Here is a 68,063-nt window from a genome sequence, read left to right as displayed (position 1 = left end):
AAAGAAATGATAGCATATTTTGTTCATTCGACCTCTCCCAAAGAAATGATAGCATATTTTGTTCATTCGACCTCTCCCAAAGAAATGATAGCATATTTGGTTCATTCGACCTCTCCCAAAGAAATGATAGCATATTTTGTTCATTCGACCTCTCCCAAAGAAATGATAGCATATTTTGTTCATTCGACCTCGCCCAAAGAAATTATAGCATATTTTGCTCGGATGTAGGTCCTCATGACTAGATTGTAATTTCAAAATATATTTGCACAAGAAAAAGAAAATTGTACCTCAGGTGGTGGAGTTATCACTGTTGGTGTTGGAGCTGGGGTACTTGTTGTTGGAACTGGGGTGGTTGTTATTGGAGCTGGGGTGGTTGGTAATAGAACTGGGGTGGTTGCTGTTGGAGCTGGGGTACTTGTTGTTGGAACTGGGGTGGTTGTTGTTGGAGCTGGGGTACTTGTTGTTGGAGCTGGGGTACTTGTTGTTGGAACTGGGGTGGTTGTTGTTGGAGCTGGGGTACTTGTTGTTGGAGCTGGGGTGGTTGTTGTTGGAGCTGGGGTACTTGTTGTTGGAACTGGGGTGGTTGTTGTTGGAGCTGGGGTGGTTGTTGTTGGAGCTGGGGTGGTTGTTGTTGGAGCTGGGGTAGTTGTTGTTGAAACTGGGGTGGTTGTTGTTGGAGCTGGGGTACTTGTTGTTGGAACTGGGGTGGTTGTTGTTGGAGCTGGGGTACTTGTTGGAGCTGGGGTACTTGTTGTTGGAACTGGGGTGGTTGTTGTTGGAGCTGGGGTACTTGTTGTTGGAACTGGGGTGGTTGGTATTGGAACTGGGGTGGTTGTTGTTGGAGCTGGGGTACTTGTTGTTGGAACTGGGGTGGTTGTTGTTGGAACTGGGGTCGTCGTTGAAGTTTGCGTTGTCGTCGCTGAAAAGAAAATGATTAAATATCATATTTTTTTCCTAATTATCATGTTCTTATACAATAGTTTCTTTTAATTGGGCAGTTTCAAAGGATTTAGAGAACAGGCCAGAATGTAGAAAACATTATGGATCCATAAGTATCATGATTGTACGACTGGGGTTGGGTCATACCCTCAAGTAAGTAATATTAAATAGTATGAACCTTTGGTAGACTAGATTTCTTGCTAAGACATCAGAAAGATACAGATTACGAGAATGGGCATTCTAACCACAGGCATTGTGTAGAGAGAGAGAGAGAGAGAGAGAGAGAGAGAGAGAGAGAGAGAGAGAGAGAGTGACCATGGGATAGTGGTAGGTTGATGCCTTGATTTTTCATATTTGTGGAATAGTAATACGTAACAACTGTATTGGAAAAAAAATAGATTGAATTATGAAACAACGCTTTTTTTCAGTAGGCATTGAAGCTATGGTTTTATTTATTTTATGTCTTCATTAATAGTACCGTTATCTATGTGGAATTAATCTCCTCCATTAGTACGACATTTCGTTATTAATAGTTTCAGCAAACTTCAATACTACAAAAAAAAAAAAAAAAAAAAAAAAAAAAAAATTCCTTACTTGTTGATGTCAAGTTCTCTCCAAATATGAGTACGAATAACCAGTCGGCAGCAGGTTCAAGGACATCCAATAGTGACGGAATTTGGCTAATGTCAATGTTGGCTGCCCCACGCTCTATCAACCCCACGAAGTCGGTGAGCAAGAAGGCCATACATTCGACCTCTCCGGGATCGCTGTTGTAATCCAGAGACATGGTGTAGTTCGCTAGGATATAGGCGAGGTTGATTGGAGTGTCTGTCAGGGAGTCGTTCACTCCGCAGTAAGGGGAGATGGTTATTGTTGCGTTGTTTTGTTCAGTTATGGTATACGTGGCTCGCCGTCTTCGACCAACTTCGCTATATCTCTGCCTCATAAGACTGATTAGTCTATTGAACGTTTCAAGCGCCTTCTTGAAAGCTAGAATGAGCCAGAGTCTCCCTGTGAAGGAGGCAAATAAACATCAAACATGAGAAACTGTGCAAAGCTAAAAAGAACGAAAATAGGTTAGAAATGAAAATATAAGAGAGATTACTCGAGTGCCATATGTGGGTGAGATCATGATGAGGGGTAGATGGCGATGGATTGGGCATGCTCTTCGCACTCCCCAAGAGAGATTGGTTCACCAGACGTTCTGCTGGGCTCCACTTTGCTGAGGTCCATGGAGCGCGAAGTACATGATGATGAATGGAGAAGTATTGAATTAAAATCTCAAGATGAGGACGACTGGTGAAATCTAGCCGAGTCCCTTTGCGTCAATAGTCGTAGGAGGAGATGAGGATTATTATTATTATTATTGTTATTATTGTTATTATTATTGTTGTTGTTGTTATTGTTATTGTTATTATTATTATTATTACTTGCTAAGATGCAACCTAGCTGGTAAAGAAGTAGGCTATAAGTCCTAGGATTCCAACAGGAAAAAATAGCCCAGTGATGAAAAGGGAACTAGGAAACAAATAATCTGCAAGAGAAGTAATGAACAATTAGAATAAGATCATTTAAAACAGCAACAGTATCAAATTCGATCTTTCGTACATAAACTATAAAACTTAAAAACAAAAGGAATCGAAACAATCTAGAACAGCATGCCCAAGTGTACCCTCAAGGAAGAGAATTCTACCCCAAGACAGTGGAAGACCATGCTACATAGGCTATGGCACTACCCAAGACTAGAGAACAATGGTTTGATTTTGGAGTGTCCTTCTCCTAGAAGAGCTGCTTACCATAGCAAAAGAGTCTCTTCTACCCTTACCAAGAGGAAAGTAACCACTGAACAATTACAGTGCAGTAGTTAACCCCTTGAGCTAAGAAGAATTATGTATTCTCAGTGTTATCAGGTGTATTAGGACAGAGAAGCGTAAAGAGTAGTCCAGGGTAATCGATGTATGTGTAGGCAAAGAAAACATGTGCCGTAACCAGAGAGATGGATCCAATGTAGTACTGTCTGACCAGTCAAAGGATGCAATAACGCTCTAGCGGTAGTATGTCAACGGGCGTTTGGACATTGGACAATAAGTTTTGGAAGACCAGGATGTGGTTTTCATTGCATCGGTTCAATTAAATATTTCGTCAAAATGGCTTTAATTTTCAACTAGTTTTAGTCTCCCTCGCATTTTAAATCACCAACGGTGATTGCTTTCTGACTAATAAAAGTTTTTATTGACATGACGAAAGTGTTTATTAGCAAAAATGTAAAACGAAAGATGACAGAAAGCTGGCTGAAATTCGTCGAAACCATTATAGGTAATAAGACTGTTCAAATTCAAGAATTGATAAACGAAAGATATTTGGATATACTAGCATTATCTGAAACATGGTTAAATAACTTGGACAAGGCAAAGATCACTGAAATGACGCCCCCCACACATGCCTTCTTTCACATACCGAGAGAAGGTAGGTCTGGTGGGGGTGTCGGACTCTTTATTCATAAAAGTTACTCAAATCTCAAAACGTTGAAAAGAATTAGTGTAACAAGCTTTGAATATATAGAAATAAAATTTACGGCCAAATAGAAAAACAGAAGAAGATCCTTTGTAAACAATACGTGATCTGAAACGATAAATACTCTGAAGGAACAAGGTAAAACGATAGCGGAGGTCCTGTAGAGAGTAGGGTTCTCCTGCTGTAGGAGACCGGAAAAGCAGCCATCAAAGTAAAAGTAAGTAAGTAAGGATTTTTTCTTTTCAAGTGTCCTTCCTCAGTTAAAGATCAAATTTCCTCCTTACAAAGAAAACTGGGATACCTAAAGTGGAGCATCAAAGCTATTCGAAATTATTAAGTTTTGATAAGGTTAGAAAAAAAGTCACTTAAACTCTTAGATGTACTAGTCTTACAAGAGGTAGATCAAAAGTTGAAAGAAAGAATCGAAATGGGGACGAGAAGCAATTTATATTGGGTCACTAACTGAACAATATGCTAAAGAAAAATCCCTTATATCAACCTCTTTATAAGTCACCTTAATTTATACTACTTCTATTTATACAAATGGTTTTTAACTGTATTTGTTGATTTTACAATTTTTTCCTCACATGGATCGAGTTGAAGTAAATCACATATATACGCCTCTTTGAGGCAATGGCTTTAATAATAGCTGATAATTTATATACTGCTTCTATTTACGTTAATTCTTTTGGTAATTCCACTTTTTGTCTCATATATGAAGAGTCCATTTGAAGCATACAGACGTTGGACTCTCTTAGATACAATGAGTTTTGTAATCGCCGACAAACAATGGGAAGATCATCCAGTTAGCAAATTTATTGAGATCATAAACAGTTCTTTCCCTACTCATACAGCGAATGGTCTGGCCTATTCTTTACGTATTCTCCTCTGTCCTCATACAACTGACAACACAGTGATTATCAAACAATTCTTCTTCACCCAAGGGGTTACTGCACTGTAATTGTTCAGTGGCTACTTTCCTCTTTTTAAGGATAGAAGAGACTCTTTAGCTATGGTAAACAGCTCATCTAGGAGAAGGCCACTCCAAAATCAAACCATTGTTCTCTAGTCTTGGGTAGTGTCATAGCCTCTTTACCATGGTCTTCCACTGTCTTGGGTTAGAGTTCTCTTGCTTGAGGGTACACTCGGGTACAGTATTCTATCTAATTTTCTTCCTCTTGTTTTGTTAAAGTATTTATAGTTTATTTAGGAAATATTTATTTTAATGTTGTTACTGCTTTTTAAATATTTTTTCCCTTGCTTCCTTTCCTCACTGGGCTATTTTCCCTGTTGGAGCCGCTGGGCTTATAGCATCCTGCTTTTCCAAGTAGGGCTGTGGCTTAGCAAGTAATAATAATAGCAATAACAAACAAAGAATGTGCTGAGCAGTTACTGTTTTAAAACACATTCTTCCTAATTGAGGTCGCCAGTGTAAAATATTTAAGAGATCTTTGGGTTTCATACTTAGTTTTAATCCACATGAATCAAATGTGGAACGTTATTGATATAACAGTTTTCATCAAAACAAAAATATATCAGGTTCAGGTTCTGGGGTGAGGCATAGCCTTTGCAACGGGGCCTCCAAAGTTCATCTTCTTATACTGTTTTGTTGTTTCCTCCACATCAGGTTTGATACTTTTTTTTTCTTTTCTTTTCTATATTTGTTTCACTAAATAGAAATAATCCTACTATTTTCTTTAGATCTTCCTCGTATGGTTGTTGTAGCTCAATTACTTCGTTCCTTTCTTATCTATATTCCTGGCAAAACAACAAATGTATCAAATCTTCCTCCTCATTTTCACAAAAATTACAGTATCATGAAGAATCCATAGAGGTATATAGTCAAACTTTAAAAAAAAAAAAAATCATTAGAATTATATCCTTGTCCTAATTCATGCATGTAGATGTCTTGTACATCAAGATAAATTAACTCTATATTGATGAGTATTCCACAAAAACCTATGTGTCTGCATGTTTTGCAATGGCTACATTTTGATAACGAAGGCAGTAGTTAATTGCCGGTGAGCACTCGAGTTGATAAGTCCCTCACCTGAGAGGGTAGTTGTGTATAGTGTACTTACGAACGAACCTTTTGTAATAAATGAAGAAAACCCATATGCCGACGTCTCATTATCCGTCTGCACGGGTCATCCTTATATAATGTTCTCATCCATATACAAAATCGATTATGTTCTAATTCAAGTTATTCTAAATAATTTCGTTAACATTAAAACACTTTCCCAAACGTGCCAGTGAATGTAGGGGAAATGGCGAATTAAAATTTAAAACAATATGCAGTACTATACCTGCATACGAATGTAATTGCACGAGTTTCTGAAATAATTAAGGGTCCTGTAAAAGAATATAGATGTTAAACAGATGAGTTATTTCGTAGGTTTTATAAATATTTAAAAAGTAACCAACGATACTTACTGTCTTGCTGCCACCCGAAGCGAGTACAGCGTAAGGTTCCGCTAGTTTGGCCATAAGAATAACATTGGTTATTTTCCTCGCATCCTTCAACTGGAAAAATCAACAGGAAAATTAAAAGTAATTCAAGGTCAGGGAAAATAAAGATGCATAAAATTTCATCCATAATGGATTTAATTTTACCTTCTGAGTCCTTAGTTGGCTCCTTGTGCAGAAAACTCCCAAAACAAGAGCTGCTGCTTATATCTTCACTGAAGGGTCCTTATAGCGAGTCAGCCTAACAACACAGAACGCACTATTCTTCTAATCTCACACGCACTACTGCATTTGCTGGATATTAAGGTTCGTCCTTTCCAGCACCTATTATTCATCTAGTGTTTTCCAGTGTTCCCCCTTCTGCCATCCTATCAAATTATATATTTTCCCCAATCTATCTTTTCAGTCTTTCTACATGACCAAACCGTCTGAGGATACACCAATTAATCCTTTCATTCATGCTAATCCTTTTGCCACTTCTTTTATGTATCTTTACATCTCTTACAGTCCTTTATGCAGATCTTCGTGGTCATTATGCTCCCATAGCACTTGGTATCATATATCAACTTTACCCATAAGCAAAGGAGCAGTTGTTTTCATCTTGCTAGTGGGTATATGCTGCCATTCTAGTTTATTTTAATGACAGTGTGGAAGGTATCTGAATTTTAAAAAGATTGTTTTCTCTTTACTTCTTTTTTTGAGTACTAACAAGGTTTTCATATAATTATTAGCCTGGCATAATTCATCAATCTTTTATGATAAGTTTTAGGCTTGTGTAGGCTAGACTTGTTTCCTTCTTTTGGTGTATGACGCCAGTGCATTTTTCCAATTTTTCATGTTTGATAAATGTTTAGTTTCAATATTTTATCACCTCTCCTCTTTTTACGAATTTTATCACACTTTCATATAGTTTGTTAGCCTCGTGTAAGCCTGGACCATCTTAATAAGTTTTTTGATTTAGTAACGTCATTAACTTGGTATATAACTCATTTACTGCTTATTCTCTCTTGACTACATGGGACTTTAGGTTAAAGTGTTTTAATACTGCTTTACCTTTTGTGTTTTATCACTTTCTACTGTGTTTCATATGACTTTTTAGGACAGCCTAAGTTGTAGACCCTTTTTTCGGTAAGCTTTAGGTTAGTGCAGTGTAGGCTAGTTTCAGAAGGCTCTGCCTATTTAATTATAGTATTTTGTTCATGTTTCAATCGAGTGCTTCCATCTATTTTGTTCACATATAAATTAGAATGGTAGTATAGCCCCTTGGGAATGGTGAAAAGTAGCCAAAATATACTGGAATTTTTGTTGAACAACATAAGTCTTGCTTGTGCTTCGCAGAAACTTTCATGAGTGGTGGAAGCATACCTTGACGCCATCAAGTGGGCGTGGCCTATTTCGCCTGGATAGATTACGGCAACTATAGTTCTTGTGGGAAATGGCAAGAATGGATTACTAATAATTGATAATTTCATTAATGAATTTTGTATTATAGATGAATGAAATTATAGTGAAGTGTAATCAAATCCTGCCGGTAGCCTTATCAATATATAATGGCATCATTCTGCTGAGAATTAAGATCGATTAGCAGTAGACTTGGGAAAGCAAGTTTTATTTGTCTTCTTTCTATGTGAGTGAAAGGTTTTGGTAAGGTCTCAGTTTTCTCCGAGTATTTGCTTACTAATCACATTCAAGGGATTTTTGAACAGTATTGGAAATTGTAAGAGGGGTATCATATGTTCCAAAGCCCATGCAAAAACCAAACTGCAGAGCATTTCCTTCAGCATACCTATTCAGAAGTATTGCCAGAAAACCTTCGAAAAGTTTGCATAGTATGGGATTTTTCGAAATTTGGCAATATTCGGCAGGGCTTGAGCTACCACAAACATGTTTAACTTTTGAAGGAATATTTTTTAATCTTCAAACCAGTGCAAAAAGAACCTCTTTTTGCTGACTTGTAAAAAGATAGCAGACAACTTATGAGCTAAGAAATAAGCAGTCCTTATAAAAATTGAAGGAAATATACAATTTAGGTCTTCACCTCTGTAAGCATCTATGTCTATCAGAAGAATTTTAATTTCTTGGGACTAAGAAGCTAACCTAGTAAGTTTAGCCTCTAGAAATCAGGAATGAGGAAGATCAAGTTCTCATTATTCTGTTTGCTGTCAAACGCAGCAGCTAAAATGGTTGCCTTTTCCTGTGGACAGTGAGTGACAGAACAATCTGGTTTAAGTAAAGGAGCAGATTTAATGGTAGCTAACCATTTATATTCCTGTGTTGTACCAGAAAGGATTTCTCTGATGGTGAAATTGTATTCCTATTCAGTGGAAGCGTAAACTTTCTGAGCAACAGCTTTTAACTCAGTTTATTATTTCAAGAGAAATCTAATAGTTTTTTTTTCCCAAAGACTATAACACCCCCCCCCCCTGTTTCTCCAAATAAGCATGCATATACAATCATTATTGATTCAGGGGTTGTCTTTCACTAGGCATTTTAACACGCGAGAAGGAATATACCTGGCAATCATGTTGATCAGATTCTCATACAAGGGAATAGCAGGCTCAACACTTTTATACAATCATGACCAGTTCATGAATAGGGGAGCCCGTGTGTAATAGGGCACACACGGAACCTCACTATTACTATACTCATTTTTTTTTAATGAGGCGCATTTGCACTGACTCGCAGCGGTTCTCTTTTAGCTCGGAAAAGTTTCCTGCTATCTGATTGGTTAGAATTATCTTGTCCAACCAATCAGTGATCAGGAAACTTTTCTGAGCTAAAAGGGCACCCCTGCGAGTCGGTGCAAATCTGCCTCACTAAAAAGAATTGACTATAGTAAGGTCATCAACTCTTGTCTTCTGAACTATCGACAACTCAATCAGGGAATGATATATTTGTCTATTACAAGATTATTTTTTCTTTTTTTTATGAAGCGTTACCATGTCCGGTGAACGTTCTATTAAATTGTCTTGTTTAAATTGAATTTCCATTTAAATTTCGTCGATAGCGAAACTTAAGGGAGTTAAGTTTTTCATCATTAGTGCTATCAAATGTATCTGAACTGTTTAACTGACAGAAATTTCCGTCTACGACTCAACTGAAATTAAAGGCAACCTAAGTAGAATTTAAAACAAATCCATTAATGTAGTTTTTACTGTAACTTATATATCATTCCTTTATCTTATTTTAGTATATTGGAATCAGTGAAGGGCACTCTAAAACTTATATTCTATGTTCAGGGTCTTGTGTTCCTTATTTTGAGATTATAAAATCATCGAATTTACTCAACATCAGATACTGTAGATTAATAGGAAGTATTTTTTTTTTATGTAAATTTTGTCAACATAACAAAGTAATACTTGATTTAGAAGGAATTAGATTGAATTGCGGATAACTCACCAGAATTCCAGCTGCCTTCAGTACACACCAAACAGAAACCTTCCATGCCTGAAGAAATTACAGTTCCTTCTGGATTCTCATTTGGATTTGGAGGACAACCTGAAAGAAATAGTAGTGTTTATGATGAAGGTGTTTCTCAGTTGCATTTGTCTGATTTAACTTCCACTCCATTGGTTTACCTAATATTATTGTCATATCTAAGAATATTTTATCTTATGTCATCAATGGAGAATAGCTCCTTTTATTAATCACTTTCATGAATAGCGATGAACCTCCTGATGTACATAGCATTAAGGAACTGAGACGTGAATAGAATCCTTTGAAATTAAAGGGGCACTTTAATATCTAATGACTAAAATGCAGGAGATTCTTTATCTACAGAGGTAATAATAAGAAATAGATAATTCGATACCAAAATCCCAATAAAATCTGTTTATTTGATTTTTATGACATCATGAAAAAGGGATAGTTATTTCAACACCCCCAAAGTTGATGTTATAGAGATATGATATAGACCAGGAATAGTCATTTGAAGACAACAAACATTATATATACGGCATGGGGTCCCTATTTAGATATTAATTGCAAGAATTAAGCGTTGTTAGCTGAAGGAAGAGACATAGTCTTATGCAGGATTGATAGTGGATGATGATTTGGATATGGTAAGAAATTTGGAACATTTTGATTTTTAGGAATGGGGTTAGTAAAGAGATGATTCATTCAAAGGTTTACTAGAAAGCTTAGGTGAAACAAAGCAGACACCGGGAATTACCAATTACTAATTGTCATTCACAGTTAGTAGACATTCCTAAGGAAGAAGCGAAGACCTCATCAAGTTCAACACCAAACATCCAGTAATAAAACTAAATTTGTCACAAATTATTCTGCTGTTACATATAGTGATATATACTCTATTTCAGAACAAATAGTGATAGATACTCTATTTCAGTAAGGGAAGCATAATTGAAAGAGGGGAATGTTGAGTCTCCTACGTCATCCTAGAGAATGTAGTGTAATCACACTGAATATCTAGAAGCAAGAATACTGAGAGAAGTAAAGCAAGAAGCAGAAAATTTGGAAAAGAGAAACTTGTGATAAACTTGAAAATATCTAATTGAATATCAGTAGCAATTTTAAAGTTAACCTAAAACCCAAGGGGAAGATAACATGATAAGGATTCTACTTAGTATAGTAATGGCTAGTGTCATTCATTATATTCTCCCCCAAAAAGCAAACATATCTGAAAACTTTTATAGACTTATTGATTTAAGAAGCTTCTGCAATTCTCATTAATGGAAGGTAGAGAGAGTGAAGAAAAAAAATGGAGAAATCTTTACAAATTACGCCCATCCACTCAGAAGACAATATGAAAGATATATTTTCTGGAGTGGAAAGAACATTTTTGGTCAAGAACAGTTCGTGATTTTTTAAACAGAGCTGAGAATATTGGAAATATGGGTAAAGAATGGTGAGATTGGCTGACATACACTAAAACATTCAAAAAGAATTACCTTGTACGGCGGTGGTAGTTGTGGTAGTTGGAGCTAAAGTTGTATTGGAGGAGACTGAAGTTGTGGTGATGGAGTCTGAAGCTGTAGTTGTTGTGGTTGAAGCTGGAGTTGTTGTGGTTGAAGCTGGAGTTGTAGTATTTTCAGCTGGAGTTGTAGTGGTTAGATCTGGAGTTGTAGTATTTTGAGCTGGAGTTGTAGTATTTTGAGCTGGAGTTGTAGTGGTTAGATCTGGAGTTGTAGTATTTTCAGCTGGAGTTGTAGTTGTCAGATTTGTAGTTGTAGTATTTTCAGCTGGAGTTGTAGTTGTCAGATCTGTAGTTGTAGTATTTTCAGCTGGAGTTGTAGTTGTCAGATCTGGAGTTGTAGTATTTTCAGCTGGAGTTGTAGTTGTCAGATCTGTAGTTGTAGTATTTTCAGCTGGAGTTGTAGTGGTTAGATCTGTAGTTGTAGTATTTTCAGCTGGAGTTATCGTTGTCAGATCTGTAGTTGTAGTATTTTGAGCTGGAGTTGTAGTGGTTAGATCTGGAGTTGTAGTATTTTGAGCTGGAGTTGTAGTGGTTAGATCTGGAGTTGTAGTATTTTGAGCTGGAGTTGTAGTGGTTAGATCTGTAGTTGTAGTATTTTCAGCTGGAGTTGTAGTTGTCAGAATTGTAGTTGTAGTATTTTCAGCTGGAGTTGTAGTTGTCAGATCTGTAGTTGTAGTATTTTCAGCTGGAGTTGTAGTGGTTAGATCTGTAGTTGTAGTATTTTCAGCTGGAGTTGTAGTTGTCAGATCTGGAGTTGTAGTATTTTCAGCTGGAGTTGTAGTTGTCAGATCTGTAGTTGTAGTATTTTCAGCTGGAGTTGTAGTTGTCAGATCTGTAGTTGTAGTATTTTCAGCTGGAGTTGTAGTGGTTAGATCTGTAGTTGTAGTATTTTCAGCTGGAGTTGTAGTTGTCAGATCTGTAGTTGTAGTATTTTCAGCTGGAGTTGTAGTTGTCAGATCTGTAGTTGTAGTATTTTCAGCTGGAGTTGTAGTTGTCAGAATTGTAGTTGTAGTATTTTCAGCTGGAGTTGTAGTTGTCAGATCTGTAGTTGTAGTATTTTCAGCTGGAGTTGTAGTTGTCAGATTTGTAGTTGTAGTATTTTCAGCTGGAGTTGTAGTGGTTAGATCTGTAGTTGTAGTATTTTCAGCTGGAGTTGTAGTTGTCAGATCTGTAGTTGTAGTATTTTCAGCTGGAGTTGTAGTTGTCAGATTTGTAGTTGTAGTATTTTCAGCTGGAGTTGTTGTGGTTAGATCTGTAGTTGTAGTATTTTCAGCTGGAGTTGTAGTAGTCAGATCTGTAGTTGTAGTATTTTCAGCTGGAGTTGTAGTGGTTAGATCTGTAGTTGTAGTATTTTCAGCTGGAGTTGTAGTGGTTAGATCTGTAGTTGTAGTATTTTCAGCTGGAGTTGTAGTGGTTAGATCTGTAGTTGTAGTATTTTCAGCTGGAGTTGTAGTTGTCAGATCTGTAGTTGTAGTATTTTCAGCTGGAGTTGTAGTGGTTAGATCTGTAGTTGTAGTATTTTCAGCTGGAGTTGTAGTTGTCAGAATTGTAGTTGTAGTATTTTCAGCTGGAGTTGTAGTTGTCAGATCTGTAGTTGTAGTATTTTCAGCTGGAGTTGTAGTGGTTAGATCTGTAGTTGTAGTATTTTCAGCTGGAGTTGTAGTTGTCAGATCTGGAGTTGTAGTATTTTCAGCTGGAGTTGTAGTTGTCAGATCTGTAGTTGTAGTATTTTCAGCTGGAGTTGTAGTGGTTAGATCTGTAGTTGTAGTATTTTCAGCTGGAGTTGTAGTTGTCAGATCTGTAGTTGTAGTATTTTCAGCTGGAGTTGTAGTGGTCAGATCTGTAGTTGTAGTATTTTCAGCTGGAGTTGTAGTTGTCAGATCTGTAGTTGTAGTATTTTCAGCTGGAGTTGTAGTTGTCAGATCTGTAGTTGTAGTATTTTCAGCTGGAGTTGTAGTTGTCAGAATTGTAGTTGTAGTATTTTCAGCTGGAGTTGTAGTTGTCAGATCTGTAGTTGTAGTATTTTCAGCTGGAGTTGTAGTTGTCAGATTTGTAGTTGTAGTATTTTCAGCTGGAGTTGTAGTGGTTAGATCTGTAGTTGTAGTATTTTCAACTGGAGTTGTAGTTGTCAGATCTGTAGTTGTAGTATTTTCAGCTGGAGTTGTAGTGGTTAGATCTGTAGTTGTAGTATTTTCAACTGGAGTTGTAGTGGTTAGATCTGTAGTTGTAGTATTTTCAGCTGGAGTTGTAGTTGTCAGATCTGTAGTTGTAGTATTTTCAGCTGGAGTTGTAGTGGTTAGATCTGTAGTTGTAGTATTTTCAGCTGGAGTTGTAGTGGTTAGATCTGTAGTTGTAGTATTTTCAGCTGGAGTTGTAGTTGTCAGATCTGTAGTTGTAGTATTTTCAGCTGGAGTTGTAGTGGTTAGATCTGTAGTTGTAGTATTTTCAGCTGGAGTTGTAGTGGTTAGATCTGTAGTTGTAGTATTTTCAGCTGGAGTTGTAGTTGTCAGATCTGTAGTTGTAGTATTTTCAGCTGGAGTTGTAGTTGTCAGATCTGTAGTTGTAGTATTTTCAGCTGGAGTTGTAGTGGTTAGATCTGTAGTTGTAGTATTTTCAGCTGGAGTTGTAGTGGTCAGATCTGTAGTTGTAGTATTTTCAGCTGGAGTTGTAGTTGTCAGATCTGTAGTTGTAGTATTTTCAGCTGGAGTTGTAGTTGTCAGATCTGTAGTTGTAGTATTTTCAGCTGGAGTTGTAGTGGTTAGATCTGTAGTTGTAGTATTTTCAGCTGGAGTTGTAGTGGTTAGATCTGTAGTTGTAGTATTTTCAGCTGGAGTTGTAGTGGTTAGATCTGTAGTTGTAGTATTTTCAGCTGGAGTTGTAGTTGTCAGATCTGTAGTTGTAGTATTTTCAGCTGGAGTTGTAGTTGTCAGATCTGTAGTTGTAGTATTTTCAGCTGGAGTTGTAGTGGTTAGATCTGTAGTTGTAGTATTTTCAGCTGGAGTTGTAGTTGTCAGATCTGTAGTTGTAGTATTTTCAGCTGGAGTTGTAGTGGTTAGATCTGTAGTTGTAGTATTTTCAGCTGGAGTTGTAGTGGTTAGATCTGTAGTTGTAGTATTTTCAGCTGGAGTTGTAGTGGTTAGATCTGTAGTTGTAGTATTTTCAGCTGGAGTTGTAGTTGTCAGATCTGTAGTTGTAGTATTTTCAGCTGGAGTTGTAGTTGTCAGATCTGTAGTTGTAGTATTTTCAGCTGGAGTTGTAGTAGTTAGATCTGTAGTTGTAGTATTTTCAGCTGGAGTTGTAGTGGTTAGATCTGTAGTTGTAGTATTTTCAGCTGGAGTTGTAGTGGTTAGATCTGTAGTTGTAGTATTTTCAGCTGGAGTTGTAGTTGTCAGATCTGTAGTTGTAGTATTTTCAGCTGGAGTTGTAGTTGTCAGATCTGTAGTTGTAGTATTTTCAGCTGGAGTTGTAGTGGTTAGATCTGTAGTTGTAGTATTTTCAGCTGGAGTTGTAGTTGTCAGATCTGTAGTTGTAGTATTTTCAGCTGGAGTTGTAGTGGTTAGATCTGTAGTTGTAGTATTTTCAGCTGGAGTTGTAGTGGTTAAAACTGGAGTTGTAGTATTTTCAGCTGGAGTTGTAGTGGTTAAAACTGGTGTTGTTGTAGTTGTAGCTTGATTTGTGGTTGAAGCTGGAGGTGAGAAGAATTTACAAAATTTACAATAAGAATGTATAAATTATTATGGATTAATAAGCATGACAATTATGAAGAATGCAGAACTGGGGTTAGTTGATTATTCATACCATCAAATGTGCAAAATTAGATAACATTAATATTTAAGGTGTACTAAATTTTTAGCTAAGAAAAAATTATATATGTTATGAGACTGGGAAAGTGAAGGTGGATGTCTGAGCATTACAACTTTGCACACTTTCACCTTATTTGGTGGTTATTTGAAAAACTAGACATCCGAAAGACTGAAGGCTTTTTTGTTCACTAGGTGCTTCGATATTGTGGATTTGACAATAAATGAGTAATATTCGGTGTGAAATACTGAATGCCTTGGAATGCACATAAAAAATGACTGAGAGAATGTCCTGTAAAGAGTAGGGTTCCTCCGTTGTACACGACCGAAAAAAGCAGCCCTTAAAGTAAAGCGAAGTAAAGTAGGAATTCTCTTTTTTATTATTACTATTAATATTAATATCTTGAATAAACGTGTACTACGTATTTCCCCAAACATATTGCATTTTGAAGTGTTTTCTTTTCCAGGTTAGATTCTCCCCAATTACATTTTTATTGTTCTCTTTAAGGTAATGAAAAGAGTTACTCTTTATTCCGTGTGAAAATATCAAAACTGTAGTCACTGAACTCCCTGACAGATATGTATGTGATGAATATTCTACAAATTTATGTTTATTGTCTTCAATCCAATCTGCAAAAATATCAATGAAATGAAGAAGGACATTCAAAAGGCGATAATTCTATTAATAATACTCCCTAAATTTTAATGATTTTAACAGAACTTGTTAAGTAGGAGATAAACTTTTTTCATCTTAAATAATCGAAGTTACGAAGTTTATAAACCTCCATTTGAATAAGGGACTGAATATATGAAATCCTTTTTTTAGTATCAAGTGATTGAAAGAATTAGATTAGGATAATTTTGGGTAGGATTACGTTTTTCACTGATGAATGAGAGAAGTCGAAGTCTCTCATGATACAAATAAAGAGAAGTTTTAGTTTGATTAAAATAAATAAATATTTTAAAGGAATGATTAATCTTTATAAAATACTTTATTGATAGATCAGATCAGCAGAGATGGTAAGGAATCACATGGCTTTAAAAAGGTGATTTATCTATTTATCTACCTCCTGTAAGTTAAGTGTTTGATGCCTTATATAAGTTAGGGGATACTGTTTATATTTTCAGTTAATTTTTTGAAGTGGTGGAACAGTATTCTGATTCTTAGAACGTTTGCTAACATTAATTATGAGGAAAATATCTGATATTAAAGATGATATCATATTAGACAATCTTGCAATCTAACAAGGAAATATTCTAAGTTATTAGGCAATCCAGCAAAATCTTGCAATTTAACAAGAAAATATTCTAAGTTATTAGGCAATCCAGCAAAATCTTGCAATTTAACAAGAAAATATTCTAAGTTATTAGGCAATCCAGCAAAATCTTGCAATTTAACAAGAAAATATTCTAAGTTATTAGGCAATCCAGCAAAATCTTGCAATCTAACAAGGAAATATTCTAAGTTATTAGGCTATCAAGCAACATTTATGTTATGGGAACTTACAAAAGCCTATACTATTTGATTTTAGGAAAACTACCAGTATTTTAGACAAGTTAGAATTATATTATATTGATACACAAAGTATGAAGCCAAATTAGTTGTCAGGATAATTATTGACATTCTGTATAAGTAAGGAGATCCTATCTCAATAATTAGTGTGTCCTAAAATTCAACGTAAGGAAACTCAAGAGTATTTTTTCCATCTTATGAAGGATAGTCATGGAAATTTATTTCATTAACAAAACAGAGATTTTAAAGATTTTAGAGAATTTAGATGAGTTACATACTACTAATTTGATGCTTAGATCGTCCAACAAAAATCATAATCAATACTATGGTGGATATAATAGATAAATTTGATTGTGCTAATATGACTCTTCCTAATTCTGCTATTTTGATTAAATGTGAGGTAAAAGATGGACATCTTAGATGATTTTAAGGTACTAATTTCATTCTTTGCACTCCCCAAGAGAGATTAGTTCACCAAACGTTCAGCTGGGTTCCACAAGGCACTAGAAGAGTTGGAAGACCTAGACCTACATGGCTGAGGACTATGAAGCGCGAAGTAGGAGATGATAATGATCATCATCATAAATTTCGCTCTTAGATGAATAGACTAAATTATTTTTTATTTAAATGAATTGATCTTATACTTTGGTTACAATGTATTATTTTCTTATTTGATAGGTCTCAGAAATTCATTTTAATAAATTTCTGTTATTTCGTTTGACTAGAAGTTATTGTAATAATTTTTTGAAGATGCCATTATTTTCAAGTAATTTTACAAATATAAATGAATGAAATTTATTTCTGCGCAGCAATTCATTATCATTAAAAAGACTGATATTTTAGATGAGTTAAGAGGGAGTATTTCAATTTCTAGGTAGATCTCAGAAGTCTTTTATCATGAAGAGAGTCGGCGTCAATGACATTAGATTTCAGGATGTCTGAAAACTTTAAATCAATCAATCAATCATGAAGAGGGCTTTTACATTTAGGATAAAAGAGTTAAGGTAGTTTAAAATGGTTTGAGTCTGATATTTTAGGCGAATTTGATGTACCAGAGAGAGAGAGAGAGAGAGAGAGAGAGAGAGAGAGAGAGAGAGAGAGAGAGGGGGGGGGGGTTGGAGACTTGCATCTTCATACTTGTAGGTTACTAATATGTGTATACATACGTGGATTATAATTGCTAGTACAATTATCTTCATTATATTTTATGTCAAGAAACAGGTACACTAAAAAAATGTCCTTACTTGTTGATGACGAGTTCAGTCCATTTATGAGTTCGTATATATTATTTGCAGCCATTTCAGCGAGATTCGCTAGTCTCTCTAGTTGGCTAGCTTCAAGGATGGCACTCCCGTTTAATACGAGATCCGTGAATTGCAAGAGCAAGAAGGTCATACACTCAACCTCACTGGGATCACTGTCTGCAGTCAGAGACGAGAAGTAGTTCGCCAGGGTATCAACGAGGTTGGTTGGAGTGTCTGTCAGGGAGCTGTTCACTCCGCAGTAAGGGGAGATGGATATTGTTTCGTTGTTGAGCAAATCTATGTTATACGAGGCACGCCGTCTTCGACCGCCTTGGCTATTCTGCCTCATGAGAGCGATTAGTCTATTTAACGAATCAAGCGCCTTCAGGAGAGATGAAATGAGCCAGGATCGCCCTGCAATAGAGGAGAGTAAGCAATTGGATATGGAAACAAACATTAGAATCATAAGAAAGAGAAAAAGAGCAAACCAAAATCAATAGTTAGTAATAGAATGAATAATGAGTTTTGGAAGGCTCGAAAATTTCTTTTATTTCATTGGTTAATCAAAACCTTTCATTGAATCAATGTTAATGTTAAACTAGTTGTATCCCTCTCATTATATTTCACCTTTAGTGATCACTTTCTGGTAAATAACATAAAAATTAAAACGAAAGTAGACGGAAAGCTATTTTAATGTTCCAAATCGCAGCTAGCTATAATTCAATGTAACCACAAAGGCTCGGCGATTTTGGGCTTTCTTTATTTTCTATAATCTATGCTACCTTAAGCCCTGTCCACACGATCGAGCATGCCCGACGGGCAAACATTGATACCAGGCCACAATAGTTAGTGAAAATGAGGGTTGATGACGTCAGAAGCAAGAAAACTAAAGGGAGGGATCTGGCAACACTGTATGATGCCAGATCCCTGTCTGTGGTTTTCCCGCTTCTGATGTCATTAACCCTCATTCTTACTAACTATTGTGGTCTGGTATCACTGTTTGCCCGTCGGGCATGCTCGATCGTGTGGACAGGGCTTTACAAATTAAAGTTCTTCTATACAAAGGGAACTGGGATACCTGAAGAGGAAACTTCTCACTTCTAATAAGGTCAATAAAAGTAGTGATTTACTCTTTCATATGGACTTGTGGCTTCCAGGAACCTGACAGATCAGAGTTATTGGGTCGATTGTTGAACAATATTAAACCTGTTTTAATTCAAAAATCACTAAAATTTTCTAATATAAAGATCATTGAAAGTCTCCTCTTAGTTTAAATCGATTTTTGGTAATTTAACTGTTTGTCTCACTTATCACGAGTCTACTTGTAACATACAGACATAGGACTTTCTTAAATACAATGAGTTTTATAATCGCCGACAAACAATGGGAAGATCATCCAGTTAGAAACATTATTGAGATCATAAACAAGGAATGTGCTGAGCAGTTACTGTTCTAAACCACATTCTTCCCCCATTAAGATCGTTAGTACAAAATGTTTAAGAGATAATGGGGTTTCATACTTAATTTTAATCCACATGAATCAAATGTGGAATGTTATTAAAGTAAGAGTTTTTATCAAAACAAAAATATACTCGTACAGTAGCATGAAAAATCCATAAAGGTATTAAAGTTAAACATTTAAATTTTGCTCGTCTGCATGAATCATAAATATTCTAAACCATAGTTGCTTTTAAATTGGAGAAATTATTAGAATCATAAACTTGAACTTTTGTACATGATGTTTAGGAAGGAGACCCTCTTTGATAAAAAAAATTATTAAAAGTAATGGCTGCCTCAGCAGCATTAATCTTATAGATGATCTTTTCCATGGTTTTAATAGGTTTTTTTTTCATAATTACTGCATTCTGCTTGAAATTGTGTGATAGCCATTCTTCATGAGAGGGATACAAACACAAGTAATAGTCCCTTCCTTTACTATTTAAACATAAAGTAAACATCTTAATGTGAAGGTGAAGGTACATAACCAGTAGGTTAAATCCGTAGCCAAAAAGGCATTCGAAGGTCGGTGATCAAAGGTTAAATGTAGATGATTATTATTGCAAAGTTCCTTAGCGACACATCTCAAGCAGTAAAGGATGTCTGCTCATCTTGTGGCTTATGTATGAACTGATGAATAGATGTTCAGTCGGGAGAGGGAGCATTTCTTATTGAGTGAGTGTGTAGCAAGGGCGTAGGTTGTAGCAGTGCTGGCTTATCTGTGTGATCTCAAACAAAGCCTTCATGGGCACCTTCCCTGTGTGGGTATCCATGTAACCAACTCTAATCATGGATTTAACACATTTTGTTACGTCAAACTGTCTAATCTTGACCTTTGCCTTAATGGTGAAAGCAAGTGCCCAGTCAGGTATAAAGTGACCATGGTAAAGACTTATATTGAGAGAGCCTTATCGCATTGCTCGTCTTGGAGGGCTACCCAATATGAACTTGATTGTGTTGCCCAGGTCCTCATTAACAATGGATATCCAAACAAGTTCACGAGATGCAAAATCAAGAAGGCACTCGATGAATGGTACCTACAGAAGTGACGACCGTAAACTTATACTATAAAGGTTTTATGCATAACATATACAACGAAGATGATAGAACAATTAAAAATATTATTTTAAACCTTGTATCCGCCTTACAAGACAACACTGCAGTCAAACTCGATATCTTTTAACACACAGTTAAGACTAAGAATCTGATCCTGAGAATTAATTTGGACCCCCATGTGTAAGACAGCTTTTGGGAAACCAACGTGGTATACTGATGGGAGTGCCTGCCTGAGAAGGCCCTGGAACAGCGGCTATGTATTTATGACTACGATGCACCCTTATAAGAGACTGTCCCGTCATGTCAAGCAGGAGGCCTTAAGAACACATTATCTACAAATCCATGATGCTATTGTATCAACAGAACACATAATTAATCATAATAAATCACTGGCAGCTCATCCAATAGCAGGCTCCTATGTATCCTTGTGGCCTCCTCATACAGCAAGAGAAACCAACACTCAATATTACCTAGGAAGTATTCTTCCTGGAGACATGCCAGGGAGCCTTTCCCCAAAATTGCACAGATAACCCAGTGCAATTATAACCTTCGCCCTTGCCACACACTCAGTAAGAAACTGCCTCCACTCTTGACTTGACATGCATACAGTGAATATACTGTGCATTACCAGAAGATGAACAGATGCCTTTACTGATTGAAATGCAAGCAAAGGCCCTCACGATGTGCACCCCCTATTTTTGCACTCTTGTACTTTATGTGCTTGTCCTGCAAGAGTGGATTTTGTGATACCTCCTAAGGAACCTAGTGCTCCTCCACTTGTTCTATTGGAAGATAATGAGGTATTGTAAGTTAGTCACAGACCTTCACCTCCTTGATCAACTCTAAAGAAAGGGAGTGCTTCCCCAGTCCTTGTGAAAATGACAGTGGTTCCCCAACAGCACCTTGAAAAAGGGAACATGATCCTTTCACTTGTTCCCTAGGGTGGTCCCTTAAGATCGTCCTTTGAGATAGAGTTAGCACATGGGACTTTATACTCCTTCGATGCCATTGGTGTTTAATGTGAACTACCAGATTCAATTGTTAGAACTGTTTCCAAGAATGAGGCGTTTTTATGAGGAGTACCATCTGGTCCCGATTGATCTTGACCCTTCATCAGGAGAGGAGGATGTTAAGCCTCCACTTTGGTCTAATAGCCACCAGCCGTTATCCTGACCCTTCTTGACTTGGCATGGTCAAATTTTGTCTTTGTTCTTTTTCCATGTTCCTGCACCTGACTTGGGGAGACAATGGAAATACATTCCAGAACAGTGCAAGAATCATTGTCCCGTCATCAAGCAGGATTCTACCAGTCCTCCGCTGAGTAAAAGGTCTAGGCTAGACCTTGATGATTTGCCAGTTATGAATGAATACTCCTTAACCCTCACTGTGGAAGGAGATTCCTCTGAACCTTTTGGGGTTACTTTTGATGAGTGACAATACGACTTATGTCAACAAACATGGAGATACGTTATCCATAATTCTTTGCCAATTGACTATCAAAATACATCAGCGGCCATTGGATCACGCAGGAAACCTCTCACTTCATTTTATTCTAGGGAAACGAAATGTGATAGCAGACAAACTGAGTCAACAAGGTGAGATAGTTGTCTCAGGATGCTCTTTTCTCTAGTAGTGAGGAAACTCCTGACTTTGTGGGATTCCCCAATCATCGATATGTTTGGTACTCATTTGAGCAACACACTGGAAGTGTACTGCCCACCATTCCCAGACTCATTAGGGGTGAAGGAAGATGTGTTTTAACAGCCTTGGGACAGACCAGACACGTATGCCTTTCCCCAGTTCAACTTCATGCTGCCAATCTTGAACAAGGTCATGATATCCAGGGATCTTTGAGTAACATTAGTCGTCCCAAAATGGCTCATGTCAATTGGTATCCCGACATTCTAAGTCTTCATGTAGATGTACCCAGAGAGCTACCAGATTGGCCAACACATCTCCATCAGTCACATGTCAATAAGTTCCACACACCTGTGTCTTTTCCGTCTATTCACAGTTGGAGATTGTTATACAGCATCTCCTCCAAAAGAAGGAATTTTGGAAAATTACTACAATGCAGGTTTACAAGTATCTATGTAAATCCTCCACAGCACTCTATCAGGCAAAATGGTCCTTCTTCTGTGATTGGTGTCGTGGAAGGGACCTTGCTCTGCTTGAGGCCATTCCCCTGATTGCAGACTTTATAGTTTTCCTATGAGAGAAGAAACTTTTCTTAGTCACGGCAGTGAAAGGCTATTGCTCAGCCTTGAGCTGGGCGTTTTGATTGAAGGGAATTGATCTCTTCTCATTTTTGGGAATTATCGGCTTTGACAAGGAGTTCCGAAATGAAACCCCCGACCTATAAGTAAAATTAAGATTCTTCGGTCCCCCAATACGGGATCGTATGAACCTTTAGGTTGATCCTCAGACATGAATCATGCCCTTATAACAGTTTTCTTCTAGGACTGTCTTCTTGGACAGTAAGTGAACTCCATGGACTCTTGTACTTAATTTCACACTCTCTGAGGTGGAGGCAAATGTCGTTCTCCCATTTATCTGATTTTGTCTCAAAAAAACATTGAATCCATCCATTAGTGACAATCAATTTGACTTTTTTTTTCTATAATATCCTCTCTTAGGGCAGTAACTGATGATATGGATAATTTGTCACTCTGCCCTTTACTTAAAACGTATATGTCATTCTCATCCAAAAATACAGACTCTTTTCATCAGTACTGGAAGGACGAAGAAGAGAGTAACTAAAAAACACCATATCTTTCTGACTTTGGGAAACCATCATGGGAGCTCACAAGTCTCTCAGAAATCCATTTATGCCTTTTGCTCCAAAAGCCCATGATGTCATAGGAATTGCTGCCACAAAGGCTTTCTGCTAAAACCATTCAGTGGTACAAGTCCTTAAGGCTGGTGTCTAGAAGAGACAAACCACCTTTACTGCTCACTATTTGAAGAACTGCACCCTTAGGTCTCTGAACACTTTTCTATTTAACCTGTGATAGCTAGCCAGCAATGTATGTAGCGAACCCACTCTGTACAGAACAGATAGCAGTGTTTAAGTTAACAGCAGCACCTCATAAATTATATTTGTGTGAGTAGATTGTCTGGCCTTCTTTTCCTCTCTTTTCGTTATCATCATCCTGACACTTATGCAAGTGAACTAACTGGTGACAGGTTTTTTTTTTTTTACTATAAGTAGAAGTGTTGTCATCATGTTCCTTTCGAGGGGATTTGTGATTTATCTGCTTATCCATAATCATATTATAGCTTTTGGCGTCTGTGCCATTTACAGACAAGACCATAGCATCCAACACTGTGGGTTGTGATCCAACCTAACCTATTCGATGGCCACTGGATGGAAGGGTGACGTGTGCTGTTTTTGACCTTTCTGGACTGTGCACTTCTATGCCAGATTGTTTGCCAGCTAATTGATTTTCCTTCCACCTAAGGATGACTCGCATATTAAATGATGAAAGTTTGTCTTCTTGTAGAAAGCAGTCACAAATTTCAAACCTAAGTCATTTAAGCTTTATTATCTGCAGCATCCATCCTGCAAGTCCCAGCTAGAGGTAGAGTGATTTCCTGCTTCAAGTCATAATCTGATGACCTAACACAAGCGAGCAGGGCATGCCATATTGGTTCCCAGAGCCTCAATGATTCTTCATTAGTCATACTAGCTTGCACGATAGTGTACTGATATTAACTGACTCAGGTTCGTATAGCTAGGAAAAAGACAAATTATTTTAGAATTTGCGATATAAGAGGAATTGAAAAGGTCTTCCATAAGATTCTCAGCAGCCATTTCTTTTGATAATGTTCTCATCTTCATGTGAAATCATTTTTGTTCTACAGCACCTGCCTGCCAAAATTTCTGTATAAGTTTCAAGGAGGAATTAGTGTCCTGTGAATGGATATAGTTGTCAAACAGATGAATTATTTCGTAGGGTTTATAAACATTTAAAGAGTAACTGACGATACTTACTACTTGGCTCCCATCCGGAGCGGGTACAGATGAGGGTTCCGCTAGTTTCCCCATAAGAATAACACTGGTTATTTTTGGCGCATCCTGCAACTAGAAAATTTAACAGGGAAATGATAAGGGAATCAAAATCAGGAAAACACCTAAAAGATAAGAATGCACAAAATAAAGTTGAATGTTTTAATCTAGATATAGTGATTACTCGCTGACTAATTGTATATTTAATAATGAGGACATTGCATCCACAATGGATTCCATTTTGACTACTGAATCCTTCATTAGCTACTGTTTGAAAAAAACGCCCTAAACATGAACTGCTGCTTATACCTTCACTGTAGGCTCCTCATAGTGAGTCAGCCTAACTACTCAGAACACATTATTCTTCCAATCTCACACGCATTCCTGCATTTTGTGGATATTATGGCTCATCCTTTCCAGCAGCTATTCCACAATTTATCCAGATTTTTACGGTTACTTTTTCCTTCTGCCTTTTATCACTTACGCAAGTCTCCCCAACCATCTTTTCTGTTTTTATACACGACCAAGCTGTCTGAAAAAGCGCCAGTTTACCCTTTCACTCATACTAATCATTTTACCACTTTAATGTATTTTTAAAAGTCTTACTGTCAATTCTTTTTATGTAATTTATAATATCTAAGCAAATCCTCTTTATTATTATTATTATTATTATTATTATTATCTGCTAAGCTACAACCCTAGTTGGAAAAGTATGATGCTATAAGCCCAGGGGCCCCAACAGGGAAAATAGCCCAGCAAGGAAAGGAAACAAGGAAAAATAAAATATTTAAAGAACGGTAACAACATTTAAATAAATATTATCTGTATAAACTATAAAAACTTTAACAAAACAAGAAGAAGAAAAATTAGAAAGACGTGAGAACAATGGTTTGATTTTGGAGTGTCCTTTTCATAGAAGAGCTGCTTACCATAGCTAAAGAGTCTCTTCTAGCCTTACCAAGAGAAAAGTAGCCACTGAATAAATACAGTGCTGTAGTTAACTCCTTGGGTGAAGAAGAATTGTTTGGTAATCTCAGTGTTGTCAGGTGTATGAGGACAGAGGAGAATCTGTAAAGAATAGGCCTGACTATTCGCTGTATGTGTAGGCAAAGGGAAAATGAACCGTAACCAGAGAGAATGATCCAATGTAGTACTGTCTGGCTAGTCAAAGGACCCCATTCGCTTTTTTTCACATATATTCAACATTGATACGTCACCTAAATAAGAAGAAAAGATTGGCAATACAATATATACATATATATATATTATTTATATATATATATACGTATATATATATATATATATATATATATATATATTTATTTATATATATATGTATGTATATATATATGTGTATATATATATATATATATATATATATATATATATATATATATATATATATATAGTTGTCATGGGTGACTTGAATGCTAGAGTGGGCGCTGGAGAGGTAGAAGGTGTCATTGGGAAGTATGGCGTACCAGGTGAAAATGAGATTGGTGAGAGACTGGTAGATATGTGTGCTGAACAAGAGATGGTAATAAGTGCTAGCTTTTTTAAAAAGAAAGATAAAAATAAGTATAAATGGGTAAGAGTGGCCAATGGAAGAGTAGTAGAAAGGGCATTAATGGATTATGTGTTGATAACTAAAAGAATGTTTGGAAGATTGAAAGACGTGCATGTGTTTAGGGGTATGGCTAACGGTATGTCTGATCATTTTTTGGTGGAAGGAAAATTAGTTGTAGCAAAAGAGTGGGGGAATAGAGTAGGTGGATGTAAAAGGGAGCTAGTGAGGGTTGAAGAGCTAATAAAACCAGGGGTAAAAAGTAAATATCAGGAAAGGTTGAAAATGGCATATGACGAGGTGAGAGTAAGAGAAACTGGTAATTTAGAGGAGGAGTGGAAGTTAGCAAAAGAAAATTTTGTTGGGATTGCAAGTGATGTATGTGGCAAGAAGGTTGTTGGAGGCAGCATGAGGAAGGGCAGTGAATGGTGGAATGAAGGAGTGAAGGTAAAAGTGGAAGAGAAAAAGAGGGCTTTTGAAGAATGGCTGCAGAGTAATAGTATAGAGAAGTATGAAAAATATAGAGAGAAAAAGGTGGAAGTAAAGCGCAAGGTACGTGAGGCAAAGAGGGCAGCTGACCTAAGGTGGGGTCAGGGACTGGGTCAGTCATATGAAGAGAATAAGAAGAAGTTTTGGAAAGAAGTGAAGAGAGTAAGGAAGGCTGGCGCAAGAATTGAAGAGACAGTGAAAGATGGAAATGGAAGGTTGTTAAAAGGAGAGGAGGCAAGGAAAAGGTGGGTGGAATATTTTGAAAGTTTGCTGAATGTTGAGGATAATAGAGAGGCAGATATAATTGCTGTTGCAGGTGTTGAGGTGCCAGTGATGGGAGATGAGAATGAGAGAGAGATTACAATAGAGGAAGTGTGGAGAGCACTAGATGAAACGAGAGTAGGAAAAGGTATGGATGGTGTGAAAGCTGAGATGTTGAAGGAAGGGGGTGTGACTGTACTTGAATGGTTGGTGAGATTGTTTAATATGTGTTTTGTGTTGTCAATGGTACCAGTAGATTGGGTTTGTGCGTGTATTGTACCACTATATAAGGGTAAGGGAGATGTGCATGAGTGTTGTAATTCAAGAGGTATTAGTTTGTTGAGTGTAGTTGGAAAAGTGTATGGTAGAGTAATGATTAATAGGATTAAGGATAAAACAGAGAATGCAATCTTGGAAGTACAGGGTGGTTTTAGAAGAGGTAGGGGTTGTATGAATCAGATTTTTACAGTTAGGCAGATATGCGAGAAATATTTAGCAAAAGGTAAGGAGGTGTATGTTGCGTTTATGGATCTGGAGAAAGCATATGATAGAGTTGATAGGGAAGCAATGTGGAATGTGATGAGGTTATATGGAGTTGGTGGAAGGTTGTTGCAAGCAGTGAAAAGTTTCTACAAAGGTAGTAAAGCATGTGTTAGAATAGGAAATGAAGTGAGCGATTGGTTTCCGGTAAGAGTGGGGCTGAGACAGGGATGTGTGATGTCGCCGTGGTTGTTTAACTTGTATGTTGATGGAGTGGTGAGAGAGGTGAATGCTCGAGTGCTTGGACGAGGATTAAAACTGGTAAACGAAAATGATCATGAATGGGAGGTAAATCAGTCGTTGTTTGCGGATGATACTGTACTGGTAGCAGACACAGAAGAGAAGCTTGACCGACTAGTGACAGAATTTGGAAGGGTGTGTGAGAGAAGGAAGTTGAGAGTTAATGTGGGTAAGAGTAAGGTTATGAGATGTACGAGAAGGGAAGGTGGTGCAAGGTTGAATGTCATGTTGAATGGAGAGTTACTTGAGGAGGTGGATCAGTTTAAGTACTTGGGGTCTGTTGTTGCAGCAAATGGTGGAGTGGAAGCAGATGTACGTAAGAGAGTGAATGAAGGATGCAAAGTGTTGGGGGCAGTTAAGGGAGTAGTAAAAAATAGAGGCTTGGGCATGAATGTAAAGAGAGTTCTATATGAGAAAGTGATTGTACCAACTGTGATGTATGGATCGGAGTTGTGGGGAATGAAAGTGATGGAGAGACAGAAATTGAATGTGTTTGAGATGAAGTGTCTAAGGAGTATGGCTGGTGTATCTCGAGTAGATAGGGTTAGGAACGAAGTGGTGAGGGTGAGAACGGGTGTAAGAAATGAGTTAGCGGCTAGAGTGGATATGAATGTGTTGAGGTGGTTTGGCCATGTTGAGAGAATGGAAAATGGCTGTCTGCTAAAGAAGGTGATGAATGCAAGAGTTGATGGGAGAAGTACAAGAGGAAGGCCAAGGTTTGGGTGGATGTTAAGCTCTGGGTGATAGGAGGATAGATGTGAGAGAGGCAAGAGAGCGTGCTAGAAATAGGAATGAATGGCGAGCGATTGTGACGCAGTTCCGGTAGGCCCTGCTGCTTCCTCCGGTGCCTTAGATGACCGCGGAGGTAGCAGCAGTAGGGGATTCAGCATTATGAAGCTTCATCTGTGGTGGAATTGTGGGAGGTTGGGCTGTTGCACCCTAGCAGTACCAGCTGAACTCGGCTGAGTCCCTGGTTAGGCTGGAGGAACGTAGAGAGTAGTCCCCTTTTTGTTTTGTTTCTTTGTTGATGTCGGCTACCCCCCAAAATTGGGGGAAGTGCCTTGGTATACGGATGGATATATATATATACATATATATATATATATATATATATATATATATATATATATATATATATATATATATATATATAAAACAATCAAGGTCTGAGTTAGCATTCACTATCTCTCCGTTGAGTAGTCCTGAAATACATTCTTCTATGCCAAAATATTTGGGGGGGGGGGTGTTGTCCTTGTAGGCGCCCCCCCTTCCTCTCCCCCTCCCCCCGTCTCGTACGTCTATGTCTTTCCATTCTCTCTCCTCTTATTTTTCTCTCTTTCATAACTAATTAATAACTGTCAAACTCTTTTGTATCATTCAGTCCTCCACATTCAACAACTCTTCGGAATACTTACTTCATCGACTATGGACTGTGGTATCCCAAGACAACTTATCTTTATGTGTACCATTTATTTGAACATATATTTTAATCATTGCTATTTTCCTTTTAATAGACCAATTTTTTTTACTCCTAAAAGGTCACGCACATGGAAACCCGTTCAGTGAATATTTGACTTTTTGACATTCTAATTTCTTCAACGATTATCTCTCTATATACCTGTTTACCTGTACATAACGTTTACAACTCTCATTATTTAATATATCTTCTTTTTTTCCATCAAATATCCGATATCTTCGTCTCAATCTTCCCTTTATTGTTTGTTTCTTGCCGACTCTAAAATGCCATCCTGGTCATTTGAAACATCCTTATGGAATAATTCCAATCCTGTCCATGTACAAATGTTTGTCAATTATTTCATACGTTCTTTCGTCTATGGTGTTATTGCTCCCTTATCTAAACCACTTTTCAAAATACATTTAAATCTTTCAACCCTTTCTTTCCAACTTCAGATTTTATCTCAGATTTTATTCCTTTGTTTACATTTTGGATTCCATTTTCTCTGAAATTTAGACACATGCTACTCTTAATATAAATCAAAATCATTTATATTTATATTTATATTTATATTCATATTTATATTTATTATTATTATTATTATTATTAACTGCTAAGCTACAACCCTAGCTGGAAAAGCAGGATGGTATAAACCCAAGGTCTCCAACAGGGAAAATAGCCCAGTGAGGAAAGGAAACAAGGAAAAATTAAATATTTTAAGAACAGTAACATTAAAATAAATATCTTTATAAACAATAAAAACGTTAACAAAACAAGAGGAAGAGAAGTTAAGATAAAATAGTGTGCCCGAGTGTACCCTCAAGCAAGAGAACTCTAATCAAGGACAGTGGAAGACCATGGTACAGAGGCTATGGCACTACCTAAGACTAGAGAACAATGGTTTAATTTTGGAGTGTCCTCCTTGGAGAAACCACTTACCATAGCTAAAGAGTCTCTTTTGCCCTTACCAAGAAGAAAGTCTAGTAACCCCTTGAGTGAAGACAAACTGTTTGATGTTGTAAGGTGTATGAGGAAAGAGGATATGTAAAGAATAGAACAGACTATTCGGTATGTGTGTGTAAGTAAAGGGAAAATGAACCGTAACCAGAGAGAAGGATCCAATTTAGTACTGTCTGGCCAGTCGAAGGACCCCATAACTCTCTAGCTTTAGTATCTCAACAGGTGGCTAGTGCCCTGACCAACCTACTACTTTAACAAATATGGCATCTGCTTCTGTCACCCATTAGTTTTACAGTGCATACGACAGTTTGAATTTAACAATCCAATCATGTGCATGTTCCGTATCTCCAAAATACTTCGGAATGTGCATTTTTTTCTTATTTATGGAACATGTAATCCTAATCACGACTTGTTTCTAACCTGCTGTACTCCATCTTAGTCTAAAAATTTCGAAAGTAATATAGTCATACTTTTCCTCTTTGCCCCTGACGCTTTGAACTCCGACCTTGCCAAATCTCTGCAAATTTCATCCACCCTAAGTAAGTATTTTTGTGTCTTTAAATGTGTGCACTTCCTTCTCACACCTTGTTCTTAAGCCTTTTATTTCAATGTCAAAACATCCATCTTTTGCTCTAAGTAATCAGCAACGGCCATACCTTACTTGGATTGTGCATCACGTTCATGTTCATTCAAAACCCCAAAACACTTGGTATTTTAGATGCCATTGACAAATAGATTTTATAATGTAAAACTATTGAAGATATCCGCTGGCGAATTAATAGGATGTTAAACTTCATGTAGTAGGTTTTTTTTACAAAGAATGATTTGGATAATAGAATTAGAGCCAATCCCCAATATGTGGAATATAGTAAAATAAGTTCTTGTAGAAAATGGCTAGAATGGATGAACGTTTTTTTTGGCTGGAAAAGACTTGCAAAACAACGTGAAGTAAGGGAATGTACGCTAGGGAGTAGCCCACTGGATTGGATGGGACGCATGGAACAGGCCCTGGACTTATTGGGATTGAATTGAGGAGCCCCTTTGGGGTATGACAAACTGAGACTCACATTTGGTGAAATAATATCTTCAGTTTCAGCATTGTTTCATAATTTAGTATTATTCAAGAACTGAGTTAGTTTTATTATGTAGTAAGTTCAATGTACACCTTTTTTCCTGTACTGTCGAAAAGATTGGCGACTGTATTCCTAATCTTCTTCTGAATTTTTTACAATTGCAGTGTTTTATATGTTTTCTCTCTCAGTTTCTTAATTACACTGAAACTGAAAAACTGATTGATATTTCAAATTTTTTTGGAAATGTTAATAACTCTCACTATCAATGAACATCATTTGAAAAGTAGGAAGTTAGTGCTCATAATTGTACTTAAATTTCGTCAAGATAGCAGGGTCTTGTGTTCCTTATTTTGAGATTATAAAATTGTTGAATTTACTCCACATCAGATACCATAGAATAATAGGAAAAATCATAACGTGAATTTTGTCAACTAATCAAGTATACTTGAAGTAGACGGAATTAGATTAAATTGCGGATAACTCACCAGAATTCCAGCTGCCATCAGTACACACCAAACAGAAACCATCGTTTTCTGAAGGAACTACAGTTCCTTCGGGATTGTCAAGAGGATTTGGAGGACAACCTGAAAGAAATAGTAGAGTGTTTATGATGAAGATGATTCTCAGTTATATTTGACTAAAATGTGTTTCCTTTGGTTTAGTTTATCTGATATTATTGCCATATGCAATAGAATACTTTAGCTTATGTTTTCAACAGAGAATCGTGCAATTCATTATTTACTTTCATGAATAGGGAGACGAAAATTAGGAGTAGGTAGAGAGATGATTCATTTAATAGTTTCCTGGAGAGCTTAGGGGAAACAAAGACTACTTGGAGCTACCAGGGATGCAGAATTTTCGTCATTAACAATTAGTAGACGTTCCTAAAGAAGTGAAACCTCATTAAGTTCAACACCTAGTTTCTAGTGAAATGAAACTGAATTTGTCACAAATGATTCTGCCGTCACAAATAGTGATAGATACTCTATTTCAGTAGGTAACGCATAGTTGAAAGAGGGTGATATTGAGTCATGTAAATCGAATGAATATCTACGACCAAGAATACTGAGAGAAGTAAAGCCAGAAGCAGGAAATTTGGCAGAGAAACTTTTGACAAACTTTTGACAAACTTGAAAATATTTTATTAATCATCTATTGCAATTTTAAAGAAAGCTATGTTTTTTTGGCAGTGGAGAGAACATTTTTTGGCAACAGTTCATGATTTTTAAACAAAGCTGAGAATATGGCACTGATCTCTCAGAAATATGGGAAAAATTGGTGAGAAAAGCTGATATACATTGAGACGTTTGAACTTACCTTGTACGGGGGTAGTAGTTGTGGTAGTTGGAGCTAGGATTTTTGTGGTTTGAGCTGAAGTTGTAGTGGTTAGATCTGGAGTTGTAGTATTTTCAGCTGGAGTTGTGGTAGTTAGATCTGTAGTCGTTGTATTTTCCGCTGGAGTTGTGGTGGTTAGATCTGTGGTCGTAGTATTTTCCGCTGGAGTTGCGGTGGTTAGATCTGTGGTCGTAGTATTTTCCGCTGGAGTTGCGGTGGTTAGATCTGTGGTCGTAGTATTTTCCGCTGGAGTTGCGGTGGTTAGATCTGTGGTCGTAGTATTTTCCGCTGGAGTTGCGGTGGTTAGATCTGTGGTCGTAGTATTTTCCGCTGGAGTTGCGGTGGTTAGATCTGTGGTCGTAGTATTTTCCGCTGGAGTTGCGGTGGTTAGATCTGTGGTCGTAGTATTTTCCGCTGGAGTTGCGGTGGTTAGATCTGTGGTCGTAGTATTTTCCGCTGGAGTTGCGGTGGTTAGATCTGTGGTCGTAGTATTTTCCGCTGGAGTTGCGGTGGTTAGATCTGTGGTCGTAGTATTTTCCGCTGGAGTTGCGGTGGTTAGATCTGTGGTCGTAGTATTTTCCGCTGGAGTTGCGGTGGTTAGATCTGTGGTCGTAGTATTTTCCGCTGGAGTTGCGGTGGTTAGATCTGTGGTCGTAGTATTTTCCGCTGGAGTTGCGGTGGTTAGATCTGTGGTCGTAGTATTTTCCGCTGGAGTTGCGGTGGTTAGATCTGTGGTCGTAGTATTTTCCGCTGGAGTTGCGGTGGTTAGATCTGTGGTCGTAGTATTTTCCGCTGGAGTTGCGGTGGTTAGATCTGTGGTCGTAGTATTTTCCGCTGGAGTTGCGGTGGTTAGATCTGTGGTCGTAGTATTTTCCGCTGGAGTTGCGGTGGTTAGATCTGTGGTCGTAGTATTTTCCGCTGGAGTTGCGGTGGTTAGATCTGTGGTCGTAGTATTTTCCGCTGGAGTTGCGGTGGTTAGATCTGTGGTCGTAGTATTTTCCGCTGGAGTTGCGGTGGTTAGATCTGTGGTCGTAGTATTTTCCGCTGGAGTTGCGGTGGTTAGATCTGTGGTCGTAGTATTTTCCGCTGGAGTTGCGGTGGTTAGATCTGTGGTCGTAGTATTTTCCGCTGGAGTTGCGGTGGTTAGATCTGTGGTCGTAGTATTTTCCGCTGGAGTTGCGGTGGTTAGATCTGTGGTCGTAGTATTTTCCGCTGGAGTTGCGGTGGTTAGATCTGTGGTCGTAGTATTTTCCGCTGGAGTTGCGGTGGTTAGATCTGTGGTCGTAGTATTTTCCGCTGGAGTTGCGGTGGTTAGATCTGTGGTCGTAGTATTTTCCGCTGGAGTTGCGGTGGTTAGATCTGTGGTCGTAGTATTTTCCGCTGGAGTTGCGGTGGTTAGATCTGTGGTCGTAGTATTTTCCGCTGGAGTTGCGGTGGTTAGATCTGTGGTCGTAGTATTTTCCGCTGGAGTTGCGGTGGTTAGATCTGTGGTCGTAGTATTTTCCGCTGGAGTTGCGGTGGTTAGATCTGTGGTCGTAGTATTTTCCGCTGGAGTTGCGGTGGTTAGATCTGTGGTCGTAGTATTTTCCGCTGGAGTTGCGGTGGTTAGATCTGTGGTCGTAGTATTTTCCGCTGGAGTTGCGGTGGTTAGATCTGTGGTCGTAGTATTTTCCGCTGGAGTTGCGGTGGTTAGATCTGTGGTCGTAGTATTTTCCGCTGGAGTTGCGGTGGTTAGATCTGTGGTCGTAGTATTTTCCGCTGGAGTTGCGGTGGTTAGATCTGTGGTCGTAGTATTTTCCGCTGGAGTTGCGGTGGTTAGATCTGTGGTCGTAGTATTTTCCGCTGGAGTTGCGGTGGTTAGATCTGTGGTCGTAGTATTTTCCGCTGGAGTTGCGGTGGTTAGATCTGTGGTCGTAGTATTTTCCGCTGGAGTTGCGGTGGTTAGATCTGTGGTCGTAGTATTTTCCGCTGGAGTTGCGGTGGTTAGATCTGTGGTCGTAGTATTTTCCGCTGGAGTTGCGGTGGTTAGATCTGTGGTCGTAGTATTTTCCGCTGGAGTTGCGGTGGTTAGATCTGTGGTCGTAGTATTTTCCGCTGGAGTTGCGGTGGTTAGATCTGTGGTCGTAGTATTTTCCGCTGGAGTTGCGGTGGTTAGATCTGTGGTCGTAGTATTTTCCGCTGGAGTTGCGGTGGTTAGATCTGTGGTCGTAGTATTTTCCGCTGGAGTTGCGGTGGTTAGATCTGTGGTCGTAGTATTTTCCGCTGGAGTTGCGGTGGTTAGATCTGTGGTCGTAGTATTTTCCGCTGGAGTTGCGGTGGTTAGATCTGTGGTCGTAGTATTTTCCGCTGGAGTTGCGGTGGTTAGATCTGTGGTCGTAGTATTTTCCGCTGGAGTTGCGGTGGTTAGATCTGTGGTCGTAGTATTTTCCGCTGGAGTTGCGGTGGTTAGATCTGTGGTCGTAGTATTTTCCGCTGGAGTTGCGGTGGTTAGATCTGTGGTCGTAGTATTTTCCGCTGGAGTTGCGGTGGTTAGATCTGTGGTCGTAGTATTTTCCGCTGGAGTTGCGGTGGTTAGATCTGTGGTCGTAGTATTTTCCGCTGGAGTTGCGGTGGTTAGATCTGTGGTCGTAGTATTTTCCGCTGGAGTTGCGGTGGTTAGATCTGTGGTCGTAGTATTTTCCGCTGGAGTTGCGGTGGTTAGATCTGTGGTCGTAGTATTTTCCGCTGGAGTTGCGGTGGTTAGATCTGTGGTCGTAGTATTTTCCGCTGGAGTTGCGGTGGTTAGATCTGTGGTCGTAGTATTTTCCGCTGGAGTTGCGGTGGTTAGATCTGTGGTCGTAGTATTTTCCGCTGGAGTTGCGGTGGTTAGATCTGTGGTCGTAGTATTTTCCGCTGGAGTTGCGGTGGTTAGATCTGTGGTCGTAGTATTTTCCGCTGGAGTTGCGGTGGTTAGATCTGTGGTCGTAGTATTTTCCGCTGGAGTTGCGGTGGTTAGATCTGTGGTCGTAGTATTTTCCGCTGGAGTTGCGGTGGTTAGATCTGTGGTCGTAGTATTTTCCGCTGGAGTTGCGGTGGTTAGATCTGTGGTCGTAGTATTTTCCGCTGGAGTTGCGGTGGTTAGATCTGTGGTCGTAGTATTTTCCGCTGGAGTTGCGGTGGTTAGATCTGTGGTCGTAGTATTTTCCGCTGGAGTTGCGGTGGTTAGATCTGTGGTCGTAGTATTTTCCGCTGGAGTTGCGGTGGTTAGATCTGTGGTCGTAGTATTTTCCGCTGGAGTTGCGGTGGTTAGATCTGTGGTCGTAGTATTTTCCGCTGGAGTTGCGGTGGTTAGATCTGTGGTCGTAGTATTTTCCGCTGGAGTTGCGGTGGTTAGATCTGTGGTCGTAGTATTTTCCGCTGGAGTTGCGGTGGTTAGATCTGTGGTCGTAGTATTTTCCGCTGGAGTTGCGGTGGTTAGATCTGTGGTCGTAGTATTTTCCGCTGGAGTTGCGGTGGTTAGATCTGTGGTCGTAGTATTTTCCGCTGGAGTTGCGGTGGTTAGATCTGTGGTCGTAGTATTTTCCGCTGGAGTTGCGGTGGTTAGATCTGTGGTCGTAGTATTTTCCGCTGGAGTTGCGGTGGTTAGATCTGTGGTCGTAGTATTTTCCGCTGGAGTTGCGGTGGTTAGATCTGTGGTCGTAGTATTTTCCGCTGGAGTTGCGGTGGTTAGATCTGTGGTCGTAGTATTTTCCGCTGGAGTTGCGGTGGTTAGATCTGTGGTCGTAGTATTTTCCGCTGGAGTTGCGGTGGTTAGATCTGTGGTCGTAGTATTTTCCGCTGGAGTTGCGGTGGTTAGATCTGTGGTCGTAGTATTTTCCGCTGGAGTTGCGGTGGTTAGATCTGTGGTCGTAGTATTTTCCGCTGGAGTTGCGGTGGTTAGATCTGTGGTCGTAGTATTTTCCGCTGGAGTTGCGGTGGTTAGATCTGTGGTCGTAGTATTTTCCGCTGGAGTTGCGGTGGTTAGATCTGTGGTCGTAGTATTTTCCGCTGGAGTTGCGGTGGTTAGATCTGTGGTCGTAGTATTTTCCGCTGGAGTTGCGGTGGTTAGATCTGTGGTCGTAGTATTTTCCGCTGGAGTTGCGGTGGTTAGATCTGTGGTCGTAGTATTTTCCGCTGGAGTTGCGGTGGTTAGATCTGTGGTCGTAGTATTTTCCGCTGGAGTTGCGGTGGTTAGATCTGTGGTCGTAGTATTTTCCGCTGGAGTTGCGGTGGTTAGATCTGTGGTCGTAGTATTTTCCGCTGGAGTTGCGGTGGTTAGATCTGTGGTCGTAGTATTTTCCGCTGGAGTTGCGGTGGTTAGATCTGTGGTCGTAGTATTTTCCGCTGGAGTTGCGGTGGTTAGATCTGTGGTCGTAGTATTTTCCGCTGGAGTTGCGGTGGTTAGATCTGTGGTCGTAGTATTTTCCGCTGGAGTTGCGGTGGTTAGATCTGTGGTCGTAGTATTTTCCGCTGGAGTTGCGGTGGTTAGATCTGTGGTCGTAGTATTTTCCGCTGGAGTTGCAGTGGTTAGATCTGTGGTCGTAGTATTTTCCGCTGGAGTTGCGGTGGTTAGATCTGTGGTCGTAGTATTTTCCGCTGGAGTTGCAGTGGTTAGATCTGTGGTCGTAGTATTTTCCGCTGGAGTTGCAGTGGTTAGATCTGTGGTCGTAGTATTTTCCGCTGGAGTTGCAGTGGTTAGATCTGTGGTCGTAGTATTTTCCGCTGGAGTTGCAGTGGTTAGATCTGTAGTCGTAGTATTTTCCGCTGGAGTTGCAGTGGTTAGATCTGTAGTCGTAGTATTTTCCGCTGGAGTTGCAGTGGTTAGATCTGTAGTCGTAGTATTTTCCGCTGGAGTTGCAGTGGTTAGATCTGTAGTCGTAGTATTTTCCGCTGGAGTTGCAGTGGTTAGATCTGTAGTCGTAGTATTTTCCGCTGGAGTTGCAGTGGTTAGATCTGTAGTCGTAGTATTTTCAGCTGGAGTTGTAGTGGTTAGATCTGGAGATGTAGTGGTTAGATCTGGAGTTGTAGTATTTTCAGCTGGAGTTGTAGTGGTTAGATCTGTAGTTGTAGTATTTTCCGCTGGAGTTGTAGTGGTTAGATCTGTAGTTGTAGTATTTTCCGCTGGAGTTGTAGTGGTTGAAGCTTGAATTGTTGTTGAATCTGTAGGTGCCAAGAATTTAGAAAATGTACAATAAATATATAGAAAATACTATGGATTAATGGTTATTATAATTATTAAGAGTATACAATTGGAATTAGATGATCGATCATTCCACAAATAGGCAAATTAGATCAGTTAAATGCATTATGATACTTGGTATACTAACTGTAGACAAACCTTCCATATTGGTAGTTTTGAATATGTAGTATAAATAGTATTGAGTGAAGGTAGATTTTTTAGTACCACAACTTTGAACATGAGGTAGATACTAATATTTTGATGTCTAGATAGTCCACCGAATGCATATATAAGATTATGGTGGGTATATTTGATGAGGTGTATTGTACTAGTTTGATTCTTGCTAATTTTGCGCTGGTAATTTACTGTTATGAAAAATTTGACTTAATCATTTTTCAACCACAGAGACAGTATAATCTTATTAAAAACCTTTGAGTAAGAATATTGAGAGAAATAAACTTAGGAGGATAAAATGTTGTTAAAAATATAACAAGCTGAAAATTTATACCATTGCAACGAATGTTTTTTGTGTGTGTGTGTAATTCATTACGTACAAATTTCATATGGCTTTAGCATCAAGCCTCCCCATTCTACCTAATATGTACATATTTTTTGTATTCTAACTGAATGTTTCCTTTGTCAAGCTAATGTTGATCAGTATGTATTTTTCCTCTACCCAACTCTAATGTGTTATGTTCCAGGTAAATTTTATCATTTTCATTAGAGTAATGTTATGAAAGGTTGGAGTTCTGGAACTTGACGAAAGGAATATATCAACCAATTCACAAAACTTCCATTTCTACACAATCTAAGCTGATTTTAAAGTTCGGTTCCCATTCACCAAATGGTTATAGAATTTGATATAATTATACTGTATGTACTCGCTGTCAGTCACCTTTGAATTTAGGAATGCCGTCACCACAATGTTACTGACACACACTAATGCTGATTGGTTGGCAATGACTTCAAATATTTAGTCAATTTGTATCGTTTGGGTTCCGTAATTTTAAGAATGGCTGTTTCATCAAATGTTGATTAGTATCCTATGAAAACTATTTAATAATTAATACACATATGTATATATGCATATATAGCCATTCCCGACTTTTTGAGGATTCGCGAAAGTAGACAACTTAATAATGTATAATCACAAGAGTAAACCACTTTTATAAAGTGGAATCATAAGAATAGAATGCTTAATGAAATAGAATAGTAAGAGTAGATTGCTTAATAAAGTCGAGTCAAGAGAGGAGACCATTTAATAGAGAAAAATCACAAGAGTAGACTGCTTAATAAAGTACAGTTTTAAGAGTAGACCTCTTAATAAATTAGAATCAAGAGAGTAGACCACTTAATGGAGTGAGTCACTAGAGTATACTGGTTAATAAAGAAGAATAACGAGAGTAGACTGCTTGATAAAGTATAATCATGAAAGTAGACTGTTTAATGAAGTAGGCTCACGGGAGTAGACACCTTAATAAATTAGAATCACGTGAGTAGACCACTTAATAAAGTAGAGCCACAATAGTATATGTCATAATAAAGTAGAATCACTAGAGTAGAACACTTAGTAAAATAGTCACAAGGGTAGTCTGCTTAATAAGACAGGGAATAGCTTAATAAAGTAGAATCACGAGTGAAATAGAATAACAAGAGTAGAACACATGATAAAGTAGAGTCATGAGAGTAGACTGCTTAATAAAGTAGAACAATGAGATTAGTAGGCCATCACTAAGCTTTTCATTTTACGTAATGCAGGTATGGGTGAGCGGTTTTGGGAGGCACTGGTATTTGGCATTCCCTTCTACGAAAGCTCTCATTCTAAGCCGGCTGACGTCCACCTGGTAGCTGCCAACAGATCTGAGATCCCCACCCGCAGGTACGACACTCATACTATCGTTTGGACAGCGCCAAATACGATTGGAAATTCCTCATTGCCAACATAATATTGCCACTACTGGTGCGGATTTCCCATCCCATTTCCACATCCTAAGCTTCCCCCCTTCCAACCTCGCACTCCACATCAGCGCAACCATGAAGGCCTATGCCCACCTCTTCACATCGTACCTGGAAGTCTTTCGTTCTGAACTTTGCCAAACACTTTGCCATGGTTCCCTCCAATCACGTTATTTATCACCATATCAAGATGATGGGGGCCCCTAATGTTTGCAAGATTCAGGCGGCTGGCCCCAGATCGTTTACCAGCCATTAAACAAATATTCGCCGAGAGGAAACAAATGGGCCTTGCCAAAAGGCATTAAGCTCATAGTCATGCCCTTACACTTTGTCGTGAAGAAGGATGGCTCCCGGCGCCCTTGTGAAGATTAAAGGCATCTGAACATGCAGACAGAACCAGATCACTACCCTCTCCCAAAAGCCCCTTTACATTCCCAAAACCACCACCAATACTCCCTCTGTACATAAACATTCAATTACTCCTGTTTTGGCCGTTCGTAATGCTGGGGCCACTTGTCAATGTCTCATGGATGGCATCTTAAAGGACCTCCCCTTCACTATATTTTATGTGGAGAACATATTAGTTCTCTTCTCCAAAGAGGAACATTTCCATCACTTACACATCATTTTCTACCGGCTACAACACCTAATCACTCCTGAAGGTGTCCACTCCCTTCTTTAGAATGTATCAGCCGTCCAGATCTTCCCCACGCTCTTGACCGTCAAAGCATTGCAAGAATTCTTTGGTACGATAAACTATTATCACCGGTTACTGCCAGCCATCCCTGCCACTGTTGCCCCCATCTACGCCTTCCTCAAGGGCAAGCCAAAACACCTGAAGTGAGGTCCCCTTTAGAAGCGGCCTTTTGCAATGCAAAAAATGGCATATCACCCACTGCTGCTCAATTTTTCCATACCACATGCCCCTCTCCTTCTTTCCACCAGTGCCAACGATATTGCTATTGGTGCTGTACTCGAGCAGGTGGTCAATGGCTTTCCCTGCCCATTGGCCTTCTTCAATAAAAAATTTTCCATGGCAGAATCCGGCTACTCTTCCTTCATCATGAATTGCTGTGGTGCATTTGGCTGTCTGTTACTTTCACCATTTTGTAGAAGGTATGCTGTTTGTCATTTGTACGGACCACATGCCTCTGGTTCACACCTTCACTCTGTGACTGAATACAATTGCACCCTTAAACACAATCCCTGGGAAAATGAATCCCGTTGCTGATGCCCTATCAAGAAACACATTGGCTGCCATTCACTTGGGATTGAATTACTATGACCAACAAAAAGATCCAGAATACCAAGCATGTAGGACATCCTGCACATCCTTCCATTGGGAAGATGTCATCCAAGACAACTCCAAAGCCACCCACCTCTGTGACGTCAGTTCTGGTAGACCGTAAACATGGATACCTGCCCCCATGCACCGACAGGTGTTGGATTTCATCCATGGCCTCTTACATCATTGCACCAATCAACTGCACAGCCACTGAAGACAAAGTTCATTTGGCACAGCATTACTAAGGATGCTAAGGATTGGGTCCGCGCTTGTACTTCATGTCAAACTCCAAAAGTACATTGACACGATTCAGGAGTGGGCACCTTTCCTCAAACTCAGTGTCGTTTTACCACTTTCATGTCGATGTAGTAGGTTCTCTACTTACATCACAAGGGGTCCGTTACCTGTTTACCGTCATTGACTGCTCCACACATTGGCCTGAAGTGATTCCCATGCAAACTGCAATGTCCACCTCATGTACATCTACCTTACTCTGAGGGTAGATAGTGAGATTTGGCACCCCTGATCATATTACTTCTGACAGCAGTACCGCTTTCACCTCTCAGTTGTGGACATCATTAGCAAGTCTCCAGGGAATCACCCTACATCAGACAACTGCCCACAATCTTGCAGCCAACGGAATGGTTGAACGATTTCATCACACCCTCAAAGCAATTTTCATGTCCCACTACAATGATTACAACTAGATTACTCAACTTCACTGGGTCCTTCTGGGATTAAGGACCATTCCTAAGGATGCCTTAGATGTCTCGGTAGCTGAAATTGTGTTGGTCGTCCCGGCTGAATTTTGTCCGTCTGCAATCTCCAGCACCTACATCATTTTGCAAGAAAATTTACTTCATGCTGTCAGATTTACTAGCCCCAGCAAAGCAACACATAGCAAAAGATTTACATGACGCAATACACTTCTTCCTGTTCAATGGCACAAACAAGCCACTGCTGTCATCCCCTTACATGGGCCCTTTCCTCATGATCAATTGCACATGAAAGGCTTTTTTAATTAACATACGCGGCAAAGAAAATTCGGTCTCCATTGATTGCCTAAACTCTGTGTATCTCCTGCAAGATCACCCGCCTACATTTCATCTCTCTAAAGAAGGACGTCCTATTTCACCTGTATGTCCTTTTCAGGGGTGAGCCATGTACTGCACGTGTTTCATACACGCTCATATACTGTAAAGCTGTTGTTTTTTTATCTCTCACTCTATCCGCAAGGTTAATAGAACAACCTGTTTAAGCTTGCCATTGCATGTTTTAGATTGTTTGAATGTTTGTGACATTCTTGCTCTCATTTACTTGTTTATAAGTTCGTTATTTATTTAATAAACTTTACTCGCATTCACTTCCTTTTATGTTAGCACCTAACATCTACCTCACACAAGTTATATGATTTTGATGCATATTATCATACTTTTAATAATGAAAACAAATAAATTTGAAGGAATATGTTTCAACTCTTCAGAGATGTAGTAATATAAACGGTTATGGGAAATTTTGTGAAATTTTTTACTAATATTGAAAACTATCAAGCATTTCCAATCCCCAAACTAATATAAGTAGGTCGAAAAGAAACGTATCTACAAATTGGCGATGTCAACCGTTATTTTTTTTTTCCGCTGATAATTAAGGATACTTTTTAGTGTAATGCAAATTTTTAATCATGAAACCTACTTAAAATATATAATCAAAACCATTCTTACCTGTTGTATTTTGCCCCAATTCACCAAGAAGTGTTTCTATAAGTCCAGTTACTTCACCGAGTTCTGACATTAGAGTACTATTTGCACCCAGACTGATTTCGATTTCATTTTTAGATATCTTATCGACGACCTCCGTGACCAGCTTCGACATGCATTCCACCTCTTCGACTAGGTTCGTCGTTAGGTCTGTTGTTTGGTTTATCGCTTGTATAGATGTAAAGTAATCAATAATGCTGCTGATAACGCTTTCTGTGGTGCCTGTGAGTGGCTCCTGTTGTCCACAGTATGGTGATACTGTTAGATTTCCGTTAACTGATGTATTTATGGCATAAGTGATGGCATTTCTTCTTCGCCTTCTGCCAGATAGGCCTCCTCTCAGCAGTGCAAGAAAAGCCTTGAAAGCTTCAAGCGCTCTGTTCAAACTATTGGTAAGCCTTTGACGATCTGGAAAATAATAAGTGATGAAAGAAAATAATTGGATTTGTGAATAGACATAGACATTTATTTCAAAAGAAGAACAACTGATGAACATGAGTTAAATTAGTAATACTTAATTAACACTTGTCTTATTACTTCTTTTTTTAAAGTCCTTCCATGCCCGGTTTTGCTTGTTGAATTCGAAATGAAATAGAACTTAAAATGGCTTCAAAACTCATTTGATTTTTAAACAGGTAGATCAGATGAAAAGTTGTGTTGCTGAAATGTATGTAAATGAGCTACAGTTTCAGTAAAGCTAAGATTCAAACAATATATTAAGTTTAGGTGCCATGCATTCACATTTGAAACATTAAGGAGTCAATGATACTATAATCAAAATTTTGTGTAAACAAAGAAATCATCTAAATTATGTTGAAGTGAAGTTTCAAAAACATGAAAAAATCAGACCTTACAAAGTAAGACAAAATTGTTGAAATATAAATTTTGTTAACTTTGCCATTCGGTAGAAGTGCCTAAACTGCGAATTTATCCTCCTCTCTTCTAATTTAACCCCTAAAATAATTTGGCCTTTCCTCAGGTTCATTTATGGAGGAAATTACCCTACAAATACAGAAGGATGTGACGAAAAAAAAAATAGAAATCGTTTTGTATTTAAAAAATGAGTGTAATTCTCTTCCTTGTCTTGCAAACTTTTACAGTCTTCCCTTTCCTTGTTACATTAAAAAAGTTCCCTATCTTTCCGAGGCGTTTTGTTTAATACATTCTATTTATTTTCAGTATACATTTAATGACAAGCTATTCAAAGCATATTAATATCAAGCCACCAAAGAAATTAATGGTCCAAAAAGGGCCATTGCAAGATTCTACAGTCTATTCGCTCTTGAGCACTGTGCCGCAAAGTGAAAGTATAGATGGGTACTTTTTTTTTGGGGGGGGGGGGGGGGGGGGCGGGTTAGTATTAAAACATATACCAATTTCTAGCTCTTTCAAAATGTTGATTTTATCCATCCAGTCTTGCAGGTTAAAGGCCTATCTTTGTGCTTGAGAATACTCCCCTCCCCCACCCAAAAATGAAAATAATAATGGGATCATAAGACTTCTCGGTTCTCGAATTAAGGATAAAAATATCCAATTTACAAATTTTATCATTTATATTTTAATGTACAGTTGGGCCCAGGAATTCTTAACACACCTTACTATGAGGAAGTTCGCACTGTCACACCCTTACTGTGAAGTGTGTTTCTGTATATCGCCCTACCCACTATCTCTCTTTACACCAATGAGACTATGGGCTGCAGGGTTGCAAGAGCCAGGTAATCTACAAGGGAGCACCAAGGAGATTAAATAAGGTGGAGATTCCCTATTGAGCCTGCGCTTGGCCACAAGGGCCAGACAATCAACAATCAAGTACCAAGGATATTTAATAAGGTAGAGATGCCCTATTTGAGCCCGCGCTTGGCCGCAGTGGCCAGGCCATTTACAAGCAAGCACCAAGGAAATTTGATAAGGTAGAGATGCCCTATTGAGCCGCGCTTGGCCGCAAGGACCAGGCAATCTACAAGCAAGCATCAAGAAGATTTAATAAGGTGGAGATGCCCTATTGCTGGAATAGTGAAGCCAACTCTGTCAGTGCATGTAGGGAAAGAAGTTACTCACTTCTCTGTGACTTACCAAAGCAGGCTAGCTCACTAGGTTTAATAAGGTGATGTCAAGCATAATTATGCAAGTTCGATTATTTATTTTTATAAATTGGCTTGCAGTTTTCCAAAAGATGACATAAAAAAAAAATGGGTTCAAGCAACACTACGTGAAAACTTTTCGACAAATAAGCATTCCCGATTGTTTGTGTTCAACCATTTCAAAAAGGAAGATTTGGATTGATAGGTCTCCAAGTTTCGATTACACTTTAGGACTATATCACACAAATTGGATCTTCTCCTAGAAGAAACCCACCAACAGAGTGCCAAGTCGGGGATTATGTGTCTTCTTTTGGATGTGCCAGTGAAAATTCATTGATTTGTAAACTGAGGCACCGTGTTTAAAGCAAAAACTCAAGAGATGCTCAAGCTCAGGAATGGTTAATAACAAAAAATATAATTAAACCATTGCAGCAATCAAAATGTCTTGTCATAGAGGTTAGTGATTTGAATAATATTTTATGTGAATTCGGGAGTGAATATTTACTGTGCGTCATTAGTTTTGATGTATCAGAAAAGTATGCTGAGGTGTGCCATATTTTTTTTAAGAGACAGTTTGCTAAATACAGATATTCCCCTCCTAGGGGTAACTATTCCCCAGAACAGAAGTTTTGCCGTTGTCCTTCGCTTTTTTTCCCCACCTGAATACTGCTATGTTCAGAAAATGTATATATCCAAACCAAACTATTTTTTTCAGATTCTATTCTAACATTAATTTTTTAGACATAATCAAGGAGAAGAATAATGTAAATTTATGGTGCCTTGATACACTTGTGACCCACTTTTTCTCTAATGAAACAAAAATAAGTAAGAACAATTTAGAAACAGAACAATGGACCGTGTTCAGTTAGCAATGTCCTAAGAAAGGACATTTTGTTGAAGCTGTTCTTTGTATCTTCCTTATTCAGTGAACATGTTTCACCAGAATTTATATACCGACTCAATTGATGCACTGCTTTAGAAGTGAATGTTCTTCAGAGCAGTAGTCTCTATATTGTTCAGTATAGGCATTTACTTAGGGTCTCTACAGCATCCCTTCGATCACTATATATACCTACCTGTTTTCTCTCTGGTATACTTCCAATCCCACATCCTTCCTTGCCTCTTTCATAGTACAAGTAGAAGGTTGTAACCGTGCAGTAATTGGTTTCACTAACCCCAGTGGCTGACCACATGCTCTAATTTTATATTTCCGGTTTGATTACTTGGGTGCTTTTCATTTTGTAAAGCATTATAGTAAAATTTATTAATTTCACAAATTCACATACTGTGAGTATGTTTTTAAAACGTTTAGGAGATATGTCGCTGATTATAGTAAGTGATGAAGTGAAAATATAACAGGAAATGTGAGATACTAATAGTTAACTAAACAAATGAGTTATTCCAGTGCCATGTTTTATACTTGAATAGGATTATAGTAGACTATCCTGAAAAGAAAATATTAATTCCAATACACTTTAAAAACATTACATATCGTAAAGACAAAGGAATCAATAAACATTTACTTGATATTGGAGGAGGTGCAGGTGTCGGCGGGGGATTAGTAGTGGTAACTGTAGTTGCTGCCTTTGTTGTGGTGTTCGTTAAAGTAGTTGTCGTTGTTTCTGACGTAATTGAACTGGCAGCTTTTGTTGTAGTTTGGGCAACTGTCGTTGAAGTAGGGGCCAGTGTAGTTGTAGTATCTTCGACTACTGGGGTTGTAGTTGTTGGTGATGTAGTTGTACTGGCAACATTTGTTGTAGTTTGGGCAACTGTCGTTGAAGTAGGGGCCAGTGTAGTTGTAGTATCTTGGGCTACTGTGGTTGTAGTTGTTGGTGACGTAGTAGTACTGGCAGCATTTGTTGTAGTTTGGGCAACTGTCGTTGAAGTAGGGGCCAGTGTAGTTGTAGTATCTTGGGCTACTGTGGTTGTAGTTGTTGGTGACGTGGTTGTACTGGCAGCATTTGTTGTAGTTTGGGCAACTGTCGTTGAAGTAGGGGCCAGTGTAGTTGTAGTATCTTGGGCTACTGGGGTTGTAGTTGTTGGTGACGTAGTTGTACTGGCAGCATTTGTTGTAGTTTGGGCAACTGTCGTTGAAGTAGGGGCCAGTGTATTTGTAGTATCTTGGGCTACTGTGGTTGTAGTTGTTGGTGACGTAGTTGTACTGGCAGCATTTGTTGTAGTTTGGGCAACTGTCGTTGAAGTAGGGGCCAGTGTACTTGTAGTATCTTCGACTAATGGGGTTGTAGTTGTTGGTGACGTAGTTGTACTGGCAGCATTTGTTGTAGTTTGGGCAACAGTCGTTGAAGTAGGGGCCAGTGTAGTTGTAGTATCTTCGACTACTGGGGTTGTAGTTGTTGGTGACGTAGTTGTACTGGCAGCATTTGTTGTAGTTTGGGCAACTGTCGTTGAAGTAGGGGCCAGTGTAGTTGTAGTATCTTCGACTACTGGGGTTGTAGTTGTTGGTGACGTAGTTGTACTGGCAGCTACTGTGGTTGTAGTTGCTGGTGACGTAGTTGTACTGGCAGCATTTGTTGTAGTTTGGGCAACTGTCGTTGAAGTAGAGGGCAGTGTAGTTGTAGTATCTTGGGCTACTGTGGTTGTAGTTGCTGGTGACGTAGTTGTACTGGCAGCATTTGTTGTAGTTTGGGCAACTGTCGTTGAAGTAGGGGCCAGTGTAGTTGTAGTATCTTGGGCTACTGTGGTTGTAGTTGCTGGTGACGTAGTTGTACTGGCAGCATTTGTTGTAGTTAGGGCAACTGTCGTTGAAGTAGGGGCCAGTGTAGTTGTAGTATCTTGGGCGACTGTGGTTGTAGTTGCTGGTGACGTAGTTGTACTGGCAGCATTTGTTGTAGTTTGGGCAACTGTCGTTGAAGTAGGGGCCAGTGTAGTTGTAGTATCTTGGGCGACTGTGGTTGTAGTTGCTGGTGACGTAGTTGTACTGGCAGCATTTGTTGTAGTTTGGGCAACTGTCGTTGAAGTAGGGGCCAGTGTAGTTGTAGTATCTTGGGCTACTGTGGTTGTAGTTGCTGGTGACGTAGTTGTACTGGCAGCATTTGTTGTAGTTTGGGCAACTGTCGTTGAAGTAGGGGCCAGTGTAGTTGTAGTATCTTGGGCTACTGTGGTTGTAGTTGCTGGTGACGTTGTTGTACTGGCAGCATTTGTTGTAGTTTGGGCAACTGTCGTTGAAGTAGGGGCCAGTGTAGTTGTAGTATCTTCGACTACTGTGGTTGTAGTTGCAGGTGACGTTGTTGTACTGGCAGCATTTGTTGTAGTTTGGGCAACTGTCGTTGAAGTAGGGGCCAGTGTAGTTGTAGTATCTTCGACTACTGTGGTTGTAGTTGTTGGTGACGTAGTTGTACTGGCAGCTACTGTGGTTGTAGTTGCTGGTGACGTAGTTGTACTGGCAGCATTTGTTGTAGTTTGGGCAACTGTCGTTGAAGTAGAGGGCAGTGTAGTTGTAGTATCTTGGGCTACTGTGGTTGTAGTTGCTGGTGACGTAGTTGTACTGGCAGCATTTGTTGTAGTTTGGGCAACTGTCGTTGAAGTAGGGGCCAGTGTAGTTGTAGTATCTTGGGCTACTGTGGTTGTAGTTGCTGGTGACGTAGTTGTACTGGCAGCATTTGTTGTAGTTAGGGCAACTGTCGTTGAAGTAGGGGCCAGTGTAGTTGTAGTATCTTGGGCGACTGTGGTTGTAGTTGCTGGTGACGTAGTTGTACTGGCAGCATTTGTTGTAGTTAGGGCAACTGTCGTTGAAGTAGGGGCCAGTGTAGTTGTAGTATCTTGGGCGACTGTGGTTGTAGTTGCTGGTGACGTAGTTGTACTGGCAGCATTTGTTGTAGTTTGGGCAACTGTCGTTGAAGTAGGGGCCAGTGTAGTTGTAGTATCTTGGGCGACTGTGGTTGTAGTTGCTGGTGACGTAGTTGTACTGGCAGCATTTGTTGTAGTTTGGGCAACTGTCGTTGAAGTAGGGGCCAGTGTAGTTGTAGTATCTTGGGCTACTGTGGTTGTAGTTGCTGGTGACGTTGTTGTACTGGCAGCATTTGTTGTAGTTTGGGCAACTGTCGTTGAAGTAGGGGCCAGTGTAGTTGTAGTATCTTGGGCTACTGTGGTTGTAGTTGCAGGTGACGTTGTTGTACTGGCAGCATTTGTTGTAGTTTGGGCAACTGTCGTTGAAGTAGGGGCCAGTGTAGTTGTAGTATCTTCGACTACTGTGGTTGTAGTTGCTGGTGACGTTGTTGTACTGGCAGCATTTGTTGTAGTTTGGGCAACTGTCGTTGAAGTAGGGGCCAGTGTAGTTGTAGTATCTTCGACTGCTGTGGTAGTAGTTGCTGGTGACGTTGTTGTACTGGCAGCATTTGTTGTAGTTTGGGCAACTGTCGTTGAAGTAGGGGCCAGTGTAGTTGTAGTATCTTGGGCTGCTGTGGTTGTAGTTGCTGGTGACGTTGTTGTACTGGCAGCATTTGTTGTAGTTTGGGCAACTGTCGTTGAAGTAGGGGCCAGTGTAGTTGTAGTATCTTCGACTACTGTGGTTGTAGTTGCAGGTGACGTTGTTATACTGGCAGCATTTGTTGTAGTTTGGGCAACTGTCGTTGAAGTAGGGGCCAGTGTAGTTGTAGTATCTTGGGCTACTGTGGTTGTAGTTGCTGGTGACGTTGTTGTACTGGCAGCATTTGTTGTAGTTTGGGCAACTGTCGTTGAAGTAGGGCCAGTGTAGTTGTAGTATCTTCGCTACTGTGGTTGTAGTTGCTGGTGACGTTGTTGTACTGGCAGCATTTGTTGTAGTTTGGGCAACTGTCGTTGAAGTAGGCCAGTGTAGTTGTAGTATCTTCGACTACTGTGGTTGTAGTTGCAGGTGACGTTGTTGTACTGGCAGCATTTGTTGTAGTTTGGGCAACTGTCGTTGAAGTAGGGGCCAGTGTAGTTGTAGTATCTTCGACTACTGTGGTTGTAGTTGCAGGTGACGTTGTTGTACTGGCAGCATTTGTTGTAGTTTGGGCAACTGTCGTTGAAGTAGGGGCCAGTGTAGTTGTAGTATCTTGGGCTACTGTGGTTGTAGTTGCAGGTGACGTAGTTGTACTGGCAGCATTTGTTGTAGTTTGGGCAACTGTCGTTGAAGTAGGGGCCAGTGTAGTTGTAGTATCTTGGGCTACTGTGGTTGTAGTTGCAGGTGACGTAGTTGTACTGGCAGCATTTGTTGTAGTTTGGGCAACTGTCGTTGAAGTAGGGGCCAGTGTAGTTGTAGTATCTTGGGCTACTGTGGTTGTAGTTGCTGGTGACGTAGTTGTACTGGCAGCATTTGTTGTAGTTTGGGCAACTGTCGTTGAAGTAGGGCCAGTGTAGTTGTAGTATCTTGGGCTACTGTGGTTGTAGTTGCTGGTGACGTAGTTGTACTGGCAGCATTTGTTGTAGTTTGGGCAACTGTCGTTGAAGTAGGGCCAGTGTAGTTGTAGTATCTTGGGCTACTGTGGTTGTAGTTGCTGGTGACGTAGTTGTACTGGCAGCACCTGTTGTAGTTTGGGCACTGTCGTTGAAGTAGGGGCCAGTGTAGTTGTAGTATCTTGGGCTACTGTGGTTGTAGTTGCTGGTGACGTAGTTGTACTGGCAGCACCTGTTGTAGTTTGGGCACTGTCGTTGAAGTAGGGGCCAGTGTAGTTGTAGTATCTTGGGCTACTGTGGTTGTAGTTGCTGGTGACGTAGTTGTACTGGCAGCACCTGTTGTAGTTTGGGCCACTGTCGTTGAAGTAGGGGCCAGTGTAGTTGTAGTATCTTGGGCTACTGTGGTTGTAGTTGCTGGTGACGTAGTTGTACTGGCAGCACTTGTTGTAGTTTGGGCAACTGTCGTTGAAGTAGGGGCCAGTGTAGTTGTAGTATCTTGGGCTACTGTGGTTGTAGTTGCTGGTGACGTAGTTGTACTGGCAGCACTTGTTGTAGTTTGGGCAACTGTCGTTGAAGTAGGGGCCAGTGTAGTTGTAGTATCTTCGACTACTGGGGTTGTAGTTGCTGGTGACGTAGTTGTACTGGCAGCACTTGTTGTAGTTTGGGCAACTGTCGTTGAAGTAGGGGCCAGTGTAGTTGTAGTATCTTCGACTACTGGGGTTGTAGTTGCTGGTGACGTAGTTGTACTGGCAGCACTTGTTGTAGTTTGGGCAACTGTCGTTGAAGTAGGGGCCAGTGTAGTTGTAGTATCTTGGGCTACTGGGGTTGTAGTTGTTGGTGACGTAGTTGTACTGGCAGCACTTGTTGTAGTTTGGGCAACGGTCGTTGAAGTAGGGGCCAGTGTAGTTGTAGTATCTTCGGCTACTGGGGTTGTAGTTGCTGGTGACGTAGTTGTACTGGCAGCACTTGTTGTAGTTTGGGCAACGGTCGTTGAAGTAGGGGCCAGTGTAGTTGTAGTATCTTCGGCTACTGGGGTTGTAGTTGCTGGTGACGTAGTTGTACTGGCAGCACTTGTTGTAGTTTGGGCAACTGTCGTTGAAGTAGCGGCCAGTGTAGTTGTAGTATCTTGGGCTACTGTGGTTGTAGTTGCTGGTGACGTTGTTGTACTGGCAGCATTTGTTGTAGTTTGGGCAACTGTCGTTGAAGTAGGGGCCAGTGTAGTTGTAGTATCTTGGGCTACTGTGGTTGTAGTTGCTGGTGTTGTACTGGCAGCATTTGTTGTAGTTTGGGCAACTGTTGTTGAAGTAGGGGCCAGTGTAGTTGTAGTATCTTCGACTACTGTGGTTGTAGTTGCAGGTGACGTTGTTGTACTGGCAGCATTTGTTGTAGTTTGGGCAACTGTCGTTGAAGTAGGGGCCAGTGTAGTTGTAGTATCTTGGGCTACTGTGGTTGTAGTTGCTGGTGACGTAGTTGTACTGGCAGCATTTGTTGTAGTTTGGGCAACTGTCGTTGAAGTAGCGGCCAGTGTAGTTGTAGTATCTTCGACTACTGTGGTTGTAGTTGCAGGTGACGTTGTTGTACTGGCAGCATTTGTTGTAGTTTGGGCAACTGTCGTTGAAGTAGGGGCCAGTGTAGTTGTAGTATCTTGGGCTACTGTGGTTGTAGTTGCTGGTGACGTTGTTGTACTGGCAGCATTTGTTGTAGTTTGGGCAACTGTCGTTGAAGTAGCAGCCAGTGTAGTTGTAGTATCTTGGGCTACTGGGGTTGTAGTTGTCGGTGATGTAGTTGTAGTATCTTGAGCTACTGGGGTTGTAGTTGTTGGTGACGTAGTTGTACTTGCAGCATTTGTTGTCGTTTCGGCAACTGTCGTTGAAGTAGGGGCCAGTGTAGTTGTAGTATCTTCAGCCATTGGAGTTGTAGTTGAGTCTTGTTCAGTTGTAGTTGCTGCCTCTGTTGTTGTTTGTACACCTAGAGTGGACATTCGTGTAGGAGAATTGCAAATAATTACTTCATTTTCTTAAATATAATTTCACAATTAGATGAAATAAAACCTGTTTCAAAGTAAAACAGGAATTTTAAAAAAGCATTGTTTGAATAAAGATGTAAAATATCAGTAGTTTTACAAAGTGGGAACTAAATGAAAAACCTCTTATTTGATTTTCTTTAGCTCAGTGATCTCACAAATAAGTTTTAAACCATAAGAAACTAGCTAAAGAGTCATACTTCTTATCTTTATTCAATACCTCTAAATTCTTTTTTGATAAAGCTTTAATGGGATTACTAGATGTAGTTTTTTCTCCATATATATATATATATATATATATATATATATATATATATATATATATATATATATATATATATAAGTATTAGAGATACGCCGATACCACTTTGGAGGCTGATACTAATACTGATACCCATTTTTTTTTCTATACTAATACCGATGTATTGATATATCAATCGTCATTATCTTCAGCCGTAGTTAGTCCACTGCAGGACAAAATCTTCAGACATGTCCTTTCACTATTTACTATTCTCTATTTCACTGTTTATGGTCTTTCTTTTCTAGTTTATACCCGTAAATTTTAGTAGGTCGTCAATCCATCGTCTTCTCTTCCTTCCATTGCTTCTTTTGCAGTCTCTATGGATCCATTCTGTTAATTAATGTCTATTCTTAATGCCTATCTATTATCTGTCATTCTCATTATATGTCCTGTCCATGTCCATTTCGTTTTCTAACAATTTGTTAGAATAGCCTCTACTTTAATTTGCTGTCGTATCCATGTTGCTCTATTTCTGTCTCTTAGTGTTATTTGCATCCTCGTTTTTTCCGTAACTCTGAGTTGTAAGGCTTTAGTAAGGCTCCAAGTTTCCAATGAATAAGTTAATATTGGTAGGACCGTCTGATTAAATACTTTTCTTTTTAGAAAAATTGTCGTTTTACTTTTCATGATATCATTTTGTTTACCAAAAGCTCTCCATCCCATGTTTATCCTTCTTTTAATTTCGGTTTCATCTCCTGGGAAAACGCTGTTTATCCTAAATACGTATATTCTTTAAGAATATCAAGAGGTTCATGCACAATATCTTAGTTTTATTCATATTAATTTTCAGTTCTACATTTCTGCTTTCTCTATTCAAATCTTTTATCATCTTTTGCAATTCCTCCTATGATTCACTAAACAGAACTAGATCATCTGCAAATCTTAAGTTGTTAAGGTATTCCCCCATTAATATTAATTGCTACATTTTCCCAACCTAATTTCTTAAAAACTTCTAGGCATGGTGTGTATAATTTAGGGTAGATGGAGTCTCCCTGTCTAACTCTTATCTCAATTAGGATTTTCTCACTACCTTCATGTAGTTTTAGGATTTCTGTACTTCCTGTATAGTTATCTTCAAGTGTTCTAACATGAGATTCATCTAGTCCATGTCTTTGAAGGGTTTTCATTATTGCGGAGATATTGACAAAACCAAAAGCTTTCTCTTGGTCTATAAATGCCATACATAGTGGTTTGTCATACTCTGTTGAATTTTTCATTAGCGGGTTAATCACATAGATATGATCCAACCCAAACTATTTTTATCGTATTCTATGCCAACATAAATTTTTTTAGACATAATCAAGGAGAGGAATAATGCCCTGATATACTTTTGTGTTCTGCTTTTTTTTGTAATGATACAAAAATAAGTAGGAATACTTTAGAAAATAGTAATCATTTCTATTCTATTTATTACAATAAACAAGGACAAATTAAATCTAATATCGATATATAACTGTTTAGAATGTTGCATGCGAAAATAATACCAATCATAACGTCTTGAAGTAGTTTTAAGATTGCCGTACTTCTCGTATAGATATCTTCAAGTGTTCTAACATAAGATACATCGATTTCTTGTCTTTGTAGAGCTTTCAGTGTTCCAAAGCAGAATGCCATAGCACCCCAGCAACAATCGTCGAATCGTCCTCCTTCAGGTGTTGTGAAAGACGCGCAGAAGATTAATATTGTCTGTTATAAGTGATGGACAATGGACCGTGTTCACTTGGCAACATTATGAGTGAGGACATTGTCTGGGATCTATTCTCTGTATCTTCCTTGTTTCCGTGGACAGTAGATATCGACTCGCTTGAAGGACCGTTTTAGAAGTGAATGGTCAATAGAGCAAATTTTTATATTGTGGACTTGACCACCTGGTTTACTCCCAATTCCACTTCCCTCCTTGCATCTTGATGGCAACCTCTTTTAAACTTTGGTTAATGCAATCGCAGGGTCCCCCTAGTTATAAGCATGCATTGAGTAGCCTCCCTAGCCCCAGTGACTAACCACATGCTCTAATTTTGATTACTAGTGTACTACTTTTCATTTTGTTTGGTCTTATAGTACAACTTACTAATTTCAAACTCTCACATACTGAGAGTATGTTATTTTTAAATATGTTGGTGATATGTCACTGATTTTAATAAATGATAAAGTAAAAATATAACAAGAAATGTGAAATATTAAAGGTTAACCAATTATATTAGTTATCCCAATACATTATTCTCAACGTGAATAAGATTTTATTAGACCAGACAAATTTAGAAATAGTTCATTCCACCAAAACTTTTGAAGCAGGACAAATCTTAAAGACAAAGGAATCAATAAATAATTACCTGATATTGGTGGAACTGCAGTAGTTGTGGTGTGAGATACTGGGGTTGTAGTTGTGCTTGCAGGTTTAGTTGTAGTTTGGGCAACAGTAGTTGTAGTAGGGGCTAGTGTAGTTGTTATTTCTGTTGTTGTGGTTTGAGCTACTGGGGTTGTAGTTGTTGCTGGTGTGGTTGTACTTGGAAGTGTTGTTGTCGTTTGGGCATCAGTGGTTGTGGTAGGGGCTAGTGTTGTTGTTGTTTCTGTTGTTGTGGTTTGAGCTACTGGGGTTGTAGTTGTTGCTGGTGCGGTTGTACTTGGAAGTGTTGTTGTCGTTTGGGCATCAGTGGTTGTGGTAGGGGCTAGTGTTGTTGTTGTTTCTGTTGTTGTGGTTTGAGCTACTGGGGTTGTAGTTGTTGCTGGTGCGGTTGTACTTGGAAGTGTTGTTGTCGTTTGGGCATCAGTGGTTGTGGTAGGGGCTAGTGTTGTTGTTGTGGTTTGAGCTACTGGGGTTGTAGTTGTTGCTGGTGCGGTTGTACTTGGAAGTGTTGTTGTCGTTTGGGCATCAGTGGTTGTGGTAGGGGCTAGTGTTGTTGTTGTTTCTGTTGTTGTGGTTTGAGCTACTGGGGTTGTAGTTGTTGCTGGTGCGGTTGTACTTGGAAGTGTTGTTGTCGTTTGGGCATCAGTGGTTGTGGTAGGGGCTAGTGTTGTTGTTGTGGTTTGAGCTACTGGGGTTGTAGTTGTTGCTGGTGCGGTTGTACTTGGAAGTGTTGTTGTCGTTTGGGCATCAGTGGTTGTGGTAGGGGCTAGTGTTGTTGTTGTTTCTGTTGTTTTGGTTTGAGCTACTGGGGTTGTAGTTGTTGCTGGTGCGGTTGTACTTGGAAGTGTTGTTGTCGTTTGGGCATCAGTGGTTGTGGTAGGGGCTAGTGTTGTTGTTGTGGTTTGAGCTACTGGGGTTGTAGTTGTTGCTGGTGCGGTTGTACTTGGAAGTGTTGTTGTCGTTTGGGCATCAGTGGTTGTGGTAGGGGCTAGTGTTGTTGTTGTGGTTTGAGCTACTGGGGTTGTAGTTGTTGCTGGTGCGGTTGTACTTGGAAGTGTTGTTGTCGTTTGGGCATCAGTGGTTGTGGTAGGGGCTAGTGTTGTTGTTGTGGTTTGAGCTACTGGGGTTGTAGTTGTTGCTGGTGCGGTTGTACTTGGAAGTGTTGTTGTCGTTTGGGCATCAGTGGTTGTGGTAGGGGCTAGTGTTGTTGTTGTGGTTTGAGCTACTGGGGTTGTAGTTGTTGCTGGTGCGGTTGTACTTGGAAGTGTTGTTGTCGTTTGGGCATCAGTGGTTGTGGTAGGGGCTAGTGTTGTTGTTGTTTCTGTTGTTGTGGTTTGAGCTACTGGGGTTGTAGTTGTTGCTGGTGCGGTTGTACTTGGAAGTGTTGTTGTCGTTTGGGCATCAGTGGTTGTGGTAGGGGCTAGTGTTGTTGTTGTGGTTTGAGCTACTGGGGTTGTAGTTGTTGCTGGTGCGGTTGTACTTGGAAGTGTTGTTGTCGTTTGGGCATCAGTGGTTGTGGTAGGGGCTAGTGTTGTTGTTGTGGTTTGAGCTACTGGGGTTGTAGTTGTTGCTGGTGCGGTTGTACTTGGAAGTGTTGTTGTCGTTTGGGCATCAGTGGTTGTGGTAGGGGCTAGTGTTGTTGTTGTTTCTGTTGTTGTGGTTTGAGCTACTGGGGTTGTAGTTGTTGCTGGTGCGGTTGTACTTGGAAGTGTTGTTGTCGTTTGGGCATCAGTGGTTGTGGTAGGGGCTAGTGTTGTTGTTGTTTCTGTTGTTGTGGTTTGAGCTACTGGGGTTGTAGTTGTTGCTGGTGCGGTTGTACTTGGAAGTGTTGTTGTCGTTTGGGCATCAGTGGTTGTGGTAGGGGCTAGTGTTGTTGTTGTGGTTTGAGCTACTGGGGTTGTAGTTGTTGCTGGTGCGGTTGTACTTGGAAGTGTTGTTGTCGTTTGGGCATCAGTGGTTGTGGTAGGGGCTAGTGTTGTTGTTGTTTCTGTTGTTGTGGTTTGAGCTACTGGGGTTGTAGTTGTTGCTGGTGCGGTTGTACTTGGAAGTGTTGTTGTCGTTTGGGCATCAGTGGTTGTGGTAGGGGCTAGTGTTGTTGTTGTTTCTGTTGTTGTGGTTTGAGCTACTGGGGTTGTAGTTGTTGCTGGTGCAGTTGTACTTGGAAGTGTTGTTGTCGTTTGGGCATCAGTGGTTGTGGTAGGGGCTAGTGTTGTTGTTGTTTCTGTTGTTGTGGTTTGAGCTACTGGGGTTGTAGTTGTTGCTGGTGCGGTTGTACTTGGAAGTGTTGTTGTCGTTTGGGCATCAGTGGTTGTGGTAGGGGCTAGTGTTGTTGTTGTTTCTGTTGTTGTGGTTTGAGCTACTGGGGTTGTAGTTGTTGCTGGTGCGGTTGTACTTGGAAGTGTTGTTGTGGTTTGAGCTACTGGGGTTGTAGTTGTTGCTGATGTGGTTGTACTTGGAAGTGTTGTTGTCGTTTGGGCATCAGTGGTTGTGGTAGGGGCTAGTGTTGTTGTTGTTTCTGTTGTTGTGGTTTGAGCTACTGGGGTTGTAGTTGTTGCTGGTGCGGTTGTACTTGGAAGTTTTGTTGTCGTTTGGGTATCAGTGGTTGTAGTAGGAGCTGGTGTAGTTTTAGTACCTGTATTTGTTGTGGTGCTATCCACTGTAGTCGTTGTTGAGCCTGGGTTAGTTGTAGTTGTTTCAACTGTTGTGGTTTGAGGTGCAGAGGTTGTAGTAGTTGGCGCCATAGTTGTAGTTGCCGCTTGAGTGGACGTTCCTGTAGATTTGAAAATAATTACTTCATTTTTTCAAATATTATTTTTCAACTAGATCTTATAAAACGTTTTTTCAAAGAATAAGAGGAAAACATAAAGAATATTGTTTAAAAAAAATGCAGAATATCATTAGTATTACAAATAAGAGTGAAATGGAAAACATCATATATGTTATATTTAACCTACTGACTTCACAAATAAGTTGAAATCAATCAATCAGAAATTCATTTGAAAAATCATAGGTCTTCTCTTGGCCAAGTCACCAGTCACCCTTTGAGATAATACCACTAGAGTTATTAGGTCCTTTGACTGCCCAGATGATATTACATTCGATCCATATCTGGTTACAGCTCATTTTTTCTTTACTTATACATAAACCAAATAGTCCGGCCTATTCTTTATACATTCTCCTCTTTCCTCATACACATGAGAACCTTGAAATAACTTAACAATTATTCTTCACTCGTGGGTTAATTACTGCACTGTAATTGTTCATTGGCTACGTTCCTGTTGGTAAGGGTAGAAGAGACTTTTTAGGTATGGTAAAGTTTTCTTCTAGAAGAAGGACCCTCCAAAATCAAACAATTGTTTTCTAGTCTTTGGTAGTGCCGTAGCCTCTGTACCATAGTCTTGTGCTGTCGTGGGTTAGAGTTCTCGTGCTTGATGATACACAACTTTATATATATATATATATATATATATATATATATATATATATATATGTGTGTGTGTGTGTGTGTGTGTGTGTGTGTGTGTGTATGCTTCCTGATTTCTTTTCCTACCTGGGCTATTTTCCCTGTTTGAGCCCTTGGGCTTATTATATTTCAGTCCATGGGAGGGAAATATATTGTTTTCCCTGCTGTCTTCTCTTCCTGCTGCCAAATCTTCAAATCGATTCAGTCATATTTGGACCAAATGACTCGGAATTTGGCCCAAATGTGGAGTGGGCAAATACCCAGTTGCGTTTGTTTTTTTTTTTTTTTTTTTTTTTTTTTGATACTTGGGTTTTTTTTTTTTTTTTTTTTTTTTTTTTTATAAAAATGTATATTTTGCTGTCTTGTGTCGTGATGTTATCACCGAATGACCTGAAATTTGGTACAGAGGTGCCTAAGATCAATACTAATTGGTAGTCATCAACATTTTCGGAATACGGCTGTTCAAAATGGTTAATTTTGCCGTTTTTGTTCATTTCAAACCAAAAAAAAAAATGTACATTTTCGGCTCCTGTGCCCTCATATTTGCACCAAATAACCTAATATTTCGTATGAGGGTATCTTGGATATATGTCCACAGGATGTAAGTCACATTTCTCGTATACATCAACTCAAAATTATTAATTTAAGTGATTTCCGGCAATTTCTGATAGAAATTTGCATTTTTTTTGCTCCTATGCCCTGGTATTTAAACCATATGGCCGGAAATTTGGTATGGAAATGCCTATAATATATCCCTACAGGACGTTATTCACAATTTTTTTTTTTCATACACCACTTCAGAATGATTCCTTGGAGTGATAGTGATAGCCCGTTGGGATACTACCGCTAGAGTGTTATGGGGTCTTTTGATTGGCCAGACAGTACTACATTGGATCCTTCTCTCTGGTTACGGTTCTTTCCCTTTGCCTACACAGACACCGAATAGTCTGGCCTATTCTTTACAGATTCTCCTCTGTCCTCATACACCTGACAACACTGGGATTACCAATCAATTCTTCTTCACCCAAGGGGTTAACTACTGCACTGTAATTGTTCATTGGCTACTTTCCTCTTGGGTAGGGTAGAAGAGACTCTTTAGCTATGGTAGGCAGCTCTTCTAGGAGAAGGACACTCCAAAATCAAACCATTGTTCTCTAGTCTTGGGTAGTGCCATAGCCTCTGTACCATGGTCTTCCACTATCTTGGCTTAGAGTTCCCTTGCTTGAGGGTACACTCGGGCACACTATTCTGTCTGATTTCTCTTCCTCTTGTTTTTTTTTAACTTTTTATAGTTTATATGGGAAATATATATTTTATTGTTGTTACTGTTCTTAGAATATACTATTTTTCCTTGTTTCCTTTCCTCACTGGGCTATTTTCCCTGTTGGGGCCCCTGGGCTTATAGCATCCTGCTTATCCAACTTGGGTTGTAGCTTAGCATTTAATAATAATAATAATAATAATAATAATAATAATAATAATAATAATATCTGAAAAGGCCCCTTTAGGAGTAGGGTGATGTGATGCTAAATCTATCGGGGATCCATTCCTGGAAAAGATTAATATGGGCCAGTCTGTTGTCGCTTGGGGAGGGAGATGCAGTGAAATATGCTTTTCCTTGCTTGGCAAATGTTGCCTCTGTAATAGTATCCCGTTTTCGAAACTAAGGTTGTAGCTCGGCTAGTAATAATAAGACTAGTGATAATGGTATTCCTAAATGGGAGTATTTTTATTCTTTCAAGATTTAGTATTGCACAAAGAGTATGACCCCTGAGGGTGCATATTGAATTCCTTTTCCATGTTGTCTATGTGAAGGTTGATGATGTTAAGAATAACGCGTAAACAGACACTCAACACGCATGCATATATATATATATATATATATATATATATATATATATATATATATATATATATATATATATATATATATATGTATGTATGTATATATATATAAATATATATGTACTGTATATATACATATATATTCAGACATTTGCTCCTTATTGTGTATGTATATATATATATATATATATATATATATATATATATATATATATATATACACAATAAGGAGCAAATGTCTGACTATATATATATATATATATATATATATATATATATATATATACATATACAGTATTCAGTCATTGTATAAGGGAGATAAGGTCAATCTTGTATGTGGTTAAATGAATAATAAATAGACCTCTTTTGGTTACTTGGATACCATATCAACATACGTATGTTCTTTTATGAGAGGGAAACAAGATAAACTATGTTTGCTCCCTAGAATCAAAATTGAGAGAACTAATTAACTCTGACAATGTAGACTTGCTTCTGCAGCTTACATGCTGGAGGAACAGAAGTAGACAGTTTAGTTATTAGGGAACTATATTATTATTATCATCATCATCATCATCTTCATCATCATCATTATTATTATTATTATTAATAGCATTATTATTATTATTACTTGCTAAGCTACAACCCTAGTTGGAAAAGCAGCATGCTATAAGCCCAAGGGCTCCAACTAGGAAAGTAGGCCAGTGAAGAAAGGAAATAAGGAAATAAACTACAAGAGAAGTAATTAACAATTAAAATAAAATCTTTTAAGAATAAAACATTTAAATAAATCATTTATATATAAACTATATAATCTTAAAAAATCAAGAGGAAGAGAAATAAGACAGAATAGTGTGCCTGATTGTACCCTCAAGCAAGAGAACTCTAACCCAAGACAGTGGAAGACCATGGTACAGAAGCTGTGGCACTACCTAAGACTAGAGAAAAAAAGTTTGATTTAAGAGTGTCCTGCTCCTAAAACAGCTGCTTACCATAGCTAAAGAGTCTCTTCTACCCTTAACAAGAGGAAAGTAGCCACTGAACAATTACAGTGCAGTAGTTAACCCCTTGAGAGAAGAATTGTTTGGTAATCTCAGTGTTGTCAGGTGTATGAGGACATAGGAGACTCTGTAAAGAATAGTCCTGACTATTTTGTGTATGTGTAAGCCAAAGAAAAATGAGCCGTAACCAGAGAGAAGGATCCAATGTAGTACTGTCTGACCAGTCAAAGAACCCATAAGCTGGTGACTTTTTAAAATATTCCGCATCATGAAGGGCGGTGTTGTCTAAACAAAGTGAATAGCTAAGTAGGAGTTTGGTGTGATATTAGCGATGATAAAATATTAAGTTGCAGTTTACTTGATTTTACTCTCCCGTGACTACCTATACTACTTCTAGATGGAAAACTTAAGTCTTTTTTTCTCAGAAATTTAGTTTAAAACAGCAATAGACTTCTTTCTGCTTATTGAATACAAAGTAAAGAAACTTCATTTAGTCCTTTTGTAATGTAGTTGACAGTATGCACATATATTTTATCAATTATAGCTGTTAAAAAAAAAAAAACTTTTCTCAGTGAACAGTTATAAAACATTCATTTAAAACTTTCTTAACTGATAACCAAAACATCTACTTTCAATTATGTTTTGCTTAGTTGACAGTATGAAGTGAGTTTCCGGTGAACAGCGGAGTATTCCAAGGGATTGTGTTGTCACCCATGTTGTTTATCCTCCTCATGGACTTTGAAATGTGTAGAACAGTCAGAGATGGTGGAGATTAGTTCATCAAACGTTTAACTAGACTCCACAAGGCACTAGAAGAATTGGAAGACCCAGGCCTACATGGCTTAGGACTCTAAAGCGCGAAGTAGATGATGAATGGAGAAGTACTGAATTAAAAGCTCAAGACAGAGACAACTGGCGGAATCTAACCGAGGCCCTTTGCGTCAGTAGGCGTGGGAGGAGATGATGATGATGATAAAGTTGGCAGTAATGTCCTGAGGATAGAATGTGATAGACCTTACTTCGATTGTGTTTTTCCTAATCAAATGTTATGACCCTCTTAATCACATCCTGCTACTTGTTTAGTAATTACCCTCCTTTCAATTACGTTTTATTTACCACGAATAAAACACCCACCTTCTAATTACTTCTATCTTAGTCGATATGAAAACAATTCTTTCAATAGTATTGTTAGCTGGTAGTAATTACCTACTTTTAATTACATCTTTTATGGTTAATAATAATAGCACTACTTCCAACCATCTTTTATGGTTAGCAAGACAAACCTTACCTGTGATTGTCTTGCTTAATTGAGTAATATCCCTATTTTCTATCATGTCTTGTGAGTAGCTGAAATACCACCTTTTTTGTCTTATCTCAACCATCTCAGGTACAGTTGGCTTCATTAATTCCGGCACACTTCACGGGAAGCTTAAGAGACTTCAGTGTACCGGCATTAATGAAGCCGAGTGTACGTCCTCACCAAGATTTCTGGAGGAGACGTTTTATATGATGCTGATGGCATTATCAATTTCATATTAGAAGCTGACATTCTTACTCGCTTTTAAAATGTTCATGAAATTTTAAATGTTCTATTATAAAGTTTATTAACTTCTGATATCTTTAATTATTCATTATTAATCATACTCTAATTCATCAATGACCAATATTGTGATGCCTGATAATCACCATTCATTAAATTTTTATGCCCACAGACCACTCGTCTTCTTACATAGCCTCCTCAGAAACAGTAGGCGTGTTGTACAGTTGGCTTCATTAATTCCGGTACACTGATGTCTCCTTAGCTTCCCCTGAAGTGTACCGGAATTAATGAAGCCAACTGTACTTAACATGTCAGGTGGCGATCACGTGCAAGACACAGATCACAAGTGTTGTACAAGTGTGACTTTAGCTATTTCGGTTTGAAGTTTTCGTGTCCACTTAGATCATCCTTGGAATTGAAGTTAATCACTGAATTTCTTTTCCCGGTATTCTATTCTTCAACTCGCAAGTTGTTCTGGATAATGGGCAGTGAAGTGAAACACTTGTTTTCAATCATTTATTCCCATGCTAGTTTGCTAACAACTTATTATCACGCTCTGTTTATTATTATTATTATTATTATTACTATTATTATTAAGTCTTCTTCACTCAAGGGGTTACGGCACAGTAATTGTTCAGTGGCCACTTTCCCCTTTCTAAGGGTAGAAGAGACTCTAGCTATTTTAAGCAGCTTTTTTAGGAGAAGGGCACTCCAAAATCAAACCATTGTTCTCTAGTCTTGGGTAGTGCCATAGCCTCTGTACCTCAGTCTTCCACTGTCTTGGGTTAAAGTTCTCTTGCTTGAGGGTACACTCGAGCACTCTATTCTATCTTATGTCTCTTCTTGTTTTGTTAAAGTTTTTATAGTTTATATGGTAGATATTAATTTTAATGGTGTTACTCTTCTTAAAGTATTCTATTTTCCTTTTTTCCTTTCCTCACTGGGCTATTTTCCCTGTTGGAGCCAATGGGCTTATAGCATTCAGCTTTTCCAACTAGGGTTGTAGCTTAGCTAATAATAATAATGATAATAATAATAATGATAATAATAATAATAATAATATTATTATTATTATTATTATTATCATCATCATCGTAGTTGTTGTTGATAACAATAAAGAAGCTCTATTTGAAAAAAATAAATGACTCCCCTACCAGAAGGATATTTTATCCAATAAACATTTCGAAAAAAAAAGAATTCACCTCATTCTTCATTAAACTACAGTAACAATCCTACAAGTGGTAGAACCCCAGTCCTTTGCGTCATTTATTATTATTATTATTATTATTATTATTATTATTATTATTATTATTATTATTATTATGCAAGCTGCAACCATAGTTGGAAAAAACAGGATGCTATAAGCCCAAGAACTCCAATGGGGAAAAATTTAGCCCAGGGAGGAAATGAAATAAGGAAACAGCTATGTTAGTGTGCCTGAGTGTACCCTCAAGCAAAAGCACTCTAACCCAAGACAGTAGAAGACCACTGTATAGAGACTATGGCACTACCCAAGACTAGAGAACAATGATAATCTTGGAATTTCCTTTTAGAAGACCATCTTTAGCTAAAGTCTCTTCTACTATTGATAAGATAAAGACTATTTTCATTTTCGTTAGTCGTTCTCCATAAGTTTTCGAAAGGCTGTTTTGAGTCTCTCGTAATCTTGTGTGGAGTAAGCAATGAATGCCTGTGCTGCGTTTCTGAGATTAGATTGTTTAATGAATCTTGGTTCATATGAATTATTATTATTATTATTATTATTATTATTATTATTATTATTGTTGTTGTTGTTGTTGTTGTTGTTGTCATTATTATTATTATTATTATTATTATTATTATTATTATTATTACAGTATTATTATTACTTGGCTAAGCTACAACCCTAGATGGAAAAACAGGATGCTATAAGCCCAGGGGCTCCAACAGGGAAATAGCCCAGTGAGGAAAGGAAAATGGAAAAATAAAATATTGTAAGAAGAGTAACATCTATATAAACTATAAACTTTAACAAAACAAGAGGAAGAGAAATTAGATAGAGTAGTATGCCCGAGTGTACCCTCAAGCAAGAATAGTCCCAAAGTAAATTTCTGTAGTTTCCCTTTGGTTTATATTCGTTTCACATAACAGCAATGAAACAGAATCTATAAAATGAGCTTCTTTTATCATTCTTCTCAGAAATATTGGTTCAAATGTCGTTTTTTTTTTTTTTTTTTTTTTTTTTTTGTGCCATGTGGTACTTTTTTGGGGGATTGTTCTCGTATATAGGAAAGTTTTCAACACAATATGATTCATTGACAGTAAAATCACAGACTAATGCTCTACCAAATGTTCTCACAAACTCATGACTGCCTCTTCATTTGCTTATGTTATACATATTCGTGTCTTTAACTTTCATACATAGTATCAAAATTTTAAATCCAAAACTTATGAACTACATTTTATTCTTTATCATCAGGGCACAGTTAAACAACTGAATTATCATGATATATATATATATATATATATATATATATATATATATATAATTTATATATTTATTATATAAGTCATATATTATATACCTCCTAATATCTGGATTCTCTCTACCTCGGGATCAGAGACCAAAGGGGGAATTAACTCAAATATAAAATATATTATCCTTGAATTGATTCCCCCTTGGGTCTCTGATCTCGAGGTAGAGAGAATTAAGATATTAGGAGTCATATAATATATGGTTTATATAATAAATATATATGAAAAACACGTATAAAGGGCAAAATTATATATATGTATGTGTCCCTCATTTTATTCGAAATACTCAGTAGCGCAAATACAGTTATTACATCTTTGGTATATAAATAGTGCTCAGTATTTGATTTCCAGTATCTCAGAAAAATGACAAAGTGGTATTTCCATAGGCCTCGACTTTCTTCATGAATCCTTTATCCTCTTTGAAAGGCTCGGCACAGTGTTGTCTATTTTCTTTTCTCCTGATTAAAACTTACTGAAGTTTACAGGCAAAAAAAAAAAAAAAAAAAAAGAAAAAAAAAAAAAAAAAACATTAAGCACCGCCAGAGTTTCATTTTGAGAATGGGTAACACATCCAGAATATTCTCTTGAATTGTAAATTGATTAATTGATTAGTTATCTTGCATCCTGACGTCCGAAGTCACTGATGCTAAATGAATTTTAAAAACCATCTTTGTTTCATAGTTAAGTATTTTCTTCACATTTAATAGAAAATGGAAAGAAATTTTATGTTCGTATTTCATGGAATAGTTTAAAGCAACGTTGGCGTCGCGTAGTTTGTGGTCCTCAGCTGTATCTACGCTCACAAAATTATAGTTTTAGCAAGGTAAAACTTCTGCGTCTTCAGAAGCCATTGTCTGGTCCTCTCTGGTCCCAGCTTGGGTGGACAAGGGGCTTATAGGCTTATCACATATGTATGATCCTATGATACCGTCTTACAACACAATGATGTCTTATCTCTTGACTCTGCCACTCATGAGAAACTTCTTTTCCTTTATATATATATATATATATATATATATATATATATATATATATATATTATATTTTTATTTTCTATTTTTATTTTTACTTCCTTTTCTCATTTAAAAATGCTTGGACTAGACGAAGGCTTCTATGTGGAAGTTTTAGTAGCCTCTTATAATGGAAAGGTAAAATTTTTAGTTAAATATTACTCAAAAGTTCAAAGAATTACAAAGGTCAAAAACGAAGTTTGCAGTCTACGACCTTCCTGAAAACCAAGATACTACTTTGAATCAAACGTTAATCTTGACTGATTTTATGTTATTGGTTCGATGTCTGTAAATATTTTAATATGGATAACACAAAACCTCGTAAGATACGCTTCTTAAGAAACGCTTAATCTCTAAATTTGCAGAAAAGAGTCGTATTTCTCTCATCATCATCATCATCATCATCATCATCATCATCATCATCTCCTCCTACGCCTATTGACGCAAAGGGCCTCGGTTAGATATCGCCAGTCGTCTCTATCTGGAGCTTTTAATTCAATACTTCATCTCCTACTTCGCGCTTCATAGTCCTCAGCCATGTAGGTCTGGGTCTTCCAGCTCTCTGAGCTACGGATGATGATGTTTCGTGTGGTCACCTGGTTATTGCCATTGGTATTTTTCAGGAATCTTCTCTTGACTAATATATCCTTTATCAACTCTGACCTTATCAAAACACTCTCCCATATATTATTATTATTATTATTATTATTATTATTATTATTATTATTACTACTTGCTAAGCTACAACCCTAGTTGGAAAAGCAGGATGCTAAAAGCCCAGGGGCCCCAACTGGGAAAATAGCCCAGTGAAGAAAGGAAACAAGGAAAAATCAAATATTTTAAGAACAGTAACAACATTAAAATGAATATTTCCTATATAAATTATAAAAGATTTAACTAGAGGAAGAGAAATTAGATAGAATAGTGTGCGCGAGAGTAACTTCAAGCAAGAGAACTCTAACCCAACACAGTGGAAGACCATGGTACAGAGGCTATGGCTCTACTCAAGACTAGAGAACAATGGTTTGATTTTGGAGTGTCCTCCTAGAAGGGCTGCTTATCATAGCTAAAGTCTCTCTCTCTCTCTCTCTCTCTCTCTCTCTCTCTCTCTCTCTCTCTCTCTCTCTCTGAATATATATATATATATGTATATATATATATTATATATATATATATATATATATATATATATATATATTATATACATATATATATGTATATATATATATATATATATATATATATATATATATATATATATATATATATATATATATATATATATATACACACACACACTATATCACGGCATCCCTTCACGTCTTACCGACGCTCTGGATAGTGTTAAGTCCAAAGTATAGTAAAGTGGCCAGTCATTAAATATGGAACATTATGGCCACAGCGATTCTTGTTCTTTGTAACATTATTCAATTCTGTTATAAGATATTTTATACTTTATTTATTTCCTTGTTTCCTTTCCTTACTGGGCTATTTTTTCCTGTTGAAGGCCTTGGGCTTATAGCCTCATGCTTTTACAACTAGGGTTGTAAATTAGCTAATAATAATAATGATAATATTAATAAAGTGAGGATTCATAGCAAAAGCTAATGTTGATTAACTTCTTTTGGTTAAATAGTTTAGACGATTAAATGAAAAACTCAAAACCAATCACCCAAAAAATGTTTGAAGACAATCAAATTTTAGTTAATGTATTTCGTTCTCCTTCCTGATCTCATCAAAGTGATTCCCGGTCTCCTTAACTAACTATTTATGTAGCGTTGTGTTACCTTTACCTGATAAACTGTAGTTTCTAGTCCGAGTAAGATATGTTAATATTATCTATGGTCATAGCACTCTTTTCCCAAAATGGGGAACTTACTGCGTGCACACACACTATAAAAACCATCGGAAAGGTCTTTAGGAAATATGTATTTGTTTTCTCTTTTGTTTTCAAGTATGACTTTAATGTAACAGATGAAAAAGTACGAATGCCACAAGTCCTTAGTCAGCACAGAAATGTTTCTGTTCATATGGTCGTCTTTATTGTGTATCACCTCTTTCCCAAGTGGTCGCTAGTCATAAATTTTGACAGGTAAATAGACTGACGGTAAATATTAGTGCCAAATTTATGTATATTTTATATTACATTGTTTTGCTTGTGTTGTTTGTTGAAATGATTTAATTAATCTCTTTGTATTAAATTTTTAGATAATTATAATCAGAACTAAGATCGGATTTTCTTGCACAAAATATTCGGTGATGGATTTTTACAATTCAATACACACCGCAGACTGATTAGTTCTGCCTTTCACATTTCAGCCATTCTAAAAAATATCCATGGTTATTGAATAGGTCAGCTATTCAACCAACAGTGTAAGATGTATATTTTCAAAAGAACAAGAGTTCACAGACATACATTTGCCTGATTAACACATATCAATCGACACGTACATAAAACAAATTTTATGAAATTAACTCTGA

At 38.5% G+C, this 68,063-nt stretch overlaps 2 protein-coding genes across 3 annotated transcripts in view; both read right to left on the bottom strand.

Moving 5' to 3' along the window:
- The window catches only part of LOC137645007 (uncharacterized), a 4,323-nt gene extending 2,411 nt beyond the window's left edge, over positions 1-1,912 (bottom strand). For both annotated transcript variants that reach the window (XR_011045251.1, XM_068377878.1), the window contains exons 1-2: positions 1,534-1,912; positions 288-919 (exon numbers count right to left, since the gene is read on the bottom strand). Coding sequence is in view for 1 of the 2 variants with exons in the window: in XM_068377878.1 (XP_068233979.1) it covers positions 288-919; positions 1,534-1,885 (984 nt within the window). In the remaining variant the exon portion in view is untranslated. The remainder of the gene's footprint in view (positions 1-287; positions 920-1,533) is intronic.
- Positions 1,913-8,032: 6,120 nt separating this feature from the next.
- LOC137645988 (mucin-2-like) lies at positions 8,033-56,953 on the bottom strand. The gene is made up of 11 exons (XM_068379112.1): positions 54,199-56,953; positions 52,899-53,069; positions 49,736-51,560; positions 48,901-49,586; positions 45,692-48,856; positions 42,052-42,495; positions 31,875-32,054; positions 31,043-31,141; positions 10,830-11,162; positions 9,347-9,417; positions 8,033-8,233 (listed from the first exon to the last, which is right to left on the bottom strand). Exons 1-11 carry the CDS (start codon positions 56,951-56,953, stop codon positions 8,033-8,035), a joined length of 9,930 nt encoding a protein of 3,309 aa, XP_068235213.1.
- Between the last annotated feature and the right edge of the window lie 11,110 nt (positions 56,954-68,063).

This window comes from Palaemon carinicauda, chromosome 1 (assembly GCF_036898095.1).
Source record: "Palaemon carinicauda isolate YSFRI2023 chromosome 1, ASM3689809v2, whole genome shotgun sequence".
In the NCBI taxonomy this organism is placed as follows: domain Eukaryota; kingdom Metazoa; phylum Arthropoda; class Malacostraca; order Decapoda; family Palaemonidae; genus Palaemon; species Palaemon carinicauda.
Note: the sequence above shows the minus strand (reverse complement) of the source record. Positions and strands in the feature narration are given on the sequence as shown.

Excerpts from the sequence above, each read along its gene's own strand:
- LOC137645988 (XM_068379112.1), bottom strand. The coding sequence starts at position 56,953 with ATGGCGCCAACTACTACAACCTCTGCACCTCAAACCACAACAGTTGAA. Across the intron at positions 42,496-45,691 it reads TGCACCTCCTCCAATATCAA|ATCGTCAAAGGCTTACCAAT; the intron begins GTAAATGTTTAT and ends ATTATTTTCCAG. Across the intron at positions 32,055-42,051 it reads ATTGGGGCAAAATACAACAG|CGGAAAATACTACGACCACA; the intron begins GTAAGAATGGTT and ends CCGCAACTCCAG.